At 44.8% G+C, this 71,703-nt stretch overlaps 1 protein-coding gene across 5 annotated transcripts; it reads left to right on the top strand.

The window, feature by feature from the left end:
* Positions 1–8,788: 8,788 nt before the first annotated feature.
* Parp11 (poly(ADP-ribose) polymerase family member 11) lies at positions 8,789–43,351 on the top strand. Of its 5 annotated transcripts, XR_005973661.1 has the most exons (10): positions 8,789–8,961; positions 22,536–22,656; positions 24,550–24,678; positions 25,431–25,551; positions 27,995–28,070; positions 31,019–31,091; positions 31,167–31,297; positions 38,690–38,841; positions 40,739–41,619; positions 41,721–43,351. XR_005973661.1 is itself a non-coding variant. In XM_041645154.1 (9 exons), the coding sequence occupies exons 3-9, from the start codon at positions 24,553–24,555 to the stop codon at positions 41,053–41,055; spliced, it is 996 nt and encodes a 331-aa protein (XP_041501088.1). In that variant the 5' UTR covers positions 8,789–8,961; positions 22,536–22,656; positions 24,550–24,552; the 3' UTR covers positions 41,056–43,351. The 5 variants fall into 5 exon arrangements, 4 of the variants coding, with proteins under 4 accessions (XP_041501088.1, XP_041501100.1, XP_041501105.1 ...); XM_041645154.1 differs by having other exon boundaries at positions 40,739–43,351; XM_041645166.1 differs by having other exon boundaries at positions 24,553–24,678; positions 40,739–43,351.
* The last annotated feature ends 28,352 nt before the right edge of the window (positions 43,352–71,703 follow it).

Here is a 71,703-nt window from a genome sequence, read left to right on the forward strand (position 1 = left end):
CTAGCACCCTTTAAAAAAAAAAACTACCTGTGGTGATGGCCAAAACCTGAACGTGGCATTCCTGGAAGGAAAGCCCCAGCTAGGAATGCAGCAGCTCCAGGGTCTTTTCAGAAGGCTGTATCCTCTAATTAGGATGGCCGCACATCTCAGCTGCTGCTTTTGCCTGCTGCTGTGAGCTGCATGCTGATGCCCATCTTTGTGCTTGGATAATTTCCCCCAGCAGCTCAAGCTAATAGTCCCTGGTATTTTCAATAGAGCCCTTCCAGTGAGTGTGGGCGAGTTACTTAGCACTTCATTTTTTTTTTAAAGGTCGAATTTAATTCCTTGTCATGTTTCCTAATTAAAATTTGTGGGGATTGCATTTTGATGGTTTTAAAAGAGAATTCCTTCCCAGGAATGCTTATCTCAGCTTCTGCAAACGTTTCACCTGCTTCTTTCACCTCTTAATTCCTGTTGGGGTTGTTAACTGTCAGACTTCAACAGCAGGGCAGACTCTGGGGCCCGGCCCCATTGTTGGCTCTTTCTCAGACAGAGCTGGGTCTTTACATTCAATGGGTGCAAATGCGCTTTCTCCAGCACTCCCTCGCTCTCTTTTGGCCCCTCCTCTCTCCTTCTGAGCCTCCTTCCAGGCCCCTCTTCTCCTTTCTGACACGGGAGCTTGTCCCTCATATCCTTTCCTAGTGCCCCTCAAATTCTTGCTGTGAATATGGCCTTTAGAAAAGCAACTAGGGCGAGGGGGGAGACAGGAGTAGACAAGAATGTGATCAAAGTATGTTACAGGCGTATGGTAAATCATTACAAAACCCAGTTAATATGTGGTATTGAAACTATAGTGTTAATATTGGAGAAACTAGACAGTTATATGGAGGTCCTGTGCAGCATTCTCACTAATTTTCTCTTTAATTCTATTAAATCAAAAGTATCCTGAAATTCAACAGTAAGAATGCTCACTCTGGTGGGAGGCAAAAGGCTGGACTCTGTGACTTGGATTATGAGACTACTTAGATCTTGAGACATAGAAAGAAGGGACTGAATGAAGGATGATAATGAAAGGACTGACAATTATGGCAATAACATTAAAATACTAGGTAATATTGCATCCTATATGCAATACTACTACTTGCTTGGTTCTCTCTCTCTCTCTAAGATATATTTATTTATTATGTATAGTTTTCTGCCTGCATATATGCCTATATGCCAGAAGGCACCAGATCTCATTATAGTTGAGAGCCACCACCATGTGGTTGCTGGGAATTGAATTCAGGTCCTCTGGAAGAGCAACCAGTGCTCTTAACCTCTGAGCCATCTCCCCAGCTCTTGCCTGGTTCTCTTTTCTCCTTATTGGCGTAGGATACATTTATTCCCCACTCCTATAAATTCAGTTTGACCCTGTCTTCATTCATCGCTGCACCTGACTCTTTTCAGGTCCCCCAGTGGGGACTCTCGTTGCCTCTGATCCCTCCTTCCCCACCCTGCACTTCTTCTTACACTCTTCCTGGTATTCAAAGATCTAAAAGTCTTCCAGTCACCCAGGAACCTCCGGGCTGAATTTAGCTTGGCTTATGACATCGCCATCAGAATCAAACACAAGAACATGAGAGACAAAATCAAATGTCTAGTCTTACTTAGAACAGAGGTGCCTGTGATCAGCACACATGGTTGCCAGGGCTGTGGCTCTGGGCCCTAGCACAATGAAACAGAGAGGTATTCCCCTGCAGGGTGCTGTTTTACTACAGAAGAAGGAAACTGCAGAAGTCACACAGAGAAGGGGGTTCCTGGGAAGGCCATGAGGTTGAGCCTCAATGATTAGCAACCCCCACCCCAAGAACCTGTGGGAGGCAGTAATGAAGCTGCTCTTCACTGAATATTTTAGAAGATCTAAGATTCATTTTATTCTTCAGTAAGAGTTAAATCATCATAACTTATGACTTCAAACACCCCCAACGAGCCTAGGCAAGCCAATTCAGTGAGATAGAAAGCCCCTTCTGACTCCAAAGGGGTCAGCATGGCTGAAGCCAGTGGTTGGCAAGTAAGAATCTCTGGCAAAGGGAAACTAGAAGTACACACAGTTTAATACAAAATTTCCCGTTTCTAAAATCATATTTTTATCACATATAATTAACATCACCTATCCTGTGAAAGCTACTAACTTGTGACCCAGGGTCTAGATATTCATTTCTTCACAATTCTTCCCCATACTCGCTCCTTAACTTCTCAAATCAAGAATAAGAAAAAGTATCTCTGAACTTGGTGTAGCTGGTTTTGGTTTCCTTCCTGTTACTTGGGGCTGGGACAGCATATTTTAGAGTGTGTTTATCCCACATACATCAACATCAGTCAAGCTCCCTCCCAGCCCATCCCTCTACCAGTAGCCCTGGGAACACTAAGGTTTCAAGGAAGTGAAGTTTACCCCAACCCACAAAATACTAAGGACCTTGTCCTAACTTCCCTGGTTAACTTGTATTATAAAGACACACTACAGCTTTTTTTTTTCCCCGTGTAGCCCTGGCTATCCTGGAACTCGATCTGTAGACCACGCTTGCCTCAAACTCACAGATCCACCTGCATCTGCCTCCCAAGAGCTGGGATTAAAGGCGTGAGCCACCACCATCCTGCTCCCACTCTGACATTTAAGAAGATGAATTCCAAAGTTGCTTCAGTTGCTACTACTCACTTCTCAGGGCTAGAATCACCCTGACATCACAACCTGTGGAAGGCAATCAGGCTCTCTTTATGTAGCTCAAGTTGACCTCAAACTCTCCATCCCCATGCCCCCATACCCAAGTGCTGAGATTAAGTCATGGGCATCACATTCAGTATAAATTATAATCCTAAACAAAGGATAAATTAAACTAAGAAAGTCTTACAAGACTGAAACACTAGGAGAAGTAGAATTTGTTTCAGAAATGTGAGGATGGACTAGAGGTGAACAAATCTATTTCTTCAAGTCATTCGTTGCACTGATGACCCAGACTGAAACAGATAAAATAATGAAATAAAAAAGTCATGGATAGCATTTAATATCTTTTCATGTAGTAAACCAGGGATAGAAGAGACTGATTTAGAAATGATTGTGTATTTAGAGTACTGAGTATCAGCTAGGGATCTGTTCTTATTTTATTACATTAAAGCTGAATGACTACTATCTATAATCTACATAATGACCATTATTTTATAATCTCTGGAAATTTTCTGAGGTTTTAGAATATTATCTTATTTGGAGATAATGTGTATAAAATATTATTACCTATAATATTATGCATAATGATACACAATAATGTATACTATTGTGTATAAATAATAATATTACTTAAATAATATTTCACAGATTGACTGATAAGTTACAGAACTAATAGAACATTTTCAGGGCAGTATGACAGATGACAAATCCACAAAAAACAATAGCTTTCCTAATTTTTTTTCCTACAGCAAAAAAATATTCCACTTGAAAAAAGTTATAAAATATCCAAAACAAACACATAAGAACTGTGCAAATTTCTATAAAAATATCTTAAATGTATTTAAAGATATCATAGAGCTAGGGACTAGAATTATATGTCAGTGGTGGGGTAGGTGTTTGGCATGTATGAGGTTCTAGGTTCAATATTTAGACCTTCCCTCAACACATAACATAAATACTGGAAGAAGTGTGTTCTGGATGAGAACTCATTATTTTAAAAAAAATTGAGAAAGAAAATTCAAAGATGTTCTTTATGAAATAGCAAGTCCATGAGGAATCTCTGTATTATAATATCATGGCATTGCATAGGAATAAGCAGATGGCTCGCAGACAGATAAGAATGCTCAGAAATATATGTATATGCATATACATGCAAATTTAACCTCATAGCAGCAAGTAGAAAACAGATGATGCCATGCAATAAATATTTGGACAACTGGTTAACCATTTGGCAACATTTTTTGTTAATTTCCTATTAAGCACTTTCATTTCTAAGAATCAGTTCCAAAGTGGTTAAGGGATAAATGCCTGAATGAAACTAAAGAGCACAGTAACTTTTGGGAGCACGGAAATCTTGTGCCTATCACAGTAGATTATTTCAGATATGTGTATAACATGTAAACTATGGAACACCATCAGTCTACTTTAATGAAATAGATCACACATATGGGAATGGAACAATACCATATTAAAATGTAAAGAACCACGTTCTAAATCTGTGAGTATTCTTTTACCTATTTTTGAAAATGTGTGAAGAAAAATCTTTTCTTTCACTACTTCTTTGCCTTTAAGAATATTTGGCTGTGTACAATAAAAGAACTTCTGGAGGCATCACAATCCCTGACTTCAAACTCTACTACAGAGATACAGTACTGAAAACAGCCTGATATTGGCATAAGAACAGACAGGAGGACCAATGGAACCGAATAGAAGACCTGGATATCAATCCACACATCTTCGAACACCTGATCTTTGACAAGGAAGCAAAAAATATCAAATGGAAAAAAGAAAGCATATTTCACAAGTGGTACTGGCATAACTGGATATCAACATGTAAAAGAATGAAAATAGATCCATGTCAATTGCCATGCACAAAACTCAAGTCCAAATGGATCAAAGACCTCAACATAAACCGAACCACACTGAACCACACAGAAGAGAAAGTGGGAAGTACACTTGAACACATTGGCACAGGGAACTACTTCCTAAATATAACTTCAGCAGCACAGACACTGAGAGAAACAATTAATAAATGGGACCTCCTGAAACTGAGAAGCTTCTGTAAAGCAAAGGACACGGTCAACAAGATAAAACGACAGCCTACAGAATGGGAAAAAAATCTTTACTAACCCCACATCAGACAAAGGTCTGATCTCCAAAATATACAAAGAACTCAAGAAATCGGACACCAAAAGATCACATAATCCAATAAAAAAAATGGAGTACAGACCTAAACAAAGAACTCTCAACAGAGGAAACTAAAATGGCTGAAAGACACTTTAAGGAAATGTTCAAGATCCTTAGTCATCAGAGAAATGCAAATCAAAACAACTCTGAGATTCCATCTTACACCTGAAAGAATGACCAAGATCAAAAACACTGATGACAACTTATGCTGGAGAGGATGTGGGGTAAAGGGAACACTCCTGCATTGCTGGTGTGAATGCAAGCTGGTATAGCCCCTTTGGATGTCAGTGTGGTGATTTCTCAGAAAATTAGGAAACAACCTTCCTCAAGACCCAGTAATACCACTTTTGGGTATATATTCAAAGGATGCTCAATCATGCCACAAGGACATGTGCTCAACTATGTTCATAGCAGCTTTGTTTGTCATAGCCGGAACCTGAAAACAACCTAAATGCCCCTCGACCAAAGAATGGATAAGGAAAATGTGGTACATTTACACAATAAAGTACTACACAGCAGAAAAATATAACGACATCCTGAATTTTGCGGGAAAATTGATGGTGCTAGAAAACATCATTTTGAGTGAGGTAACCTAGACACAGAAAGACAATTATCACATGTACTCACTCATAGGTGGTTTTTAAACATAAAGCAAAGAAAGCCAGCCTACAAACGGCAATCCCAGAGAACTTAGACAACAACGAGGACACTAAGAAAGACTTTTATAGATCTAATCTACATGGAAAGTAGAAAGCAGAAAAAGACAAGATCTCCTGAGTAAATTGGGAGCATGGGAACCTTGGGGGAGGGTTGAAGAGGGGAGGGGAGAGGCAGGGAGCGGAGTAGTGAAAAATGTAGAGCTCAATAAATATCAATTAAAAAATGAAAAAAAAATATTCGGCTGTCCTTGAACACATTGGCACAGGAGACAACTTCCTGAATAAAACTCCAGTAGCACAGACACTGAGATAGACAATTAATAATGGGGACCTCCTGAAACTGAGAAGCTGCTGTAAGGCAAAGGACACGGTCAACAAGACAAAATGGCAGTCTACAGAATAAGAAAAGATCTTCACCAGTCACACATCTGACAGAGATCTGATCTCCAAAATATATAAAGAACTCAAGAAACTAGTCATTCGGGGCTGGAGACATGGCTTAGAGGTTAAGAGCATTGGCTGCTTCTCCAGAGGTCTTGAGTTCAATTTCCAGCAACCACATGGTAGCTCAGAACCATCTATAATGGGATATGATACCCTCTTTTGGCATGCAGGTGTACATATAGATAGAGCACTCATCTATATAAAATACATAAATAAGTCTAAGAAACTAATCAAAAAACTAAATAATTGAATTAAAAAATGGGGTACAGATCTAAACAGAGAATTCTCAACAGAAGAATCTCAAATGACCGAAGTAAACTTAAGGAATCCTTAGCCATCAGGGAAATGCAAATCAAAACGACTCTGATATATCATCTTATACATTTCAGAATGGCCAAGATCAAAAACACTAATGACAGCCTATGCTGGAGAGGATGTGGAGCAGGAGGAACACTTCTCCACTGCTGGCAAACTTGTACAGTCAATTTAGAAATCAATATGACTGTTCCTGAGAAAATTGGGAATCAATTTACCTCAAGAACCAGCTATACCACTCTTGGGCATATACCCAAGGATGCTCAATCCTACCAAAAGGAAACTTGCTCGACTATCTTCATAGCAGCATTATTTATAATAGCCAGAACCTGGAAACAACCTAGGTGCCACTAAACTGAAGAATGGACAAAGACAATGAGGTATATTTACATAATGGAGTATTATTTAGCTGTTCAAAGCAATGATATCAGAAAATTTGCAGGCAAATGGATGGAACTAGATAAGATCATCCTGAGTGAAGTAACCAAGACCCAGAAAGACAAACACTACTCACTCTTAAGTGGTTATTAGCTGTTAAAGTAAAGGATCACCATGCTACAAATCCACAGTCCTGGAGCCAGGCAACAAGGAGGACACAAGGAGAAACATGGATCTTCCTGGGAAGGAGAAATAGAAGAGATCTCCTGGGTAGACTGGGGACACATGGGGATGGGAACATGGAGGATCGGGCTGAGGGGTGAATGGAGGGGGAGAGTCATTAAAGAAATGACTTAATGGGGGGCATTTTGGGGTCAGGTAGAAACCCGATGCAAGAGGAAATGCACATGAATCTACAAGGATGACCCCAGCTAAGACTCCTAGCAATAGTGAGATAGTCTGAACTGGCCATCTCCTGTAATCAGATTGGTAACTACCCCAAATGTCATTGGAGAGCCTGTGTCCAGTAACTGATGAAAACAGAGGCAGAGATCCATAGCCATGAGCTCGGCTGAGCCAGGGGAGTCCTGTTGAGGAGGAAGGAGGAAGAAGTTAGAAGCCAGAAGTCAGGGTCATCACAAGGGAAAACACAAGCAACTGGCCTGCTCATGGGAGCTCATGGTCTATGGACTATGGTCCAAAGGCAAGAGAGCCTGCATGGGACCAGCCTAGGCCTCTACGTATGTCTGACTTGTAGAACTCTGGTAGTGGGAGCAAGGCCTGTTCCTCTTTGGCTGGCTTTTGGGACCCTGTTTCTAATGTTAGATTGCCTTGTCCAGCCTTAATACAAGCAGAAGAACTTAGTCCTACCTCAACTCGATATGCCATGCTTTGTTGGCACCCATGGGAGGCCTGTTCCTTTCTGAACACAGGTGGAGAAGGGGTGGATTGGGGAGAGGGGGCAGAGGGGAAATGGAATGAGAGGAGGGGGAGGGGAAGCTTCAGTCTGGATGTAAAATAAATGAAAAAAATTAATCTATATAAATGTAAGAAATTAGTCCCTTCCCCCCAAAAAAATTGGCTTAGTTCTTTTCATCCATGCGATTTCAGTGTGAGTACCTATTTATGGCCCTAGCTTTCAAGACACTAGAGGTAAATGTGCTTGGAGACCTCCCTTCTTGCCAGGCTGTCTATAATTTCATGTTATACCTTCCTATATTTCCAAATTACTTTTTGCTTTCTTCTCTCATTTCTAAAATCCATGAGGACAGGGACAATATATAGGTCAGTGTGTGTAGTGGCATTTCAATTGTATTTTAATAAAGAAAAACTGCCTGAAAAACTGAGAGTCAAACAGTCCCACTGGTCAGCCTTACAGACCAGGTTATGGTGGTAACACACACTTGAATCCCAGTAACCACAATGCCACACTAGTTGCCATAGAAAGCTGATGGTGCACGCCTTTAATCCCAGCCCTAGAGAGGATTATAAAACGGGAGGAAAGAGCTCTCAAAACAATCTCATTCTGAGATTCCGTGAGGCAGGATTGCCATTTCAGTCTGAGGTCGAGGTAAGAGCCGGTGGCTGGCTGTTTTGCTTTTCAGATCTTCAGGATGAACCGCAATCTCTCTCTCTCAGTTTTTATTGATCATGCTTCAAGTGCTCACTTCCAAGTCCAGCGACACCTAGCCAATAACTCACATTCCCCCCACCCCACCCCCCACATCGCAAACACAAAAGTACTTGATATAAGTAAGCTTGCTACATCCTTTGGTAGAATTATCATGATGTACACTTCGTAAGAGAAGGAAACAAAGAGGCCTGAAGCTTGACACAAATGCCATTGGTTGAACGGAGCTCCTCAGGCCTAGCATTGGGTCACTAGACTCATTAGAAGGTGATCTTAGTAAACGTCGACTCTACAGGGAGGAAATACAACCTGCCAAACCTGAGGACATGATGGCGGAAGATGGCTGGATTTAAACTCCTTTACAACCCAGGTAAAGGCCCCCGCCCGCAACGACAAGCGCGGAAATTCCGAAGGGGCGGGGCGATCTCGTGTGGTGGGCGGGGCCACCGCTGATTGGCTAGATCCAGGCGGAAGTCGGGAGGTTCGAGGGTCCGAAGACGCCAGCTTGTGACGGGGAGGGGGAGGAGGAAGGCTTCCGTAAAAGGTGCCTTTCGGTCCCTTCGCTCCCGGAGACCCTCGGAAAACGCCCACCATACCGACCCCGCGGCTAACCCCTCCCTCAGGCTCTCTCCGCTTGATTTCGCACCGTTATGTGGGAAGCGAATCCGGTGAGTAGCCGGCGGGACGGGGCGGGCCCAGTGGGCGGGGTTGCCTGAGAGGTGCGGGAGGCGTTCCTGGGAACTCGCCCCCGCGCTGCCTCGGGCTCGGGGTTTGCGTTCCGGGTCGCGGACGTCCTGGGTCTCGGGCCTCCTGCAGGCCTCGGTACCGTGGCTTTGAACGGTGGGAACGTTCCATGGCCGCTTCCACGTTTTTGCTTTTCATTTTCCGATTGTTGATTTTACTTCCGGGGGCTTCTCCGTCTTCGCTTTTTCTTTTATTATTATTATTATTTATTTATTTTTTGTATTTTGATTTCTATTTGGAATTACTGGCTTTCGAACCTGCTAATTTGTTTCGGCCCCGCACCCTCATTGCTGCTTCTCCTTTTTTTTTTTTTTTTTTTTTTTGGAGCTACAGAGGTTTCAGATCCTCTTTATGCACGGAGTCTCAGTGGATGGCGTTCTAGGATGTTTTCTTTCCGTGGTTAGAACAATGATCTGGAATCCTTTGTTTGCCTTCAGTAGTTCCTATGCCTGCAGGCATTTTTATTTTTGCTACTTTGCCTTCATTCATTCATTCAAACTCCAACGCCACGCATACGGATATGTCAAGAATATTCAGCTCTTGTTATGGGAATATAGTAGTGAGAAAACTATACACTGACGTCAGAACTTCGCAGTTGACTGGCAGAATCGCATTTCAAGAAATCTGTGGACTTCCTATGTGAAACTACCCCAGAGGCTGGGCTAACCAACCATTAAGTTGACTTTTAATAACTCCCACTGTCTATACTTGAAATAACCCTCTTCCTGATTCTGGAATGTATCTCCAGTTATGTCTATCAGAAAATTCCCCGATGTTTTAAAGTTCGTACCCAGTAGTAATGAGCCCATTGATTGGGATTCGGGTGCATATGTGATTCCATCCCATCATGGCAGCCATCAGATGTTTTTGTTTTGTACATTAGAATACTGTCATCAGTTTGGGTCAGAGGAAGGTACTTGTTTGAATATGATTTTAGCCAAACCTTTAGCATTGGGATAAAACTAGCTTATAGATGTTCATATACTCTTTTACGGTTAACTATTAACATTTCTTCAGTTTTATATCTGTATCCATTTCTATACGTGCATATATGGATAAGGAGTCGGTTTTTATTAGTAGCCCCTTTCTATTGATTTCCCACAAATACCTGTCACCGGTATGGTTTAAGGTCACCTGCTATAAACCTTCTGAGTTATCTCTTTGTGAACGTGAAATGTATATTCAACTAGAGGACAGATCCTGTTGCGTGACAAATACTTGTTAAGTTCTTGACAGTGACTGGCTCAGTAATGCAGTCTGAGGCCTCTGCCTACCCTGTTCATCTTTCCTTCTGGGTCACACTTAGGTTTCCACCATTGGGCCAGTTATACTTTGGGGAGAATTACAAAGGATCTAGTGAATGACTCCTGTATTTGGTTTGTTATGTCACTATTTCTTTGTAATAAAAAAAGGCCCAGTTTTCTGTGGAATCATATGTAAGTCTTAAGTTTTGCCCAGCAAGTTGACTTTTGTCAATCATAATGAACATACAGCCTTGGGTTCTTTTTTTGGCCCCTCTGCCACTTACATGGCTGAGTGCTGTTGTGTTTTATTACCTGCTGGTACTGTTTTTGTTTGTTTCTTTTTGTTTTTGTTTTTTCCTTTTCTTGTGAACACCTGAATGTTGTCAACAGGCACAGTGTTTTATTATATGTATAGGGGTGTTTTGACTTCATGTATGTTTGTACAACACATTCATGTAATGCCCCCAGAAGAGGGTATTGGATCCCCTGGAACATGGAGTGCCCTGTGGGTGCTGGGAAGCAAACCCGGGTCCTCTGGAAGAGAATCCAGTGTCTTAACCATAGAGCCATCTTTCCAGCCCCCACCACTTAGCTTTTATTTTATTTCATTTTTATTTTAAGTAAATTTTACATTTATGGGTTCCACTGATACCTGTGAGTTTCTTGAGACAGAAGCAGTATCTGCATAGCTTGTCTAGCTTTGCCAGGGAATAAAATTATCACCCTAAGCCATGCACATCTGGGAAGATTTAAAATCCAAGTAGAAGAGGATAACAAACCCCCAACCACAGTGTACTTAAATATCAGTGTGGATAGCATTCGCATTCCTGACCGAATTCTTTCTGAATGAGGGAAGGTTTTGTTAAATGATGGTGAACTGATTTTGTCTGGTTTCCCCTTGTTTTGATGGTCTCCATGGCCTTAAAGGTGAAGCCTGTGACCTGAAAATGATACTCCTCTTCCTCCTATGGGAAAATGGCTGCTTTGTGAAAACTGCTTCCCAAATGTTCTAAGCATCATGGAATAGTACTGCAGATTTTGCAGTATTTCCTGGACCCCAGGGGGGACAACCCAGAATGAATACCTAAGAAGAGGTAAACAAGTGTTACCCCCTTTTACTCGTCTACTTTGAATACAACATAATGTCTGCATTGCTTTGTTTTGCCCTTCTGCCCAGGCAGGTCATGTTGACAGGGGCAGCAGGCAATTCTGTGAGCTCTTGGTATCATAGGAAGAAGGAGTCATTTACAAAAATGGCAGCCTAAAGGAAAAGTTAGAGGGTTGCTGTCGCTGCTTTGACTCTGAACCCTGACCCTGTCCTTCCTTTCTCAGCTGTTTATCTGCGTCTTCTCTCTTTGCTGGGAATGGAGTAAATATTTCCCTGGAATTGTTAGTCAAGAGCAGGGTTCTGTCACATAGATGAAGAGGATTGAAAAGTAACACATTTGTTTGAGAGTTGTCTTAGTGAGAGTGAGAGTTCTATTTCTGTAAAGAGACACCCTGACCACGGCAACTCTTGGGAAGGAAAGCATTTAATTGGGACTGACTTTACAGAGGTTTAGTCCATCTAGTCCATAGCAGGAAGTGTGGAGGTGCACAGACAGACATATTACTGGAGAAGGAGAGTTCTAAATCCGAATGAGCAGGCAGCAGGAAGAGACAGACACACTGGGTCTGTCTTGAACATCTGAAACCTCAGAGTTCACCCCCATGACACACTTCCTCCAGCAAGGCCACACCTACTCCAACAAGACCACCGCCTAGTAGTGCTCCTCAGAATGAGCATGTTTTCATTCAGATTACTGCAAGAGTACACTGTTTATTACACTGGCAATGTATTTATAGAAGTTGTTAAATTCTTCCAAAAGTCATTTCTGTTTATTGATTCATGTTGTCAGAATAATCTGAGTTGGCTCAGGGAGAGCAAACGGTTTTCCCAGAATGATGCCACAGTTGTCTTCAGAGCTAAGCCCTCTTTCTGTTCCATCTTGATCCCAGAACAGTGCTGGCTTTCAGATGTCAGTCCCTACTTTGTCTGCAGAGCCACCTTTTCTCTGTCACTTTTTATTCACAACTGCTTCTCACTTCCTTGGAACTGTGATTTTTGTCTCTCTCCTGTCAGTCTGCTTGAGAGAATGACTACTTACTTGTCATTCTTAGCCATAGTCCATTCCTGCAGTCTGGCTTCTGTCAACACTGCTTTCCAGGAAGTCTCCAAGAATCTCTGAATTACCACATACAGTGGTACCCTAGGTACCTTAGGTTGATTCAGCAACTTGGATGCCAATTACAGATTTCCCTTCAAACCTTCCTTTTCATTGTTCCCGGTACTGTATCCTCACTGATTTTCTTCTATTTTCCCTTTTTATTTTCATTTCATTTATTTTTTATTTATTGTGTGAATGCATGCACACACATACCATGGTACAATAAAATATCAGAGGAGTCATTTCTCTCCCCTGACCATGTATGTGACTTCTGGGGATTGAACTCAGATTGTCAGGCATGGTGGCCTTTACTGACAGAGCCATCCTGTCCTTTTCTGAGATTTGTTTTCAGTTATAGTTCTGGGCTAAGCTGCATGCCCTCCTGAAACTTCCCATCTTTGATTTTTTTTTTCTTTAGCACATCCTTTTTGGCAAGCTCTGAGGCTATTCTGTGAACATGCCTGCTTAGGGTCATCTTTAGTCTTGACCCCTCTCACTGCTTGTCCCTTTGATGGAACTAAATCCTTGGTCACTGGTTCATTTCACCCAGCAAGTCCTCAGGAAGTGTTTCCTACTTACTAAGCATGGTTCTGACACTTGAAGAGAGGAGTGCAAACATGAACTGAGTCAGAGCCTGTCTGCCCCATGAGGTCACTCACTGGATGCAGTGTGACTTGTAAGAAGAAGGTGGGATCTGAGGGTGACTGGCATGCTGGGAAGACCTGTTGAAGTAACTGACATGAGAAGACCAAAGCAGACAAAGTGACCCAAGCCCATGAAATGGAGCGTGGATGTCAGATACTGAGACATGGAGGAAGTACTTCCAAGACTAAAGATGGAGGGGTTGTCCTAGTCACCTTTCTACTGCTGTGAAGAGATACCATGAACAAGGCAACTCTACAAAAGAAAGCAGTCGTTTGGGGGCTTGCTTACAGTTTCAGAGGTTTAGTTCATTTTTATCATGGTCGGGAATTTGGTGGCATATAAGCAGGTGATGGAGCAGTAGCTCAGATTTTACATCCTGAAATGTAGGTGGGTGGAGACACAGTTCTCACAACTCCAACAAGGCCATACTTCCTAATCTGTCTTAACCTTTTCAAACATTCCACTCCTTGCTGACTAAGCATTCAAGATAGCATGGTCTGTCACAGTCTTAACACTGTGTCAAACCCTGTGATACTAATACTCATGTTTCTAGAACATTTTTTTTTAGTGATCTGTCTCATGATCATGAATAGTGTATCTCATGATCATGGTGTGTCTGCCCTAGGATTGATGTGGCAGATTCAGCACAGCACCAGAGAAATGAGTCTGACAGTTCTCAGTGTAGGGATGATGTGAGGAGTCCTTCTGTATATGTGTTGCTTTTATTGGTTAATGAATAAAGAAGCTTATTGGGCCTACAGCAGGGCAGAATAGAGCTAGCCGGGAAAACTAAACTGAACGCTAGGAGAAAGTAGGCAGAGTCAGAGAGACACCATGTAGCTGCCAAAGGAGAAAGACACCCATGGGAGCCTAATGGAACCTTGACAGTAGGCCACGATTGTGTGGTAATGCACAGAGTAATAGAGATGGGTTAATTTAAAATATAAGAGCTAGCTAGAAATATGCTTAAGCTATTGGCCGAACAGTATTGTAATTAATACGATTTCTGTGTGATTATTTTGGGTCAGGGTGGCTGGGAAATAAGCAGCCTCCACTTACATAGGAGGGGTGGCAGATTTGGGCTGCAGGCAGAAGACTTGGGTTTGTGGTAGAGATTTGGAGCTATAACACTGGGCCTAAAATGCTAACACTGAAATCTTTGGTTTATTTAACTCACAGTTCACAAACTAAATCTGTTGTTAAAATAACCCTTGTTGGCACTTATTATTTGTTTATTTTTTGACCCAGCAACCAGTTGGTGAGTGTGAGGGTTTTGTATTTGCTCCTTATAGGTTTGCAGTGTGATGTAAATAGGTAGACCTAGCATTAATAACCACACAGATGAACCCTAACTCCAATAATGTAAAAACTGTGAAGGAGAAAGAATGACAGTGTAAGAAGAACTTGGGGGTAGGCTGAGAAGTCAGGGAGGTCACTGTGTGAATGTGGTGACTTTTAGAGACACTGAAGACTGATTAAGAGCTAGCCTGATGAAGGTTGTTCAGGAGGTGGTGCAGTGGGAGTAGCACCAGGCAAGTCTGTGAGGCAGGAACACAGGGAAACAGGAAGTAGGGTCAGTAAGAGGAAGCCAGGCCATGCCTGGCTCTATGGAACATGACTGGAGTTTTCAGCTGCATGCTGAAAGAAAATTCCGTCAGTTTCCTGCAGTAGTGTGATAACTATTCTTGGTTGTCAGTTTGACATACTTGGAAAGAGGGAGCTTCCATTGAAGCATCTCCTCCATCAGATAGATCGATCTGTGGGGCATTTTCTTGATTCCTAAATGATGAAGAGGATCCAGCCCACTGTGGGCAGTGCTGTCCCTAGCCAGGCAGGCCTGGGCTGTATAAAAAAGGTAATTGGATGTGAGCCTGGGAACAAGCCAATAAAACAGTGTTCCTCCATAGTTTCTGCTTCAAATTCTTATCTTGCCCTCTCTCAGTGATGGACTGTCAGCTGTAAGATAAAATAAACCCTTTCCTCCCCAGGCTTTTGATCATGGTGTTTATTGAAACAAGAGAAACAAAACTAGGATAAATAGGGAGATTTAGCTTGTATGATTCAGGGCAGCCTGATGTAATCAATCACAAGGGGCCTTCCAAGTTAAAGTCGGGAACAAAGAAGCACCATTGTAATGGTAAAAGTAAAATGCTGTGGATCCCCAAGTGGCTGCAGTGGGCAGTGGGCCATGAAACCATGCTGCAAGTCCCCGAAGTGGTGGCAGGCAGCAGGTCCCAAGACCAGCTAGTCCCAGGCAGGGATGGCTCAGTTCCCCGAGTGGCTGCAGCAGACCACAAGTACCAGGCAGAGAGACCTCAATTTGACAGTCAGTCCCACGAGGAGAGACAGACAGATGGGCACGCCATGAGACCACACCACAAGTCTCCTGGGCAGGAAACCACATGGTGGGCAAGAGAAATGAAACATGGATAGGCATGCCATGCAGAGTGAGGTTGGATATTTATTTAGTGGGTTATAGGGGAGAATGGGGAGAAGGGGGGGAAAAGGGGGCGAAAGAGGCGGGGAGAAGTGGGGAGAAGGGAGAGACAGAGCTGCATCTTTGAGAGGGAGACAGAAAGGGAAGGGACTCAGACTGAAAGCCGAAGATCAGCTTGCCTCAGCAGAGGAGGGGAGTGGGCGTGGCTTGTCTCTTAAAGGGACAGGACAGATCATTACAACCATGACATGGAGCAAAGCAACATCAAGGAGGTCCAGTGTCCTGGCTTTGGAGGTAAAGGGCGGGACTTCAAGCCAAGGTTGTTGACTTAGCTTCTAAAATTGGAGAAGTCTTATTTTAAGCTACTAACCTTGTAGTAAGCTTTCCCAGGAGCAGCAGGACATAAACAGAGAGGAGCCATGAGGTTGTGAAGAGGCAGGTTCAGAGCCTGGACCACAGAGCAGAGCAGAGGAGAAAATGTTTTTGTATTGTATGATGGATGCCAGATGGCTAGAAATTGAACCCAAGGCTCCTCATACTAGACCAGTGCTCTACCACTAAGCTGTGTCCTCAGCCCTGGAGTTTTCTTTTGGATCCAACAAGTTTAATGTGTTGATATTGTAATGGATTAAGTAAATGCTGCAGGTTCCTGAATGGCTGCAGCGGGCAGCGGGCCATGAGACCATGCCGCAGGTCCCCAAACAGGGATAGGCAGCATGTCCCTAGAGCAGCCAGTCCCAGGTAGGGAGCTGCACTGTTGGTGAGAGACAGAGACATGGATAGGCACCCCATGCCGAGTGAGGTTGGATATTTATTTAGTGGGTAATGGAAGGGAGAGGGAGAAGGGGAGAACGGGGGAGGGGAGAAGTAGGGAGAGACAGAAGCTGCCTCTTCAAGAGCAAGATGGAAAAAGGGAGGACTCAGTCTAGAAGCTGAAGATCAGCTTGCCTGGAAGATGGGGGAGTGGGCGTGGCTTGTCTCTTAAAGGGTCAGGACAGATCATTACAAATATGGTTTGGATGAGGTCATACTGTGTCCACCCCCCCCCCACACACACACAAAGTTTCATGTGTTAAAAACTTGGTCCCTAAGGTGATGCTATTACCTTCTAGGAATTGATTGGGTTCATTTTCTATGCCAGTTAAAGAATTTAAAGGCAAGAAAAATCTCAAACTCAACAGGTAGCAGAGGGAGAATCTGACAGAGTAGAGAGAAACAGATGCAATCAGTGTTAAAGAAAGACTTTATTTGTGGCTAGGAAACATATTCAGCAAGCACACAAAGAGAAAGGTTCTCCACAAAGCAGAAGGGTCCTTGGGTAGCCAAAGTGCTTTAGGGCTGTGGTGTTTTAAAGTCCTTGAAGGGTCCTCTCTAATTTAGGGTCTGAGGAAAAACACGATGACTGATTGGCCCACAGCTCTTGTGTGACATGTCTGTTGATCTTGAAGTTGTTAAGCCAGTCTGTCATCATGGGCCTCTGGATGGGAGAAAAAGCCCACAAAACCTTTGTTAAACAGCCTGGCTTTTGTCTCAGGCCAGGAGAATAGGGAGGAAGGCACCATCTTGGAAGTTCTCCAACTTTATTATTAACTTAGTGGCACTTCATCTGTATTTTAATAAATAAAGCTTGCCTGAGGAAAAGTAAAATAGCCACACTGGCCAGCCTTACAGACCAGGCAGCAATGACACACACCTTTAATCCCTGTAGCCACACTAGTTTGCCATAGAAACCAGGTGGCAGTGGTACATACCCTTAATCCCAGAGCTAGAGAGGATTATAAAACGGAAGGAGACAGCTCTCAGTCTCATTCTGAGATTCCTGGAGGCAGTATCATCATTTTGGACTGAGGTAGAGTGTCAGGGACCAGCCTCTACAAAAATCTCTCTTGCTAGGGTAGGGGTGTCGTGATTTAGAGATATAAAGAATACAAAGACACACTTAAAAATAAAACAAATATATATAATAGTACCAGGAGGGAGTTTTAGTGAATACTGAAATCACCCGTGTTTAAGTGTTAATTGCTTAAAATATGCAGCAAGGCAAATTACAAGCTTGTCTCCATCATAGTCTGGAACTTCAGGGAGCGAGCTTTGGAAATGTCTACCTCGAGAGAAGCACAGTGCATGCCTGAGGCCCTGGGGCTTGCCCCAGCAATTTGTCCAGATATTTATGCTGGAGTGGTTCAGGGGAATGTCTGTTTTCCCTCGGGATATGGAACTTCACGCAGTTCAGTCCCATGGGTACTGTGTGTCAGTGCCTGTGATTCTCAGTAGAAATCCTGCCCCTCAGCTCAGGTGACCTCTCATGGCTGCAGTGTTTACTGAGAAGCAGCTGTGTGCTGTGTCCTGGGAAGGGACACTGTGGTCCTTGCCCATGATTTCCTCTGGACTTTATTCCCTGTGCTTTTTGCCCCCCCCCCCTTTGCTGATTGTATTCTTTATCCTTGTTCTGTAATAAACATCTACAATTTCAACAACTTCTGAGTACCAGAAAGTCATTCACCCTGAAGCAGGAATGCCCAGAGGCGTAGGTACCATCTGAACACAAGATCTGGCTGTGTAGCCCAGGCTGCCTCCAAACTAATCCTTCTACCTCTGGTATCCCTAATGCTAAAATTGCAGGTAGGTGCTACCATGCAAAGGGCAGTCTCAAAGGAATGGCCACTATTACACTGTCTCTTTAATTTTAGGTAATTAATTAATAGATAAAGCTTTTTGTAGTCCAGGCTAACCTGGAGCTTGTTTCTTAGCCCAGGTTGACCTTGAACTTGTGAACTTTGTAGGTCAGGCTGGCTCAAGGATGAAAGAAGTGCACCATCAAGTGTAGTCACCATCTCTTTAGGGATGGTCTCTGTATGGTTAGACATTTTCAGTTTTAATTGCCCTGGTTTTGGTCTCATATATTCCTTTTTGTGTATGTGTGTGGAAACCTGGGTATTCAATTAAAGTAATTAATTTGTTTGAGACAGAACCTCCTTGTACATTGAACTCAGTGATCCTCCTGCCTCTGCTACTTAAGTAATGGGTGTAACGGTCTGCTCTGTCCCTTTAAGAGACAAGCCATGCCCACTCCCTCCCGTCTGCCAAGGCAAACTGATCTGCTTCCAGCCTGAGTCCCCTTTTCCGTCTCCCTCTAAGAGGCAGCTTCTGTTTCTCCTTTCTTCCCACTTTTCCCCTTCCTCGTTTCTGTTTCTCTCTCTCTCTCTCTCTCTCTCTCTCTCTCTCTCTCTCTCTCTTCTCTTTCCTATTCTCTCCTTCTCCCCTTTCCCCTCCATAACCCACTAAATAAATATCCAATCTCACTCTGCATGGCGTTCCTATCCATGTCTCTGTCTCTCGCCCACTGTATGGCTCCCTGCCAGGGACCAGCCACCTTCGGAGACCTGCAGCGTAGTCTCGTGGTGTGCCCATCTGTCTGTCTCTCCTCGTGGAACTAGCTGCCCCATTGATGTCTCTCACCCACCATGTGGCTCCCTGCCTGGGACTCGTGGCCTGCTGCAGCCACTTGGAGACCTGCCGCATGGTCTCATGGCCTGCTGCAGCCACTTGGGGATCCACAACGTTTTACGTTTACCATAACAATGGGATCATGGGCAAATAATACCGTGTCCTTCTCTAAAAATAGTTATTTTATTCTATTGATCTGACCTCTTTTGGTGGCTGCCATAGCTTGGGCTCCATCACTTTGTGTTTTGGTTACTTGGCTGAACTTACGTATGAATGTAGCCTTCTTCACATTGTTCTCCTCTTGTCCTTACTGCTCGGGCAGCACTTCCAGGTTGACAAGTTACGGGTTGAAAGCTGTGCTGAGTCCCCTAGGTAGTCAAGCTTTAACTCTTCAGAGGCTGCTGTTGTGGTTGAGTGAGGTTTGGGGTTTTTGGGGGGGGGGGATGATATATTAATATTTTTCCAGAAGTAGGTTTTCCTTTTCTCCTCCTTGGTTTTTCAAGACAGGGTTTTTCTGTGTAACAGTTCTGTAGACCAGGCTGACCTCAAACTCACAGAGATCTACCTGCCTCTGCCTCCTGAGTGCTGGTTACTGGTGTGCGCCACCACTGCCTGGCAGAGGTCTCTCTTTTGGATCACTCTGGAGAGGACATGATGGTGGGCTTATCGTCTTCCACACTGCTGAGGGTGCTGAGCTATGAGAATGCCATAATGAAACCTGTTATATGTAAGCTAACTCATAGAATGAGTTCTTGGGATCGGTGAGATGGCTGCGTGGATAAAGATCCTTGCTGCCAAGCTTGACGTTTACCCTTGGGAGGCACTTGGTGGAAGGAGAGAAGTGACTCTTGAAAGTTGCTCTCTGAGCCATGGCTCACATGTGCAGGTATATGCACACACTAAGTAAATAAACAGAATTTTAAAAATTAAAAAAATCAACTCCTGCTTCGCAGCCTTTGCTCATGAACCAGAGTAGCTTCCTGTGTAGTCAGTGTTTATCAGCAGTGATGTTGAAGCCCTTTGCCCGCCTCATGTTTCTTCCTGTGTTGATGGGCACATCTGTCATGTGGGAGCATTTTCAGGTCTGTCCAGTGTCTTGCTCTGTTTGTACCTAGATGGGTACAAGCTCAGAGCTGTTAACAGCCCTTTCATGTCCAGCAGTGAGTGATCAAGAGGGCTCTTCACTACTGTCTCCTCTTCTCTGTCACTTATGCCATTCCACTTCTGTCCACGCCTCACTTTCCTTGGTTTTCATGAAGCTGACCACTGTTTCTCTGAATTCCCTTAGTCTCGGGTCCTCTGTTGTCTCTTCCAAATAGAGCTGCTCTCTCAGGCTGCGATATGGCCTTCATTCCTTGTGTCCATTTGCCCTTGGGCAGAGTTCCTGTGTCAGGGTATCTACAGTTCAGGTAGAAGCCCTCTTTTCCCAAGGTGACATTCTACTCCTTGAGAGGACACTAGGTGAGGGAGTTAGCAGCCCTGGAAGTGGACTCTGGGTGGGAGAGGGAGTTTGTTTTCTGTTGTTTGTCTGGAACAGAACTTCTGCCTCATGGACTGAGGGGGATGAGGAATACCAGCAGCCTGCCCTTCCTCAGCCTGGGGTACAGGGGCCTCATCTTTGACCGCACATAGAAGAGCCAGCAGGACATTTCTTGTGTGTATTCCGTCATTTGCAGACCCCCTAAGCACACACTCCAGAGTTAAACGATTTTGGAGAGTTTTACTAGTTGTAAGGCTGATCTTCTGGGAAGAAGATCCACTCCCAGAATTTCTTATCCTGTTAGTCTGGAAGGTCCACCCCTTACCAGCTTTGTAGCAGATTTTGGAAACACATGCATGTGCATGTACACACACACACACACACACACACACACACACACACCCCTGATGACCTGAGTTCCATCCCTGGGATGAAAACAAGAGAACTGACTTCCGAAAGTTGTCTAATGACCCGCTCCCCCTATGTGTGCCATGACATATGTGTGCTGTGGCAATGCATGCTCACAAAAATGCAATAAACAAAATGTTACTTTGTGTATGCGCATATACATGTGTATGTTTTGAGACAGTGTCTCTTAAAATATCCATGCTTGCCTTGAACTTGCCTCAGCCCATGAGACTCAGTGCTGATTCTTTATAGAGAGGCAAAGATGCCTTCATCTCCAAGTATGACTTCCTCAAGTATGCTTATGCTAATAAAATAACTATGTAGTAATACTCTCACTAGAAATGATAAGTCTAGAATGCAGCATTGTGTTCCAGGATATGGACCAGGATTTGACTTTGAACTCATCTTTCCTATTACTTTTCAGTTGCATGATTCAGATGGAATGTGCTCAGGTGCTGTGATTACAGATCTTCGTTAGTACGGATGGCCTTGGAGTTGGACTCCATCTGTGTGCACATTTGAAAATGAGAGGGATGCTTTGCCGCTTGGTGCTGGCTGTTTCTCCTTGGCGGCCTTCTGTACAGGAAGCATTGTTTCTTCCCAGTTAGAAAGAGGAAAGTCAGGCCGAATGTGGCATTGTAACCGAACTGGCCCTTTCTAACGTGCATTAAGTGCCTTCTCCATGTTGGATAACCTGCACGTGTTCTTTTGATTTCTTGTCGATGTGTCCTAACTAGAGTGAGCCATCATTACTATAGCGACAGCATTCTAAATTATTTTATTTAAGCCAGTTTTCTCTTTGAGCCAAATTATACAAAATAGCCATTCCTTTGGAGAGGAATCACGCTATAGAAGATGCTGTGGCTGTTATGGTATGAAATGAATTGTTTGAAAGAAAGCCAGGGCATCTGTGAAGCTTGGCAGCAAAGGTAGAAATGAGGCTGAGAGGTGGACACCTGGAGGGAGATGGGACCCCAGCAGGCCTCAGGGCTTCTTTAATCTTCTCTGCACTGTACATGCACACCCTGATTGTAGACAAAGTAATTATATTATTTTCTGCTTTTTATTTTCCCTGTCTTCAACTGGAAAGTAATGACTTCTCTCTCCTGTACATGAGACTATAGAGGAAAAAAAAACAGTGTAAGGTGTAACCAACAACTGGCCTCGCTAGTTAAAACTCAGTCAAAGCTATTGATCACAGTTCCTCTCTCCCTCCTTTCCTCGCTCTCTCCCTTTCTCTTTTCCCTCCCCCTTTTTCTGTTCTCTTTTCCTTTCTCCCTTCTTCCCTTTCTCCCTCAGGTTTCACTGTGTTTCTCAGATTGGCCTTGAACTGGACTCCAGTGATGGTCCTGTTTCAGCCTCAGTAGCTGGGACTTGGGCTCCAGTGCCTGTGTGTAGACTGGCCTGCAATGACAGCTCAGGGACAGAGCCAAAGGACAGAGCACACTGTGCTGTAGCCATAGAGGGAACCTTTCTGTTGCCTGTCCCTTTTCTGATAGAGAAAATCCAGAACCCACAGCCCAGTTCTGTCTTACCTATTTGCTTCAAGCTTGTTTTTCCAATTTTTCAGGGTATTTCCCAAACAAAAACTAAGCCTGTGTCCCTGGTTTGCTTTCTTATTCCTTCACAGTGAAATGGCCAACCAGTGTGAGGAGTGCTGGGAGAGGAGAGCGAATGTCCGGACTAGTTAACGGCACAGCTGAGTTTACATTTTAAGTCATCATCTTTATTATCCACTTAAGGCACAGAAGGTAAATAGTGTGTTCTAACCTGGAGCCCGGTCCAGGCTGTTCGGGTGTTGTTGTTGTTCTCAACAGCTAGTCAACTTGTAAAACATGAAGGAGTGAAAACAAGGACATAATCAGAAAAGTATTCCTTGGAAAGCTGCTGGACATGAATGAAAAAATCAGAATTAACTAACCCCTTCACGGAGCTCAGGTATTCATCCCAACCCCAAGTGAGGAAGGAACTTTAGTTTCTGCTGTGTGGGAGAATGTGGTCTAGACAAAATAATGAATGTATCCTGGGTTACCAGCTCCTACATTTTATACAGTGGCATACAAATATTTTTCAGTTTTCAGGAAATACAGATTCTTTGTTAAAAAAAACAATCAAAGGTATAAGGGATTGTGTTCTAGCCATATTGCCAGTGTAGATGTGTATATACAAGATTCTGCAACACACACACGCACGCACGCACGCACCACACCCCGAGAGATGCATTGTAAAGTGATAGCATTGGTTAACTCTGTAAAAGGAAGGTAAAGAATGTCGAGGATAAAAGTGTGATGGGCCAACAAGTCTTCAACATAAGTACTCTGACTTTTTAGCAAGTCGTATGCTAGTTGTACAAATTTAATTAATTAATTAATTAATTTTGAGGCAGGGTCTCTCTATATAGCCCTGACTGACCTGGAACTCACTGTGTAGACCACGCTGGCCTTGAGCCGCAGAGATCCACCTGCCTCTGCCTCTCAAGTGCTGGAATTAAAGGCATGAGATACTGTGCCCAGAAAGTGCTTTGTTTTTTCCACATTCCCTTTGTAAGACGCTCCAGTGCTTGTCTGTGGTAGTCTAGACTGGATATCACCCATCCAAGTACTAACTAGGTCTGACCCTTCTCAGCTTTGGAGATCAGGCATGTTCAGGGTGGTATGGCAATAGACTAGACTAGTTGTACAAATTTAAATGAACTATTTAAGAACCTTTAGATGATAGGAAGTCAAATTGCACGTGAAATTAAATTAACCACTTGGTCCCTTTTCTGGTGACTTTATCACAATTTCCACCCAAGAACATGTTTTTTTTTTTTTTCAAAGATTAGGTATATATGAGTTAATGCTCTAGTCAACATTATAAAACCTATTGGTCATGAAGCATAAAACAGTATAATGTGTGACCTACATGTACAGATCCTGAGGCCATTCTGCCTGAGCTTAACTTCCCCCTTGCATGACCGCTCTGCCTTAGTTTCCTAATTTATGTCAGGAGTACCTGTATCATATAGGTTGTTGTTAAGCCTAAATAAGTTATCCCTATAGTTCTTAGACCAACACTTGACACCTAGTAAGAGCCAGATTGTTGTCATTGCTGTCATTACACTCTCAGCATCTTAGTGCTTAGAAGACACTACGACAGCTTCTTATCTACGCAAACTTCTGTCCTGTGTACATGTGTGCACGTACATACTCATGTGTATATCCATGTGTTTATGAAAGCAAAGTATAGATATATTTGAACTAAAACTTTATTTTATATTATTCTTTACTATTATAGCTTTTTTTTTAAAGGCCTCACATATTGTAGAAATGTCTCTTTGTGCTATTAAATAAGATGACTATTTGAAATAGAAAAACAGATATATCTGATCTTAAGTAATTGTGATGCAGGGGTGCCTGACAAATTCACAAATGAATGTTGAATTACTTCTTGGGGCTTCATGTGCACTGACTTATCCCACCCGAGGAGGATCATCAGCCTAACATTTTAGTTGTTTATCTTCAGGGCCACTGTGCAGATAGCTGTCAGGTGTCACTGTGGGGAAGACGTTGGAATCTGGTTCCTGGTAATGAAGTAGAATGGTCCATAGAAAGCACATTGGTCGTTAATGGGTATTCCTCCTCCACCTCTCCCTGGCTTTCCAGAAGATGTTTCACAAGTCAGAGGAACTCTTTCCCAAGAAGATGGAGAGTGACGTGGATGACATGGACACCTCGGACACACAGTGGGGCTGGTTCTACCTGGCGGAATGTGGGAAGTGGCACATGTTTCAGGTACCCCACCCCAAACTTCACAGGCAAGGGCTTGCCACTGTGTAGACTCTTGCTCATGGAGCTCTGGAAGGTTCCGGCCCTGATGGAAACCAGTGTAGCTAGAAGTCTGTTTCTTCCCCCGACAAAAACCTCTTAGAAGCAGTGGTGAGCTTAGACAGGGAGCATGCCTGGGTGGTGGACTCGGCACATACAAGCACATTCAGGTTTGATCTGGTGGAAATAGGGAGGGAGGAGCTCGGGTGTGACGTTAGGTGCTGTGTGCACCCTGTGTGTCCTCACAGCAGTTCTGAAGCGGATGACACTGCTCCATCTTCTGTCAGAGGATGGAGAGCTCAGAAAATTTCATTCGCTTGGTCCAAGTTGCAAAGAGAGTTTAACTGAGGTTTGAACCCCCACACAAGAACTTGTAGTTTGGGTTTTTTTTTTCTTCTCCCATTGTATGGTTACCAGGCTGGTGAAAGGTTTACTTTGAGCCACTTAGTGCAATCATTAGATAATTTGTGAAGCTCGTGGTAATATGTGAGACGGCTGAGGCCGAGCCTAGCATAACAGTCGCTGTTTTCCCCTGGACACCGTTAATCATTTTCCACGTGCAGGCTTGGTTGTGCTCCCTGTGTATGGGGGAGGTAGAGCAGGAGGCATTAGGCACCCTTCATTCATCCTTTCTCTGTCACGTGACCTCAGCTCCACTTCTGTGGCCAACCCATTACTGTGAACAGCTGGTAAATGCAACTTTCTGGTTTGTCTTAAAGCCGGATACCAACATTCAATGTTCAGTTAGCAGTGAAGATATCGAAAAAAGCTTCAAAACAAACCCTTGTGGCTCCATTTCCTTTACTACTTCCAAATTCAGCTACAAGATAGACTTTTCAGGTATGTTTCCCCTCCTAGTTGTGTGTTTCTAGAATATTCCTAGACTGTTGGCACAGTGCAGTCTGCAGCTCAGGATTAGCCAAGATGTCTTGAAGCATGAAGTAAATCCTCCTGCTCTATGCAAAAGGAGCTCTGTAAATCTGCACTGTTAGACCCTTGAGCAGCACTGCCTTTTATAAAAGCATGTTCTGTGTTCATGTGTGTTAACATACGTGGTGTTGCGTGTGTTTTAAGTTTATGTAATGCTCTTTATAGCTCTTTTATGTTTTGATTTTTGAGATGAGGTCTCGCTGTATTGCTGGACTGGTCTTGAACTCACTATCCTTCTGCCTCGGCCTCTGGAGCAGCTGGGATTGCAGGCCTGGACTGCTGTGCCTAACTTACAGCGCTTACTTTACTCGGCACTACATCCCTGGATATTGGTTGGAGTTGGGAACCCTTTTACCTTAAACATCAAACTGATATTAAATGATGAGGAAGTCACTGGTTGTTTCAAGACCAAAGTGAAGCCAGGCGACCTTCCTTTCCTGTTGATGGTTTGCTTAGATGGCTGCCTCTTCAAAGGATGCTGCTTCCTAGATGAGCCCAGCTAATGTGCAGATCAGCTTCAGTTAGACCCATGCCTCTTTGGGTTCCTCCCACCATGTGGGGTCATGTTATCAGGTGTCTCATGGAAACACTGTTGGATTCACTCCGTAAGTTCCAGGCTGCTGTCACCCACTGTTGATGGCTTTGAGGCAAAGGAGGTTTGAATGGGGCAGCTTCTTAATAACCGCTCACTCTTAGTCATTCTACACTTTGGTCTTCTAGCTATTCTTGTCCAGTTGCTGAGTTGTGTCTTTCTGACCGTGGTGGTGCTGATGTGCTGAGGATGGAGTGTAAGTCTGAAATGCTTTCCCAGAAGTGGTAAAGGGTTCTCAGGGACGGTGTAAACAGAGCTAAAAAATACCATCTACCAAACTTGATTTTCTTGTAATTGCTGATTATCAAGAATGATTCAAAGAATAGATGAGTACATTAAATTTAAGAAGAGTGAAAACAATTCTCTTTTTACTGTCAATTAATCCTGACTTTCAGAACCAGCATTAGGCAAGCCGGCTTCCCATAGGGCATGCTGTCATTGGTGCTCTGTTCCAGCAGAAGGTGTTTGGTAGATGTTGCTGTGTTCTGTGCTAGTGCTGTATACAAGCACAGTTTTGGTGGCAGAACAGAGTATGATTTACACAAACTTCAGGCCTTGTAAAGGGGATGCCATTTGTTGAAGTGTGTGGTAGGTAATTCAGCAGCCCACTCCTGACTAAGAATATTCACTAGTGAACTATACTCTCTCGGAGATTCCTGTCAGGAAAAAAGATTAATTCAAAATATTTTCGTAGATGCTCAGAATGTAGTTCACTTGGTAGAGTACCTGCCCAGTATGCATGAAACCCCAGCACAGCTTAAACCACGTGTGGTAGTGCATGCCTGTAATCCCAAAACCCAGGATGTGAATAGGAGGATCACAGCTTCATGGCCCGCCTCAGCGACATAATGTGTTTAGGCCATTTTTGCCTACATGAGATATAGATATATATCTTTACTAAATTATGACAGTGGTATGCGGCATAAACGAATAAATGGTGATGTTTTAAGGTGCAGCTACTAGCGTTTTCCATACACTGTTGGAGGACCTTTAACCCAGTCATCCCGCCACTATCCAGCTTCTCTCTGAATGACATGGAAAGTAAACGCAAAAGAGACAGCTGTGAAGATGATTCCACAGATTTTTGTGCCAGGTCCTGAGGTGATCTTGCTTTTCCCTGAATGGTGGCAGTTCCCTGGTGTGTCGCATCGAGGAGAATACAGGAGTGGCAGAGCATACAATTGACAAATGCAGTGACATTTGTTAGAATTTACTGCTTGAATGGGTGGATAAACGGGAATACTGCCAAGGCCGCGGTGCAGCAGAAGATGTTAACTAGATAGTGGCCCCTTCACTGGGAGTCGGTGTGTAAATACGTGTTGTCTCTGGCTGGGTTTTCTTTTCCTTTTCCTTTGGTTTAGGTGTGCAGTTAAAAGATGATTAAAGAAACACAGTTTTCAAATTATGTGAGTTGTGCAAATGTTACATGGAAATGTGTCCCTTTCTAATTTCCAGATTCTTAGGGATCCCAGAGTGCATTTCCCCATGTAACATCCAATGGGAGATTAGTATGATGTCATTCTATGCTCTTAACTTGGCCGCTTTTGGTCTTGTATTTTAGTGCCAGTTTAGCTGAGGTGTGATGCGTGTGGAGCAGGGTGTGAGGTGAGCATCTAGGTCGATGGTGAAAGATCATAACTACCTGGCTGTCGTCTCCTCCCAGAGCCACATGACCGCCCTGTACTGTGGCTCCTAACGTGCATGAGACCTGGGAGCACTGTGTGTTTCTGCGGCTCATCTGATCTGTCTCTTTGTGTTCAGAAATGAAGCAGATGAACCTCGTCACTGGAAAACAACGCCTAGTAAAAAGGGCTCCTTTCTCCATCAGTGCCTTCAGGTATGGTAAATGGGGTACACGAGGGGTGGGATTTCCTCTCCCTGCTTTTCTTACTCTTTGGCAGAAAACCAGGTAGACTAACATTCATCTCATGAACTAATAGCAATTTTTGCAATATAAACCTCTTATTTGCTGATTAAATAATCACTCTCTTCTGCCATTGTTTCCTTTCATTCTCTCTTGTCATATGTATATATTTTTTTCAATTCTTAGACCAGTGTGCATGATAATTACAAGATGCCATGTGGTTTTTGTTACAAACCCTTAAAATGACCTATTGAACTTGTTTGAATTTGAACTGGACACACTGTCAGAGAACAGTCCATGTATTTACCATGAATCCTAGAGAACTGCCCACGTGGTCTGCCTCTGCACTGATGTAGTAGCTCCCCGTTGGGCATCTCTGAGGTACAGCGCCAGTCCACATCGACCAGAGGGACAGCAGTGCATCTTCCCTGGATCCATTTTCCTTTTGCTTACTTTTGCCATATAGAGACTTAAAAAAGGACTGTTATGTGCCAAAGGTTAATACACACCTGTTGCGCATGGGAATGGAAAACAAGTAGAGCACTTTAAGAGTGTGTCTCCCATTTTCTAGAATGATTCCTCAGGCGAATGTTGAGTTCTTTCTCTTCAGAGAATTTAAGATCCAGCTGGGAAACCCAGCTGGGAAACAAAATGACAGTGTATGAATTGTAAGGAATGCCCTCATGCGCCTTCCAAAGAGCTGTAGAGAAAGAAACTGAAGGAGATAGCAAGGAGAGAAATGCTTTCAGTTTCCTTTCTCAAGGTATTTGACTGATATTTTAATATCACGACTTAAAAGATAATAAAGGCTTTCCTGCATCTGTGGGACACAGACTATGTTCTTACTTCCTACATCATGTTTGTGTTCTACAGTGCCAGGAATAGAATGCATTTCTTATCTCCTAAGAGTGTAATCTGGGGCAATAAGACACAGTAGCGGGAAGAATTTCACATCTGTGTGTTGGTTTAACTGGTCTCCCTTTGAAGCTGGTGAGAAATCCATGCTGGGGTCAAGCATTTTCTTCTTTCTCAGGCTATACAAACTATACAACAAAAACAGAAGGAGCAGGGGGAGTAAGCAGCAGAGGACAGCAATTGAGGCTGTAATGAAAGGGGAGGAGTTAAGTGTGAAAGCTAAGGGAATGAAGGTCAGGAGGTGCTCATGCAGAAAGGCTAAATGTAGGGCAGCACTGGGCGCTCATCACAAGCCTGGCCAGTGTGCGTTCTGTCAGTGCTGTGGATCCATACAAGTTATTTGAACCTTTCCTCCATAGTGAAAGATACATTGGACTAAGTGGGGGGGGGGGTGCAACTCAGGGTTGAAGTTAACTTAAATAATAATTATAGTATTTGAAGTTCTTCTAGAACTCTCCTAAAACAATTTGATATTCCTATAATCACACACATGATTAAGAAAAATATCAATTTATGCCAGACTCCTTTGTTAGCAAACTGACTGAAATTCAAAAATGGAAGAGCATGACTCTGAAGAGGTTGCTAGAAGCAAGCTAAGTATCACCAGACGCAAGCATTTAAATAAATTATGGTTCTGTCTCTGTTTGGGGCCCAGAATCCTAGGAAACTGCCTACTTTTCTCTTACACCAATGCAGAGCCCCACTGGGCAGTCCCTAGGTGACATGTCAAGTCCATAGTGACTAAAAGAGGCCTAAGGAAGATGCTTCACTTCAGCTCCCGCTCCCCTGTCCATGCACAGACGATGGAATTGTGGGTGTGTGTAGCAGAGGAGGCATTTATTTGTTGCATGTTAGCTGAGTGTCTGCCATGTGCTGGGATTCCCCTTGTCCCTGGGAATGAGGAGATTGCATACATTTTTATAAAGATCATAGTGAGAATTGATCAAATGACCAAAACAACATAGGGGCAAAAATGTGTGCTTTGTGCTGCCATTTGTGTTGATCAAAACTTGGCTTTCTGAACCTAAGGGAGCTCTAGCGGACACCTGGGTGTAGAGATGGCTGTGAGGAGTGAAGAGCCAGAGCTGACCAGAACCCAGACTGCAGCAGAAGGAAAGGTTCCCACTCTGTACTTGTCGGTGCACTGAAGACCTTCCTGAGTGGTTTCCAGCACCCATGTAGGCCGCTCACAATTGACTGTGACTCCAGCTCCAGGGCATTGGGTGCCCTCTTCTCCTTCTGCAGCCACCTGCACATATATAGCACACTTGCACACACATGCATATACATACAAATAAAAATCTTTTAAGAATTATATATTATATTGTTTTTTTCCCAAAAGAATTACAAAGTTTGACAAAAATGAGCTAAGGATAGGTTTGAAGGTTGTTAATTTACAAGGAAGGTTATTGTGCCTGTTTTAGCATTTTGCTGTTTGTGTCCCGTGGCTTGACCATATTGCATGGCTTTTAAAGATTTGCTGCCAAATGTGACTGCACTGAGCAAGTCAGAGTGCAATGTCTAAGGAAACAGAAGGCAGAGAAGAGGGCTGAGTTAGGTCATAGAGGACAGAGGGTGGGGATGATTGAGCCATCTTGGAAAACAGCAATGACTGGTAGAGTTTCCAGTTTCATTCAGTAGTAATATCAATAAACGCTTTGGATTTTTTTTTTTAAATCAGCGTACTTTTTCTTAGAAATTCCTTTCTTTGGCTAAAATTTTCTTCACATTTTATAGAAATCTCAACAAAGGAAATTGAATTAATGGTTTCTGAAGTGTTGAAGCTATGTAGATTTGTATATTCCTGTCAAAATTTATAATTCAGCGTTTAAAAGTTAGGAAAGTAGACTTTCAGTAAATATTTCTAAGTGAAGCCAAAGGTTAAACTTTATCCTGTTTGTCATAAATACTTTGCAAACGAAAAACTGAGGCGCGGAGAAAAGGCTAAAGCACCGACACTAATTATAATCCTTCTGATACTCTGCTCTGCCTTTTGCTGTTTGAAGTTACATCTGTGAAAATGAGGCCATCCCCATGCCAACACACTGGGAGAACGTGAATACAGAAGTTCCCTACCAGGTGAGAGCAGGCCAGTAGGCCGTCCTGGGGCAGATGGGAAGGCCACTGCTAAACTCTGCAAACTTCTTCTCCCAGCTGGTCTCCCTGCAGAACCAAACGCATGAATATAACGAAGTTGCCAATCTCTTTGGTAAAACAATGGATCGGAATCGAATTAAAAGGATTCAAAGGATTCAAAACTTAGACTTATGGGAGTTCTTTTGCAGGTGAGTGGGTTCCTTGTCCCCCTTTCCTCCTTGTCTCTCTTCCAGGCTGTAGGCATGGCTCCACACAGAGCTTAGCTGGATTCGTTTTCAGCCACAGACAAGCTGTTCTTCTCTTGCCATGCCTTAATTTTTTTTTTACATTGATTTATTTCATGAGTATGACTGTTTTTCCTGTGTGTTTGTCTGTGCACCATGTGCATACTTGGTGCCTGAGGAGTTCAGAGAGGCATTCTGTCCCTGGGTACTGCAGTTTACAGAAGTTGTGAGCCACTATGTGGGTCCTGCAAGGGCACTGAGTGCTCTCAACTACTGAGCACCTCTCCAGCCCCTTGCTGGCCTCTGCCCTCGTCTCTGTCCTCAGAGAGTAGGCAAAGTCTTCTCTGGGATACATTCAGTTAGCACAGTGGGAGAAGCTCTATCTTTGCTAGGTCCAAAACTGCATCTTGGTTGAGATGGAGGTCTTTAGCTTTGCAAGGCAGCTTGCCTCAGCCCTTTAGATTGCATTAGAAATCTCTGGAAATACTGACTTAAAAAACAGTCAGTTGACACTATACTTCCAGTAGCTCGTTGCTTATTTTGTTTGAAAGAACACTTTAAAATTTACCTTCAAATTTCTGTTTCTTCTTCACTTGGAGTTTATGCTGTGGGTTTAACAATCTCTATTCATTACGAAATCTAAGTTAGAAATGACTGTTAGTTTTCTCTGTGTGCCTTTAACCTAAAAATAAAGCTTGTTACCTAAAACTTGTTACCCAAATTAACCTGTTATGTTGTATTTTTATAATAAATAATACTTAAATAAGTGGTTCTCTAAAATATATTAAATAAAAAAATTGTAGACAAGATTTGATTTCTGGTATTTTTATTATAATTTTTTGAGTTTTTTGTTTGTTTGGTTTGGTTTTTTTGAGACAGGGTTTCTCTGTAGCTTTGGAACATGTTCTGGAACTCACTCTTCGTAGACCAGGCTGGCCTTGAATTCACAGAAATCCACCTGCCTCTGCCTCCTCAGTGCTGGGATTAAAGGCGTATGCCACCCAGTTTATTACAAACTTTTAATGACTTATTCAGAAAAATATCATATTAACACAGAAGTAGAATTCTGCCGTAATAAGCCCTGTGTGTGCTTGTGATCCTAACATCTGTCAGTGTGTGCTGCACAGTCCAGATGAGAGGCACACAGCTGCCAGCTCAGCAAGCTAGAGCAGGAGGATTGTGAGTTCAAGGGCTACAGAGCAAGTTCGAGGCCAGCTTGCCCTACTTTATGGTAAGGCCCTGTTTCAAAAAAACATCAAACAAATAAACATGTGCCCAAAACAGACTAACCATGCATGATCATTGCTCTATTATCGGAAAGTATTTAAGGCCATTCATTCCCAGCCTGTCCCCCATTTCATTTGCATATACTTGAGAATTAGACTGACTTTCCTTTGGTGATTTTTACAGTTTTGTTTCCTGTTGTTATGGTAAAATATCCTGACCAAAACAACTTAAGGGAGAAAGAGTTTATTTGGCTCACAATTCCAGGTTACAGTCCATCATTTCAGGGAAGTCAAGGTGGTGAGGAAGGTAAGAATATTGAAGCAACTAGTCACGTTACGTCCACACTCAAGTCCTGCATTAATGAATGCTTGCTAATGCTCAGGTCACTTTCTCTACTCTTAACCGAATTCTCCTGCCTAGTCAATGGTGCCACCCACAATGGGCCATTCCAGCTAATCAAGAAAATTCCTCAAAGGCATGCCCACAGACCAACCTAACCTAAACTGTTCCTCACTGACACTCCATCCCCAGGTGACTCTACATTGTGCAAAGTCCTCATCAAAGCTAACCATTCACAGTAATGGTATATGGAATTCTCCCATGGGGTCCCAGCTCTCTGGGCCTCAGTTTGTTCCAGTTATCCTTGTAAGAAGTTATAATAACAGTGCCTGTGCTCTTCAGCTTGTGCTTTTTATAGTCTTGAGTATTCAACCAAAAACCTTATATTTCTGACAGTCACTGAATTTACCTAAATTTAGAAGGTTTTATTCAGTTTATTTGGGGGAAAATAGACGCCTCTGCTCCCTATGATTTTGTTCTTTCAATGACTAAACTAATTTTTCTAAGGTGAGCTGGTAAAACTTATTTATTAGATGTATTTATTTTATGTGTTTGAGTTTTTGCCTGCTTGTACATATGTGCACTGCATGTACACCTAGTGCCCATGAATGTCAGAGGGGGTCAGATCCCCTGGAACTGCAGCTATAGGTGGTTGTGAGCTGCCATGTGGGTACTGGGACCTGAAGCAGGTCCTCTGTAAGAGAAACAACTACTCTTAACTGCCGAGCCATCTCTCCAGCCCCCGTTATTATTATTCTTAATTCAGGCCTCTGAACTGGAGTTCATATTGGTCTCCTTCATACTCAGAGCTCTCAGTAAAAGCATAAAAATAATAGTGCTGAGTCCTATACCATTTAATACAAGAATCTAGTAGATATTTTCTCTGGTTTATACCCTTTGTGATCTTCCTTAATGTCAGCCCACAGACACCTGCCATGACAGTGCAAAATACTGAGGCTTGTGGTATAGGCAGCCTGTCACTCTGACATCTTCTTGCAGAGCTAAAATAGCCTCACTGGTCTCATTGGCATGCAAGCTGTGACTCATTATCTGGATAGCCAGGCCCAGAGTGAGTCCACCCTGCTGCGTATTATAATTCCTTTCTTACTTCCCTCCTTCCTCTTCTCAGCAAGTAGTCTTAGCCCTCACTTTGTGATAGGCAGTATTCTAGGTACTTGGGATTTGATGGTGTATATAGGTCTGTAGGTCAAAGAACCAGGCCACTGCTGATCCAAGGTGTATGGGTGAGCATAGGTTATCATGGGAACACAAAGCGAGGGTGTCGATTCACCCTTGCCCTAAAGGAGGGTATGTGTAATGAATGTGGGTACTAAGGAGAACTTCCTAAAGCTGGTGTTATTTATGCTAGACATGGGCTAGGGGGAAGAGGGCATCTTAGACATGGGTGTATCATGGGTCAAAATTTATCTAAAAATTGGAACACAGCAAATTCAGAGAATTTTCAGATAGAAGAACATTGGATGAGTAGCATTAGAAACCTAGCCAAGAAGCCAGTATATAGGAGCTAATAGTGCCACTGACTGTGCAACTTCCCTCCATAGCTGAGTCAGATTGTCCAGCCATAAATTAAAATTAGCAGGTGTCTTTCATGCAGCCCTTTGTAAGCTAAACTGGTCGTGTTTATTGTTGTTTTGTTTCTTTTCTGAAATGGTGGAACGTCTAAAACTTGGGGATGGGGTGCAGAGACAGAGTGTTTAGAATGATAATTCACCAGGCAATACTGTAGGAAAAGTTTTAAAGTAGTGACTCTCATCTGGGGTTTTCCTACCAGGAACATCTGAGGAGATACTTTTGATTGCATCAGGAAATTGACTTAGACTAGTGATGAAGGCTAGAAGATACAGGGTATTAGCAACCAGGAATGATAAGATGACCAGAGTCTGGGTATATATATTAAGAGAAGACCAGGGGCTGGAAAGATAGCTCAGTGGTTAAGAGCCTATATTGTTCTTGCAGAGGACTCGAGTTTAATCTCAGCACCCACACCATGCAGCTTACAACTGCTTGTAACTCCAGCTCCAGGGGATGACCCTAACCTCAGGTATATCCATTATAGACATACACACATGTACACTTAAATAAATAATAATATTTTTTAAAAAGCCAGGCAGTGGTGGTACACGCCTTTAATCTCAGCACATGGGAGGCAGAGGCAGGTGGATCTTTGTGAGTTTGAAGCCAGCCTGGTCTATAAAGTTAGTTCCATGATAGCCTGGGCTACACATAAAATTACTGTCTTGAAAAAAACCAAAGGAAAATAAAAAGAAAAAAAGAAAGAGACCAAACTCTGGCGAGGATGAGCTGAGGAAAGAAAACCCAAGGAAAGCAGTAGAGTGTGGAGTTGCAGAAGCTAATGGAACCAGAGGGATAAGCTGCAGGGTCGCATCCTGAAGAAGTGCCAGGGAAGATGCACACTGGGCATGTCCTTGGGGTGTGCACCAAACCGTGACGAAAGGGAAGATAGTGTAGGCTGTCGTGTTGTGTAGATGAGGGAAGGTTGGCAACTCCTTTAGGGAGCTTGGCATTGGGAGGTGGAGGGAATGAGGAGTGGGTAGGGAGAAGAGTAGTGTTTCATTGGGGTTTATTATTATTATTAGTTCTTTAATGGTTAACGTTATAATTGGAAGAGACTTATAGAAAAGGAGAGGTGAGAAAACAGGACAAGGGGGATGGGCAGTTGATGGATTAAGCATAATGGGATGAGATTCAGTAGCCATGTGTCAGAGAAGAGGTAGACACGTGTCCAGTTAGACTTACGTAGAGATGAAAGCCTGGCTAGCCCACAGACTCTTTAATCCTTTCGGTTTCCATGGCAAATAAGTGAAGTCACCTAATAGAGTGAAGCACTGTGGAGATGTACATAAAAGGGATAGAAAAAGGAGAAACTGAAGTGGCCACTGTGGGAAGTAGAACAGAAGAGCCGGGACCACAGGATTTCCCACACTGAGGGTTAAGTCGAAGGTGAAGGTGGAGCATGTGAGTGTCTGGAGGAGTCAAGAGGAGTTGCGTGGTACTTACTTAAGAGGAACAGTGGAAGAACAGCAAGATAGAGATGGCTGGAGCAGTCAGAGTAGCCAGGGTGTTGGAACAGTGAGAGCCCTGTCTTGATGAGGAAGTGGGCTTTGACCTGGCTATGTATCAGAGCCCTCTCTGGGACTCTTTAACAGGTAGAGGGATCCGTCACCTAATCCACATCCACTGACTCAGAACCCGTGGTTCTATGGTGTTTCTCATGTTCTTCAGAATGGAAGACCACTGGTCTAAACCCAGGTGAATGATCTTAGTCCAGAGCGTGGAGGCATTGCTGCTCAGAGACAGTGTATAAGAGCCAGAGACTGGGATTTTTGGAACCTTGATCCTTAGAGGATGGGTCTATTGAGACATCTTTGAGAGCTGGGTGCCACAGCACTTTGTGTAGATTGAGAAGAGAATGTGGTCTAATTCGGTGGACAAAGTTGGGAAGCATTTACTGCAATCTTAGGTCTTTCTTTGAAAGTTTAACTTCTCTGACTCCACCCTTCTTCCCAGCAGTCTCTGTTTCGCTTTCCCCCTAACTGTCCAGCTATTGACCAGTCAGCTTCTTTATTCAGCCAATCACAGTGACATATTTACACGGTGTAGAGGAATATTCTACACCGGACTCTTTACCCCATGGTTTCTAATAGCTGTGAGATACACATTCCAAACCATGATTCCCTTTAACCTGTGTCTGGGGTGGAATGACGTGTGTAAGAAGCCTTCCGAGGCCACAGGGCATCAGAGCACATGGATCTGGAATTGTGATTATGAATCACCCGGTGGGGTGCTAGGACCAGAAACTGAGTCCTCTGTGAGAGAAGTTAGTACTTTTAGCCTCTGAGCCCATCTCTAGCCCTAAATAGCTTAGTTTTTAGAGTGGAATCTAGTCATTACACCTCAATAACTTGATCTGAGAAGTAAATGTATTAATCAGGTATTTGCTTTAACAAAACAACCATGATATGGATTAATGAATACCAAACTCAGTAAGTTTAGCATTGTGGTGTATGGGAAAGCCTTTTGGATAATCTAACTTGACCTCTCTAAAGTGGTTGAGAAAGTTTCTTACGATGGAAACAATATATTCCAGGCGATGGTACAAAGAAAATGAGTCATAGGTGGCTGGAGGTCTTTGCAGAAACTTTAATGTCACGCTTGCTTGCTGCTTCATCCCCTCAGTGTTATCAGGCACTTAAATGAGTGTGGGTTTGCTTGTCACAGGAAAGATTCAAAACCAAAAAGGAAAGGACAGTTTGAAGATGGTGGTGGCGCACCCCTTTAATCCCAGCACTCGGGAGGCAGAGGCAGGCAGATCTCTTGTGAGTTCGAGGCCAGCCTGGTCTACAAGAGCTAGTTCCAGAACAGGCTCCAAAGCTACAGAGAAACCCTGTCTCAGAAAAAAAAAAAAGGCAGCTTGAATTCTGAGTGGGAATTACATGTGCATTGTTAAAAATCAGTGAGACAGTTAATACACACAGTCCTAGAAGAAGAAACTAGGAAGAAATTCTTAGTGGAAAACTGAATGAGAGAGCCGCTTGATGCATGCCCTTCTAATATGAGCAGTGGTCTAGACAGTCGCCCTAGATCAAAGCCCATGCACTGAAATTTGGTATATATTGCTCAATGACTCCAGAGGAATATGCATTTCATTGCTGTCACCACTTGAATGCATGTGCTTTAGCTGCCTGTTTTGATAAAATTTGTCAATTTATAATATGGGTGTTTTGCTTTGTTAATTAATTTTTACATTTGAAGCTGAAATATGTCAGAGCATTAGGTTTACCTGTCAGTTGTTCGATTAGCTGGGAACAGTCTGATTTGAAAAACCCTGAGAATTTTATTTGGCTGCACATAGTATGGAAGCCATTTGATGGCACCGTTCACAGTGCGGTGTCTCTGGTCACACAAGGATCTGCTCCCTACCTGCGTTTGTAAACTAAGAGGTATCCAGCAAATTCTGGTTAAGTAAAGATGTTTGCTGTATAGAAGGGGCTGGAAGCTTTACTAAACAGTGAGGAATAGCTGGGGAGATAATGTGTATTCCCTAGGGAACAAAGCTCATAGCTTTTGGAGGGTGGTTATCTATGGAATTATAAAAGAGAGGAACGGTTGTGTATTGAGGAATGGCATTGGCCAGTCAGTGGATGTGGAGGTGGGTTCTAGCTCGCTGTTGGGATGGATGCACGTTGTAACAGTTTGGTTTGGTTTGTTCTTTTTGTTTGTATGTTTTTTGAAACAGTTTCATGCAACCTGAGCTAACCTCATTTTTTTTTAGCCTAGCATAGCCTTGAATTCTTGATCATTTTTGTCTCTGACTCTTGTTCTTTTTTGTTTGTTTGTTTTGTTTGGTTTTTTCAAGGCAAGGTTTCCCAGAGCCTGTCCTGGTACACGCTCTATAGCACAGGCTGACCTTGAACTCACTGAGCTCCACCTGCCTCTGCTTCCCAAGCACTAGAATTAAAGGCTGCACCACCACGGCCCACCCAGCTGTGTCTCTGTCTCCTGTACATCCGGATTACAGGCATTAAGTACCAGACCTAGCTGATCGCTGTCATATGATTTTTATGTATCCAAGAGCATTTGAAACAATTTCTTTGCTAGAATTGTTCTATCTACTCATTTACATTATATGATTTATATTGTTGTTTCACCTTTTCTTTTGAACTTTGCCCTTTAACCTTTTAAGTTAATAAATAGCACTCAGTAGTGTATTTTTCTGTGTTTTTGTATCCTGATGTTTTGTGATTTTAGGAAGAAGGCTCAGCTCAAGAAGAAGAGAGGAGTCCCCCAGATCAATGAGCAAATGCTGTTCCACGGCACCAGCAGTGAGTTTGTGGAAGCGATTTGCATTCACAACTTTGACTGGAGAATCAATGGTGTACACGGTGCTGTCTTTGGAAAAGGTAACATCCGAATCTCAGGTCCAGCTTCAGTCACAGGAGAGCGTGCCCACTCTTTAGGGAAGATTGGTTGCTTTCTGATTCAGAGTTGGGCGTGATGAAACTAAAAATTACCAGATTATCGGCTTTAGACAGGGTGGAAGCGAGACTTGCACATCTGCCATATTCAGCAGATCCCTGGGTTCCCATCATCCTGATAGGATGCTCTATGTTAGAGAAGCCCTGCAGTATCTGTGGTGTCCAAGTCAGCCCTTCCCATGGATGAGCCTTCACAGGGAACTGCTCCATAGCGAAAGCACAGAGCAATAGAAACATGTTAATTACATACAGGGAACTGCTCCATAGCAAATGCACAGAGTGATAGAAACATGTTATTACCCTCCACTATACTGACTAGTGGCTGGTGTTTGGTTGTTTTGCTTTAGAAAATGATAGGTAAGAATATCAGCATGCACTGAAGGGGGAAAGTGGGCAAAACTCCATCTTATTTCTAGTGTTGTACATGTCCTGGTTCTCTGTGGCATGCCTCAAGCGGATAGGGAGAGAGCCGAGGAGGGCAAGGGGCAGGCATTTGTTCTCATGGTTCATCCTTTGTGCCTCACTTCCAGCAAGAGAGATGACTCCCATTTAGGATTAGGAGGAGCTAATTTTGAAGCAGTGAATTAATTTAAGGATAATTACCGTAAATGCTGCTCACTTCAGCTGTGAGAGCTCAGAAAAGTCCTACACCAGTTCTATCGATATTAGGTGGTTATGCGACTTTTCTATTTATGTCCCAATTTCTTAGAAGCAGGTACTTGATTGATTGTGTCAATCATTTCCTGAGAGTTGGCTGTCTTATTGAGTGTTCACGACAACAACTGGCAGTGTTCTGGAATGCTCAGACAGGAACAATGTGCTCGCTAGTTTCCTCTTTCTATATAGCAAAACCCCGAGACAGCTTCAGAAGAGGAAGGATTCACTCAGACTCCACAACTTCAGATGTTTCAGCCTATGCTACATTGGCACTGCGGAACTACTTTGAGTCTGACCATCATGGCAGAGCATGTTGTATAAAGTGAACTGGCCCCTCCTGGTAGCTAGACCATGAAAAGTATGAGGAAGGCCTGCGGTTCCTAATTTCCTCTAAGGCGTCTCACCTCTAAGTCCCACACCTCTCCTTAGCACCAAGCTCCTGGAAGACTAAGCCTGTGACACTCAGGCCCAGGGAGACTGAAGAGCCAAGGCACAGCTTTGTACAGTTTCAGAATTTCATTCCCGCTTCTAGAGTTCCTTCTGGATTGCGGTTCCTAATTTCCTCTAAGGCGTCTCACCTCTAAGTCCCACACCTCTCCTTAGCACCAAGCTCCTGGAAGACTAAGCCTGTGACACTCAGGCCCAGGGAGACTGAAGAGCCAAGGCACAGCTTTGTACAGTTTCAGAATTTCATTCCCGCTTCTAGAGTTCCTTCTGGATTGCCCCCATGTCATTGCCGTGGCTTCTTGGGTGTGAGCTCCTCCGGCAGAGCAGACTTTGGCTGGATGCTGGGTGAGGTGTACAGGGCACAGGCTGAGGAAGGGTACAGCTGGGAAGACGACCTCCGGTGAAATCCAGACCTGCCGCACTTCTCACCATGGGATGGTTTTGTATTTTGTTTATTGGATTTCCTTGCAAACTCTCTTGGAAACACAAGTGTGGCACTTAGTTTATCCAAGGCACAGGAGGGCACTAGTAAGGCCTGGTAACCCATAGTTGCCTCATGTGGTGAGCGTGGGAATTGTGCCCTGTTTTTTAGGTGTGCAGAGGAGGAGGTCCCACATCTGTCCCTGTGGTATGACTCGTGTCTGTTCTCCTGTCAGTCAGAATGTTGTCCCTGCATTTCGTCTTTTCTCCCAAGTAACTTTGGCCCTTTCCGTTACAGGAACCTATTTTGCTAGAGATGCCGCGTACTCCAGTCGCTTCTGCAAAGATGACATCAAGCATGGTAACACGTTCCAGATTCACGGGGTCAGCGTGCAGCAGCGACATCTGTTCAGAACCTATAAATCCATGTTCCTTGCTCGAGTACTAATTGGGGATTACATAAACGGAGACTCCAAATACATGCGACCTCCTTCCAAAGATGGGAGCTACGTGAATTTGTATGACAGCTGTGTGGATGACACCTGGAACCCAAAGATCTTTGTGGTGTTTGATGCCAACCAGATCTACCCCGAGTACTTGATAGACTTTCACTGACCCTGCTTTCCAGGCTCTGGTCAAAGCTTTGCTCTCTCATTGCAGGCGGATTTGGCCCCCTGTCTTCTAGCCGCTAAATATAAATATTGGATACTTCTGAAACAGATGCGGGAAAGATGCAGCTGCATATGTAAAGAAGTACCAGCTGTCAGGTTGGTTATGTGTTGTTCTGCTTCTGTCAGTTACAGTTTTGTTAAGACCAATACTGTTGCCATTTTAATATACAGCAATGAGAGATGCCACTTAAAACCAAATGGGTTGAGTCTCATTACCGAAGCCAGGCGGTCTTTAAAGTTCACATGTTTGTGATCAGGTCAGATGATTATAGTTTGTGCTCCCCATTTGGAGAACTGGCCCTTGAGTTTTGACATTATTGTCTGTCAATGAGCATGTCCCTTTGTTGGTCTTCTGAAAGGGGGGAGGCATTTAAAACCCTGAAGCAGCGCCTGGTGCTCCAAGAAGAAGGAAACAAAGACATTGTCTGCCATGCTGGCAGCCAAGCTAGCAGAAGAGAGACCAAGACAGAGGGCTGCAGTTTCCACCATTCTCACCTACCTCCCACAGGTGAGCTGACCACGGCTGCCCGTGGTCACCAGCTCACAGTTCAGCCCCCATTGCTCTGTGGTTCCTGCCCCCAAAATGTTTATCTTCTCTTTGTTTTCCAGGGCCTGCAGTGATCATTCCTAAGAGGCTTTATCTGTGTCTGTCCATGCTCCCCCTCCCCCAACACACACCTATAGCTGTTCCATGGTGATCCCTAAAATCCACATGTCTTAGTAGTTGGGTATCTCTGTTTTGAATGATTGTGGAGAGTATGGGATGCTGGGAAGAAGTCTGGTCTCTTTAGAGTAGTGACTGACAGTTTCCAACGCCTGAGCAGCCGTCCAACTTAGAGTTGTGCCCATGGCTTTGTGTGTCTCTCCGCTTACCTGCTTTGCTGTCTTGAAGATGAAGTGGACAGCACCAGCTTCTTGCTCGTCGGTGTTCTAGCAGAGGTAAGACAACACCCAGGCGTGGTGCTGTCTAGGTGTTTAAGTATTAGACAAGGAGCTGCCTGTCTGATCGTCTTCCCATTGCTTTTTCCATGGTTCCTCATGGGGAAAGATCACTCCCCAAGCTGTTCACCCAGAACCTTTTCCTAACTCTCAACACTGCGCTTTGTCTCTGTTGTCTCACCCAGCTTTGGCTGAGAGAAAGTGAGCACAATTTAGCATCTAGAGCCCATGCCCGTATTGTTCTCTTCTACCATTTGAATTGGGAAGCACCTCAAAAGAATGAAGACATGTGTAGAATATGATTGGGGATGGCGATTCTTTCAGCTTGGTATATTGCCAGATTTTCCTTATAGCCCCGAATATGTGTAACAGCACAGTGGGTACATAAACAGCACACGGGAAGCTGTGTGCACAGTCCTTTGGGAGCTCTCTGGCAGTAATGACTTCCTGGCTCCAATGTGTAGGTCCACTATTGGTTTAAGAAAGGACAGAAAGGACACATTTTAAAGCCACCAGTGGTCACTGCGGCAGTGCCTGGAGGCGAATTGGCTAGACTACCTACCTTCTCACCAGAACCATTGTTAGAGGCATTCGGCATTTAGGATCTAATAGTCTCTGCTAGCTAAGTTCATGCGAAGTATTGGAGCCCCTCTTCTTTCTAGGCATCTCCCCCGTTGTCCATGCATACTTCTCTCAATACTTGAATGACTGTTGTAGTTGGGGTTGTTTCCTTTTAGACTTGTGTATCCGTGTCAAGGTGACTGAGAAAGTAGGCAGTCTGTACAATCGGTCTCCTTCGTTGGTTTGCATGAGGAAGGCAGGGCACATCCCAGGGCGGCCATCAGGCAGCCCTGCATTGCTGCTGGACTGCCAGCCCCTTTTACAGGAAAGATGTGATTTTGATACATGTTTTAAATATAATAATATAGAATTCACTCATGTTAAACTTTAACTTGTTTTGTCTGATAAATGTATAGTAGAGCATTGTTTCCTCTGCTCATTGAGTCCAGTGGGAGGGGAGAGTAAGGGAAGCTATTACATAGAGATGAGCTGTGTTACAACGGTGGCTGAATAAATCCCATTGAGTGCAAACTTGTCTTTTCCCTGTGTGGAGTCTAGACTTGGGGTAAAAAGAATTGTGTTTATGGAAAACATTTTCCTAAATCTTTTATCTCCCACCAGGAACATTGAGATTAGTGGATCATTTTATTTCTAGACTGGTGGTGGTGGCAGTGACAATGGAAAATTCCTATATTTAATGTTTTGAGTGTATTGTTTTCATAATTGTTGATTAAAGTTTTCTGTATCTAGACTTGGCTTCTTGTGTGTGCTATGTGTATTTCTGATTCCTGGGTCTCAGATCTGACAGGGATTTTCCTCTCAAACTTCATAGACTCTCTTGGATTTTGCTGCTTGTATCTGCCATGGACCCTGTCAAGGGTCACCTCTTGGTCTTTTTTTTTTTTTAATTTATTTATTTATTAAGGATTTCTGCCTCGTCCCCGCAACCGCTTCCCATTTCCCTCCCCCTCTCCCGATCAAGTCCCCCTCCCTCATCTGTTCGAAGAGCAATCAGGGTTCCCTGACCTGTGGGAAGCCCAAGGACTGCCCACCTCTATCCAGGTCTCGTAAGGTGAGCATCCAAACTGCCTAGGCTCCCACAAAGCCAGTACGTGCAGTAGGATCAAAAACCCACTGCAATTGTTCTTGAATTCTCAGTATTCCTCATTGTCTGCTATGTTCAGCTAATCCGGATTTATCCCATGCTTTTTCAGACCTAGGCCAGCTGGCCTTGGTGAGTTCCCAATAGAACATCCCCATTGTCTTACCTACCCCTGGATCCAGCAATACCACTCTTGGGAATATACCCAAGAGAGGCCCTATCATACAACAAAAGTATATGCTCAACTATGTTCATGGCAGCATTGGTCTTAATTTAGGTTGTTTTGAACAATGGCTGATGAAATAACCTGAGGATGAAGTCACGTCCTCTGGCCCGTTAGGAATTATGAACAGATCAAGGCCTGGTCACCGCATTACCCTTCCCTTAAGGGTACAGACCCAGAGGGTAAGTTCTGGGGGGTGTTCCAGGTACTGCCGCTCACTAGCGCGCCCAGCTGTCTATGGTGCCTTGCTAACAAACAAAGAGCAGCAGGATGGACCCCGCCTACAACTGTGTCTCTTCCTGTCTAAATGCAGCTGGTCGAGAGCAGTTCAGTTGACCTTTAGTTGGCAGAAGGCAAGCCATCTTCATGTGGCCTTTTCCTAGCTCAGCTAGGCTGTTGAGTCTCCTTGAATGTTTGGAGGGTCATCTAAGAGTCACCTGAGAACTGATCATCCACTGTCCCTGCGGCGTGCTTACCCAATTTCCTTCCCTCCTTGGCGGAAGGGGATCTTGTTTAGTCATCTTTATTTCATTATTTATTTTGAGATAATGTCTTACTACGTAGTCCATGTGGCCTCAAACTTTGTACACAGCCCAGACGAGTTAGCTAACTCACAGTCATCAGATTACAGGATCTGCCACCATGCCCAGCCTGCTTTTTATTAATACTAAAAAAAAAAAAAAAGCTTTTGGAAGCATGGAGAGATGTCTCAGTGGTTAAGAGTGCCTACTGCTCTTCTAGAGGATCTGAGTTTGGTTCATGGCACCTGCATGGCTGCTCACAGCCATCGTAACTCCAGCTCCAGAGCAGTCCAGTGCCTCTGGAATCCACGGGCATCTTTACTTTTGTGTTCACACCCCCACACACATATACAGGCACACTCGCGCACACACACCTACTATAACAATAAAAACAAATGTTTAAAAAGTCTTTTGGGGACCTGGTGAGATGAATCAATTGGGAATGCACTTGTCATTCACGCGGGGAGACCTGAGTCCAGACTCCTAGAACCCGAGTGAAAAGCCAGGCATGGTGCACATGCCTGCATCCCAGTGCCGAGGAAGTGGAGACAGCATCCCTGGGATTTGCTGGTCCTGTAAACTGATGTGGCCGCTCCATGGTATGGTTAAGGGGAAGGTTTTTATTGTAGATCTGAGAGAGAGAACAGCCAGAGATATCTGGAAGGGTCCAGAGCAGAGAAATAGTGGACTGTACTTGGCCAGCAGACTGGACCTGGCCATAGGAGAGGCAGGAGCAGAGCAGCAACAGAGAGGGGACTGAGGGGGAGGGAAATGTAATGGCGTAAATGAATGCAGATAGATTGTAAAAATATATACAGCTTTAATGGGGAAATAGACTTACAGAACCACCTTTCCTTCGGAAACCAGGAAAGCAGAAGCAACGGCTGGGAGCACGCTCGCCAGATTTATAGATAAACATTAGTCCGAGGCAAACACACCCCCTAAGGGGCGGGACTTATCCCTTTTTGTCTAAATAAGACAGAACTAAACCAAATACAACTATAGACAATAATAACAAATAATAAATATAACAAACAATATTGAGAACAAAAGTTTTGCTAAACATTCTATCTCAAGGAATCTAAATAATGTAGAGAGTACTACAATTGTATAATCTTCAACTCCGTCAAAGATCTGAGAAGGGAATAAATATTACTTAACAAACGAGATATATCCAAAATGTGCAACAATTGACAGAGACAACTGACTACCTGGGCAATCACCCAAAGTCTCGTTTGCAATGTTGAGTCAACCAACTTGGGCTAAGGCCTAACATAACTGACATACCATTATTAAAGGCAAGGAGCTTTCTTAGAACTATCCTACCCTGTCTTGGCAGGATAAGACAATCCTGTTTTCATTGTCAGAAGTTGAGGTATGGGCTTTTCTTAACCCAAAGGGAGAGGTGAAGACAGTGAGGGCAGACAAGGGAGCAGAGCGGGAACAGCAGGCTACAGGGAGAATGGGTAGCTGGCCTGGGGAAGGAAGCTCCTCAGCTGGGGAAGTTTAGGGTAGGAGGGGAGGTGAGAAGAACCAGGATGCCAGTGTGTAACAGGTACTTGTGATGCTGAGGAAACCTGGTGGTCAGCATGTGCTTTGGTGTGCTAATAGGCACCACGGTAGCCATTTGTCCCTTTGCCAGTGATAAGGGATATGATTCCAGCTTCGCAAGTTCCCTGAGGAATGCTGGCTTTTGTCTAACTGCCAGAATTTGGGGAAATGGAGTTTCCATTGGTCCTGACATTGGTCAGCTGTTCTGCTGAGTCAGTGAGCTTTAGATTCAATGAGAGACCCTGCCTTAAAGAATAAGGGGGAAACTGATAGAGACACCTTAAGTCTACCTCTGGCAGGCTTCCACATGCATGCATATGCACACGTACTCACATGCACACCTTCAGATGCACACACACACACACACACACACAAAATGCATACACACCCAAATGCTTTTGCTTAAGATGAGAGATAATTAATATCTCAGTGAAATTGTATCTTCAGAAAGAGAGGAAACATAAAAGGTCATAAAAGACGGCAAAGAGAGTTTGCTAAATTTCAAGTTCCATGGCTGCACACGGAGAGTTAACTGGAAGCCAAATCCCTGTAGCCTTTAGCACTGAAGAGCGGGAGCCAGGCAATTAAAGAGGAGAAGAAGGACAGGAAACTTAGATCAGTCACAGGCAGAACCTGCTGTCAGGTGTTGGGAATCCCATAGGCACTTCCTTCCTGGGATGGAGCAAACCCAGGTCAGTAAGGAAAGGATGGAGTAGAGAGAGCAAACGAATGTTCTTGGAGTCTCATTGTCTTGTCCAGACTGGCCTCAAGAAATCCTCCTGCCACAGCCTCTGAAGTAACTAGACTAGAGGTATCAGCCACTATGTCTGAAAATGGTTTTGGTGGGGAATGTCAGCAAAGTGATGTGTGTGTGTGTGTGTTAAACTTTTAATGTTTACTTTTATTTATATCTGTGTTGAAATATCTGTCTTGTGTATTCAGGCGTCCCCAGAGGAGGGCATTAGGGTCCCCTACAGGGGTGATGAGCCACCTGATGCGGGTGCTGGGAACTGAACTCGGGTCCTCTAGAAAAGTGACGAGAGCTCTTGACCACTGAGCCACAGTCCAGCTCTGCTGTCACTTGTTTGGGACCCTTCTTTTAAAAAGATCTCTTCACACGATACCTCCTAAGAATCTTGGTGATACATAGCCCACGCCACTTCCCCCACCCAGACACTTTTCTGATGTCGCTTGGGACAACAGGTAAAGACCTGGACATACCAAAAAAAATGAAGTAGACCATGATCCAAGAGCTTCAGGTTTCCTGTGGGTGAGAATCACAGGGAGGGCCAAGCCCTGAATCCTAAGGAAGGATCCACTGGATAGCTTGTGTCTTTACTTTTTCCCAGGGTAGTTTCCCTTCTCACCCCATCTGATGGAAGGACGGAGAACTCCTGGGAGTCTAGGCAGTCTCTCTCTCTACTCTGCCCTTTCCCTTACAGACCTGGCTTGTTCCATCCCAGGAAGGAAGTGCCTATGGGGTTCCCAACACCAGACAGCAGGTTCTGCCTGTGACCGATCTAAGTTTCCTGTCCCTTTTTCTCCTCTTTAATTGCCTGGCTCCTGCTCTTCAGCGCTGCAGGCTACAGGGACTTGGCTTCCAGTTAACTCTGTAACTTGGAATTTAGCATTGGTCTTGTTCATTTCCAAGGGGCTTCTCATGAGAGCAGAACATGGGTTTTATGCCAAAGACATCGGTATTTCCTGCAGCTTCCTCGCTTTGCTGTGCCCTCTACCGAGCCATCAGACAGCAGGCTGCTTGCTTCTTCCTTGGCGGATGCTGACTCCACTGTGATGTAGCTTAACTGAGTCCCAGTCCAGAATTGAATTCAGCTCGCTTTGCTGTGTTAATTAGAAATCCAGATGGCTCGCCTTGTATTTTCCCATCCTTTTTTAAAAATACCTTTTCCTGTGGGTCTTACTACACGGCATTGTCTCCTAAATACCAGGGAAGCAGCAGGCTTTATAAGCTACACTTGATTAAGACTCTCAGAGAATCTGCGGCAAACCTGCTCCCTCCACTTAGATCAGGTACCAATTTGGGAGCCAGCTGATCTGAATTTTATTTCTGGCTGCACTGTTTGGCTCGGTGTGACCTTGGATAACTCGCCAGAAGGCAAAGGTGAAATTGATGAAAAAAACAAGCAGAAAAAGGCCAAGGCTCTGGGCCCTCAGCTGGATGTTCCTTGGTGCTGTCTGTTCGGCAGGAGCATTCGCCAGTTTGGGCAAAGAAAATACAGCTGGAGGCACCATGGGCTGTGCAGAGAAGGAGTGCTTGGTTTTAAATATTGCTGTTTGAGTTACTGACTTGAGTTCATTAAAAAATCATTAAATGCATTTTGATTTGGATTGGGGCGGAATTCCGGCAAGGACTTAGAAGAAAGACTGCCCTGGGTCTCATTCAGAGCCTGCCACTCAGCAGCCTCCCATGCCTGCAGAGTCCCAACTCTGGGCTCCTCTCTGTAGGGTGCCAGGTGGGGAACCCATTGAACCAGGTCTATACTCTCATATTAGCAGGGAGGGCATGCAGCCAAAGGTGAGAGTCACTGGCCACCTGGAGAACCTGGGACAAAGGTGGTGTGCAATTTACTCCACCGAGATCTTTAAAAAACTGTGTGTGTGTGTGTGTGTGTGTGTGTGTGTATGTGTGTGTGTATGTGTGTACGTGTTCTCACATGAGTGCAGGTTGTTCAAGGAGACCAGAAGAGGGTGCCAATATCAGATCCCCTGGAGCTGGGATTACAGGCAGTTTCAGTCAGACCTGGTGCTGGGAACTGAACTCCAGTCCTCTGCACATGCTTCTAATGCCAAGCCAGCTCTCTGTGCTCCCAATGCCGAGCCAGCTTTCCAGCCCCCGGGAGGACTTTTAAAACTTTGCTTACTGTAATGTAAAAATTAAAAATGCTGCAGGATCCCCGCGGAGACAGGCTGATCTTCAGCTTCCTGCCTGAGTTCTTCTCTTTTCGGTCTCCCTCTCAAAGAGGCAGCTTCTGCCTCTCCCTTCTCTCTCTCTCTCTCTCTCTCTCTCTCTCTCTCTCTCTCTTTGCTCTGCTCTTCCCCTTCTCCCTTCCCCCTCCATAACCCACTGAATAAATATCCAACCTCACTCTGCATGGTGTGCCTATCCATGTCTCTGTCTCTTGCCTGCCACCCTACCCTGGACCAGCCACTGCTCGGGGACCTGCAGCTGTCCCTGCCTGGGACTGCCTGCTCTCGGGACCCCCTGCCCACTGCCTGCCACCACATGGCCTGCTGCCTGTTGCCGCCGGGGATCCTGCAGCATTTTTAATTTTTCCATTATATTTACTACTCTTTCTTACCCTAGAAAATGTTAGGCAACCCCAGGTGTATAGTTCCATTAAATAGGTATATAAATCAAATGTGTACTGATAATCATAAAGAGATTTATTTCAAACAATACTGTGGGATACATATAATCTTACCATTTATTAAAGACAAAAGTAGATTTACATACCAACAAAACGAAAGTGTTTATTTTTGCACAGACAAGTAAACCTGCAGGATGTGGCACATCGTCAGCACTGTTCAGTTGATCAATATTTTGATTTGATAAATGTCAGTGCTGAGAATTCCACTTTGCATAGCTGGTTAGCACAGAATTGGCAGGAGTCTGTTTAGGGCCGGCTATTTTGGAAATTGCTGGAAATTCTGTCTGAATCCAAGGCCAAAATGTATTTAATGAACTCAAGTCAGTAACACAAACAACAGTTAAAATTAAGCAGTTCTAACACAGTCCTATCCAAAGACAAACCAATCTGAGCTCTCTTTGCTGAACAACGGTGGAAGGGAAATAATGAAAGTTCTTGTTTTCCATACATTGAGTCATCATGTTTCTGTAAGTTCAGAGAACTTTGTGTAACACTATGGGGTATATGAGAGAGGAGAAGGGATCCTGTAATGGGGGGCCAAGAACACTGGGTACTCTTCCAGAGGACCCAGGCTTGATGCCTAGCACCGACATGGCTGCTTACAACCTTCTCTAACTCTAGCCTCTGGAGGGCACCAGCAAGTACATGGTACATATACATGTACATATCCACAGGCAAAACACCCATACACATAAAGTCATTTTAAAAGAGCAATGTAATGTATGACATCGCAGATGTGAGCCGAGGTGTGGCAAGCAGTGTTTACCAGCATCTCATGGGCATCAGCTTCAGACGTTGCAAAGTGTGATGCTGTGTGTGCAGAACAGGAACTGTGGTGATACCATGGGAAGAAGAAGCTTGGACCCCTGGCCACACCCGCCTCATCCACACCCTTGATGAGAAAACAAGCTGAAGCTCAAGGTAGCCTGGCCTGTGTTTTTTGCTGAACTGAAGGTCTAGAGTAAAAACCATCACAGTGGCTTGCCGCCAAAGCCCTGCACCTGGCCTAAGGCCTCATTTCCCAGGGAGCTTTGATGAGCACTGAGAAGTTCATTGGGAGAGCAGAAGGAATCCTGTAGGTTTGGGGGCAGCTTACTGTCAAGATCTTGATGTGTCTAAGATCAGTCTCAGGCCATCAGCCACGCCTTTCTGCTTTGGACACACATTCCTTTCTTCTGTCTTGCAAACTATGTTTATCAAAGTGGTGGCTCTGGAGTCAGGCGGTGGACTCCTGGCTGTACCACCAGTAGGCTACACCCTGGCCTTGGGGAGGGGACTGAGCCTCCCTGTGGCAGCGGTGCCAACAGTGCCAGCCCCAGAGAGTGACGAGGAAAAAGACTGTATTACACCTGGAAGGGCTCAGGACGTGTGAGTGGGGGGGTGATATCAATGACCCATCTCTTTGGGAAGGATGCTTCTCTAGCCCAGCCCTCACACAGGCTGGCCAGGGCACCTTCCTATGGGAGCCACACAGCACTTAGAGTCAAGGGCAGACTTTCTCCCCACACCCTACATGTTTGTTCGTTCAGTGTCTTTCAGCCAAACCCCACCAGAAGCAGCTCTATAAGCTAATCAGATCAGCCTTAATGCTTACCACAGTAAAGGGGACACGCACCAGGAGCAATGTGGGTATTCCAGAGAGGAGAATGAGGAAGCTTCGGGAGGGGTCTTGTGGTTTGTGGGTGGTCCGGGTAGCTGAGATTTCACATTGGATTGGATACTGTTAGAGAGCCCGGTTTGATGTGTCTAAGTGTCATCTCAGAAGTCTGGCTCCAGATGAACTGTCATTGATAAGAGCAGACATTTAACATTTGCCTTCGGTGGTGACTGCCACAGTGACCTTATTTGTGTCTGCTTAGACAAAATTAAGTGGTGTCCTTGCCTTGTCTCAATTCCTCATGGGCTCAGTAACCTTGTCTGACTGGGGTGTTTTTGAGTTTGGGGTATCAGATGGCTCAGCAGTGAGTGCCAGGCCATTTCCAAATGTCAGGGCTCCTTTGTTTTGTTCTTGTTTTTCTTTCTCTACTTATCTTTTTTATCAGCTATTTTTCTCCCTACGTGGAATTGTAGGTGAGTCTGTTCATTTGCTCCACAAAGGCTTTGTCCTCCACACGTCACTACAGGCCCGCCTGGAAGGACTCCAGGTATAGAGGAGGGAAGAGTCAGAGGGTGTTTGGTCACCCAGCCACTCTGCTAGTGTCTATGCCTTGCCTGACTCTGCACATACTGTGTCCAGATTCCCCCCAGGTAGAAGGCTCCTGCCTGCTGAGGACCGCACTGAAGAGTTAGCGCATTCATTCCTGGATCTGTAATCTCTCCCCTTGTGCATTCCAACACCAGGACCCAAGTCTACCCTCAGGAGAGTTCCCAGTGTTTGCTATGGTTTCTCTGCATGGTTGGTCCGTGGGTGATGTTCCTGCTTGCTCCCTGGGACTCTAATGAAACACTGCTCAAAAGAAATTCAGGATGGGAGAAAAGGGTCCGTACCATCCTACAGCTCTCGGATCACACTCCTGTCACTGAGGAAAGTCGGGCCAGGAACTCCAGGAGGCAGGAGCTGAAGCAGAGGCCATGGAGGAGTGCTGCTTACTGGCTTGCTCCCAGGTTACCCTATAGCTACCAGGACCAGTGGTGGCATCACCGTGCCCAGTGGCTGGCTCCTCTCGTGTCAATCATTAATCAAGAAAATGTACCACCGATTTGCCTACAGCCAAACTGATGGAAGCAGTTCTCAATTGGCATTTCTTCTTCCCAGATGACACTAACTTGTGTCAAGATGATAAAACAAACAAACCCTAACCAGCGCAGGTGACGGGTGACACAAACCAACCATGACGTCCTGCCTACCCTTATTACAGTCTTCTCAAAAGAAGGCTTTATTTTTCAAGAAAGAAATGTTTTAAGTAATTTAAAACATTTTTCTCTGTGTACATGTACACAAGAGCATGTGTGTGTGCATGTGTGTGTGCATGTGTATGTGTGTGTGCGCGTGTGTGTGCATGTGTGTGCATGTGTGTGTATATGTGTGTGCATGTGTGTGTGCGCACGTGTGTGTGCGTGTGTGCATATGCGTGCGTGTGTGCATGCGTGTGTGCATGTGTGTGTGTTTGTGTGTGTGCATGTGTGTGTGTGTTTGTGTGTATGTGCATGTGTGTGTGTTTGTGTGTGTGCGTGCGTGTGTGCGTGCGTGTGTGTGCATGTGTGTGTGCATGTGTGTGTGTTTGTGTGTGTGCGTGTGTGTGCGTGTGTGCGTGTGTGCGTGTGCGTGTGTGTGTGTGTGTGTGTGGTGTATGCTGTGTGTATCCAGGTGCCCCGGGAGACTAGAAGAGGCCATCCGATCACCTAGAGGGCTAATTACAGGTGGTTGTGAGCAACCCAATGTGGCAGGTCCTCTGGAAGAGTAGCATCTTAACCGCTGAACCATCTCCCCAACCCCAAAAGGACATTTTAATTAGGTACACAATTTGACGTTGATCACATCTTCTGACTGGTTTTATGGTTTGGGTTTGTTTTGCCCAGTTAAAGAAGGCGTTCTGAGACTAGGCTTTCAGACAGGTGTCTAGACAAGTCCGTGCGGTGAGAGCAGCATCCACTAGGTGGCAGCATCTAACCTGTGAACCGAGTCAGCAAAACCCCGGAAGATTAAGGGACTACTCTCCAGAAACCATCTAGTCGGTTTCCTGCCATCAAGCTGCAGAGCCTTGCTGGTTTTGCCTAAGTTGTGTGTTTCTCCCATTTATAGCACTTACTGGGGGAACTGAACCCTGCCCTAATAATAACCCAGCCTCATGGTTGTCAATCTGACCAGTTGATTTTTCTTAAACCACCTCATATACTAAATACCACCTGAGTTCACTTGTGTGCTTTCCTCATGTGAGACGTGATTGAATCCAGAAAAATGTTTCTGGCACTTTCTGAGCCAGTGAACAATGTGTTTGCTGTCTGTGAGTCGCCTGCCCTCCAAGAAGCCCTCCTCCCTCTGATCCTCTTTAATCCATCAGTCTTCTTCCCAGGACTGCTTATGGCGCCTCTCCTTGACTTCACTTAAAGAGCCCGCAGGCTTTACCATCCTCCTGATGCAGAGAAGACACCAGTCGCTGGGTTTCCCACTCAGCAGCCCAGAGCCCTGGGCACTCAGGTTGCACGTTCCGTGCCGCATCAACCTCCCTCACTGAGGTGTCGAACCTGGGCAAGCTAAAATGTTTAAAGCTGTGGTGTGTGTGTGTGTGTGTGTGTGTGTGTGTGTGTGTGTGTGTGTATTGTTCCTCCAAAATGGGAGCAAGGTGAGTCGTTTGCCACAGCCAAGAACTGAGTGTCTGACATTTCCGTGTCAGAGCCAGGCATAAGTCCCTTTCCTCCCCTTCCTGTATCTTTTTTTCCTCTTTTGCCTCCTCTACTCCTGCGGTGATTCATGGTGGAATTAAGACAGTAATCCTGCAGAGAGCCTAGTGTTCATAGTTATTCTGGTTTAGGTCAGACTTGGGCCATAAAAATGGAGAGCAGACAAAACCCTGGTGTGCGAAATAGTCCAAACTAACGGTTCAGTAATGGAGGGTGCTTCCAGGGTGATTTCTAGAGAACAATGGTTCTTGCTCTTGCCAGAGTTGGAGAAGTCTACTGCATTCTAACCTGAGGATTAGACCAGAAGGGTCATGGGGCCATAGTGCTACTTATGATTGCTCCCACTGTGTTCATCTGGAACCTTCACCTTTCTTTAACAGCTGAACCATCTCTTCAGCAGATTAGGTGACCCCAGGCAGAAAACAGCCACAGAGCTATTTAGATTTTGAGAAAATGTTCCCAAATGTGTTCTAAACACAGCAGAAGCTGCAATTGACCCTGCTTGGCGGGGAAAAGGAAACAGCAGTGGGGATACTGTAGTGGGCTCATAGGAGCATCATGCCTTCATCATCCATGTGAAAACAGCAGTGGGGATACTGTAGTGGGCTCATAGGAGCATCATGCCTTCATCATCCATGTGAAAACAGAGGTGGGGATACTGTAGTGGGCTCATAGGAGCATCATGCCTTCATCATCCATGTGAAAACAGCAGTGGGGATACTGTAGTGGGCTCATAGGAGCATCATGCCTTCATCATCCATGTGAAAACAGCAGTGGGGATACTGTAGTGGGCTCATAGGAGCATCATGCCTTCATCATCCATGTGAAAACAGCAGTGGGGATACTGTAGTGGGCTCATAGGAGCATCATGCCTTCATCATCCATGTGAAAACAAATGAGGGAGGCAGAGCCAAGGACAAGCAAAAGGCTGCCTTCAGCCAGTGAAACCAGCAAAGGAGCCCATTGGGCCTCTGCTTCCTGCTGGTCCTGGGTATCCTGAGGCTGGGTTAACCCTTGCCGTGGTCTGGTTATTATGAACCAATACATTACTGTTTCTAAGATGAGGACTATGCTACAAGCCTGTATTCCCAGCTCTCAAGAGGCTGAGGCGGGAGGTTCATGAGTTCAAGGCTAGCCTAAGCTACATAGTTCCAGGGTAGCTTTGAGGTTATCCTGAGACTCCTTTGCCCAAGCTGGTTTGGGTTTCTGATGCATTCAGCCAAGAGTCCTGACTAGTGAAGACAGGAAGACAGCTCTGATTTTGATATCATACATTTCAAAAAGACCCCCTGAATAATTGAGCACAACAGAAAATCCAGAAAGCCTAGTAATTTTCCCTCGTTTCTGGCTTCTAGGTTTTGCATAGATATAGAATATCATGTCTGTATGGCATGAAAGTAGAAACGAAACTGTCTGGAGCAGTGGTTCTCAGCCTCCCCAAAACTGCGATCCTTTGGTACATCTCCTCATGTTGTATTCTCCAACCATAAAATTATTTTCATTGCTACTTCATAACTGTAGTTTTGTTAGTTATGAATCATAATGTAAACATCGGTGTTTTCCGATGGTCTTCGGCAACTCCTGTGAAAGGATCATTGGACCCCAAAGGGGGACTTGACCCATGGGTTGAGAACCACTGGTCTAGAGGAACAAAGCAGGCTAAGAAGGAAAGGGAGAAGAAAGGAGAGGAGGATGAACATGTTCAGCATTCATGTATGTACTTAAAAAATAAAGTTTTAAAATGGCAAGGATAACTGTGTGTGTATATATCTCTTTATGATAGATAGATAGATAGATAGATAGATGATAGATAGATAGATCATCTTCAGAAAGTGATTGTTTTTTAAAGGCATGGAAGTGGCTGAGTTACCCTAAGATAAAGAGGGAAGTTATGGGAGGCCAAGGAGCAGCTCTTGAGTGTGTGGAGGAGGGAGCAGTTGGCGGGTGCTCCGGCCCTCTCAGCCTCATGCTTCACAGCCCAAAGCAGATAGATTGAAACCCACTGGGCCATTGCTAGCTTTGGGGTTTCTTAACTGCTATAGGTCACATCTTCTGTGAGCTGTCTCAGAAAGCTTTCGGGGATGGGACAGAGTCCTGTCTTTATTGCTCAGCCTTCCCTCCGCCATGCCATCCAGAAACCCAGAACCTAAAATCTCATGACCTCGGGTCTAAGCCTCTTCTTCAGGGCTAAATATCTCACTTTCTCCAGCATCCATCATCTGATAAACACTGTGTATCCATCATCTGATAATACCGTGCTTTTGGCTCTGAAACTCGCCTAAGATCTGCCCATACGGCCTACGGAAGGTGCGGCAGGTCAGACATGCTGCAGCTTTGATGTAGATCGGTGTGGGAAGACTAAGATCCTTCAACTGAACACCACACTGGCTTCCCTGCAGCATCATTGTAAACAATAACAACAAAACCCCAGGCGTTTTTTCTTTAAAAATTGAAACAAACAAAGTAACCAAAGCAATACTAAATCCATAACCTTTCAACATTTTTAACTTACAGTTACATTTTTATTTCTTTTTATTTTATTTTAAAGAAATCTTTTTTCATTTTACATGTCAATCCCAGTTCCTACTTCCTCCCCTCCTCCCGTCCCCTACACTTTTCCCACCCCCATCCACTCATCAGAGAGGGTAAGGCACATTTCTTTGAGGAAGGACCAAGGCCCTCCTACTATATCCAGGCTAAGCAAGGTATCCCTCCAAAGAGAATGGGTCCCAAAATGCCAGTACAAATAGTGGGGATAAATCCTGGTAACACTACTGGTGGCCCCACAGTCTGCCCCAGCTGTCACCCACATTCCGAGGTTCTAGCTTGGTCCTATGCTGCTTCCTTCCCTGTCGGGCCAGAGTTGGTGAACTCCCATTAGCTCTGGTAAGCTGTTTCAGTGGATAGCCCCATCATGGTCTTGATATCTTTGCTCATTCTCTCACTCCTCCCAACAGATACATTTCTTAATTAATGATTTATTTGTGTGCGTGCGTGTGTGTGTGTGTGTGTGTGTGTGTGTGTGTGTGTGTCCCTGTGCAGGCTGGCTAGGAAAAGGTGGCAAACATCCTGGAGCTGGAGTTGCAGGCAGTGAGAGCAACTGACAAGTTCCCTGGGATCCCAGCTCAGGTCCTCTAGAAGAACAGCAAGTGTTCGTAACCGCTGAACCGTCTCTCTGGCTCCCACGGTTTTATTTTAGAGCCTAAACAAAGGCTTTTCTATTGGCTCAGATCAATTTTGTTTTTAGACAAAAGATTGTAGCACAGCTCATGGGTTAGTCGCTGGAAACACAGCAGCCCTCAAACAGGGAAGGGTTAAATTTCATATAATCCACATATGACACAGGGTCACATGTTTATGAAAAGCATCAGTCTGAAGAATAGTTGATGTCATGGCAATGTGCTCACGATACACCGTTAGGAAAAACTCAGGGTTCAAACTACATGTACTACTAACAGGTCCAAATTCCTCCCACTGGAAGGAAGGAAGTGTTCCTGTCAAATTTTGTCTGACTTGGATTAACTGATGAGTCCATCTTTAAAAAATACTTTTTCACCTTTTTTTCCCAGTCATCAGCCATCTTTCATGTCTTTGTGTCGACCAAAAATTGGTTCACTAAATAGGACATAAAAGTGCTCACACCACTGGGGAAATAGAAAGGAGACGTTTGGGAATGCCCTGCATTTGGGGTCAAAGTAACCCAGAATGGCCTAGAAGTGCTATTGAATGATTTCTCTATTACAGTGCATTACTTGGAAAGGCACCTGGGCTGAAAGCCTCTTAAAGGGCCCCATCAGGGGCTTGGAGCTCAGTGGTAGAGTTTGCTTAGCATGTGCAAAAGCACGGAGTTCCACCCCCCAAATCAAAAAGATTCATCCATCTCCCCAACGCTTGCCAGGCTTGATGCTTTAGTTTGGTTCTTCATCTCAGAGTGCTCTGTTCCAGGGGCTGAGAAATGCAAGTTCAAGGTTCTGGAGAGTCTAGTAGGTGTGGTGAGGGTCTGCACCCAGGTCCTCAATGGCTGCTAGAAAGGACAGACATGCCTATGTCTCCTAGAAGGGCAATGATGTCATTCATGAATACTTTTCATGGCCTCATGGCCTTCCCAGACTACCTCATGGGGAAGTACGGCTTCGACATAGAATATTGGGAATGACACTGGAACTCAGACCATCATGAGCATCTTTGCCCTGATTCTGACAGCTTGCCTACCAGTTCAAACTCTGCATTCCCTTGTGCCCCATTCTATGATTTCAACCAAGACCTGTAACCGAAGCTGTTGTCTCCCTCTCTGCAAAATGGGATTTTTTCTTCTGGAGGTCTTCATGTGGTACCAACAAGACACCCTTGAATTCTGCTGCCAGAGAAGACAAGTGGATTAGAGTCCAGCTCTTCCATCTTACGAGCTGAGTTCCCGGGGAGAGACTCAGGTGGGAATTCAGCTCCAACCGCACAGTGTGGAGGATAAGAAAGAGAACCTGGAGAGGAAGATGGGTGTTCCGACAAATGGAGACAGACGGCACCTGCAGACGCTCTTTGTCTGGATGACAGCGAGAGTGATCATCTTACATGTCACGGAAACATTCCTTGTCTTTAACAACCCCTTTGTTTTCATGGAGTTCCTGAATACAGAAGAGATCCACATGTCTGCACACCATCAGTCAGGGAACAGCTACGTCAGTGACCTTCTGAATACTGCCTGAAGGCTGGTGTCTATAAAACACGGGCTTCCAGGAGGGGCATGTTTTAAAGATGCAAGGATGCTTTATGGTCAGCATTTTAAAACCAAAGCATTTATGCTCCCTTTCCCCTTCTTTTTTCTTTCTTTTCTTTCTCTCTGTGTAGCCCAAGTTATCCTGGAACTCACTGTGTAGACCAGGTTATCCTGGAACTCACTGTGTAGACCAGGTTGAACTCAGAGATCCTCCTACCTCTATCTCACCAATGCTGGGATTAAAGGCATGAGCCGTTAATGCCCAACAGCAAAGCATTTTCTACTTTGAAGTTACTACCCCAGAGACTGATATTCTTGTCCAATAGTATTCCATAGTGTAGCTTTCGATGTTGACCACCCAAGACATTCTCTCAGGTGATTTAAGAGACGGTAAATCACTGCAAGGTTTCGCCCAGTGCTATAGTCTGGTTTTTTCCTTTAAGTTCACATGTCAGAAGCTTTGTCTGCAATGACACAGTGGTAGGAAGTGCCACCTAAGGAGAGGCGTTAGGTCACCGGGTTAAAGCCTGTCACTGTGAAGGCCTTTTGAGATTGTGTTCAGTCCTCCTGCTTTCTGTCATGTGATCACACCGCAAGAAAGACCCTCACCAGCATTTGCTCTTATTTCAGCCTGGGCTTTCTAGCCTTTGGAACTGTGAATAACAAAGGTCTATACTTATAAGTTCCTCCATCTCAGGGGTTTTGCTATAGCAACACTCAGCAGCCCATAGTGCTCACGGTCAGATTAATCAGCGTGTTGAGGTGTCAGACGGAGAGGCCAAGGCCATCGATAAAAGAAGAGGATGCCATGCGCATGAACTTGTGGTCTTTATTGTGGTTTTCTCGGGCTGGAAGGATCGACACAGGTAAGAGAGACAAAATTAGGACTTTGACCAAGTGTGGGATTGGGCAGTTTGAATTTTATCAGGCTCTGGGGCAGGAGAGTAGCCTCTGGTGTTTGGTATCTGGTCCCGGGGTGTTTTGGATAGGGGAAGTGTTGTCTGCCTGCATGGCAGTTAAAGGGGGGTCACTGATAGAGGGCCTTGGCATTGGTCAGTTTACACGTGGGAGGAAGCCTTTGCTTCTCCAGGAACCAGTGTTGGGGAGGGCGGTCTCCTTGGCCTGCAAGGTTCCCAGGGTGTCAGAACACCACTGAATAGAGAATGCATGTCTTTGAGTGTGAGATAAAATTAGCATTAAAGTAAAACGGAATCTTGAGTTCTCTCTATTCCTTATTTTGTCACCGATCGTCTCTAAGAAAGTGGTTGGCCACATATGAGGAGTATGATGGATTTCTCCCCCTTTGGTACCAATTCTGTGAATTTTGATAGAGATAACTGTTTAATGGGATGTATTATAGCATGATGTATTTACTGTTCTTGGGAGAAAAATCACTGGCTACCTGGTAGCTGCTACCCTAATGTCACATCTGTGCCCAAAGGCAATGTTTTTTTTTTTTGTCCCTGCTGATACTGTATTCCCATAGGAGCTCATCGTCCATGAAAATGAAGGCTGCATTCAGTTTTCTTGGCAGTCAAGATGGGTCTGACTTCTAGAGCTCTAGAGAAACAGAGTAGCCTCTAGGGGTAGAAGTTCGTGTGAGGTAACTCTTTCAGAGAACACAGGGACTCTTAAAGCTTTATTCAACAGCTAATGGGCTACACGGGGAGCTTGCCCAAATTGTATTCTTCACTTGCCATTCTTGGCTTTTTATGCACAAAACCATATTCTGGTAGACAGACTTCATTTAGCAAGAACAGTTAGCAATAAGCAGAGCTACAGAAGCCAAAAGATAAGGTTAGGACATTTAGGGACTTCCCCAGAACTATGGACTATGATGGGTTAGATCTTTGTTCTCGTTTTGGCAGATGTTGGGGATCTATTAGGTCAAAATCGTGCCTTGGTGATTCTAAATGGCGTCTGTTGTGTTGAGGTCTGGGGGCCTGTTACAGTAGGTGATTACTCAGAAGACAATGACCAGTAGCGACCATACCAAGAAGAGCAGAGAAGTCCCCTCATCCTCAGGGTAGGTATCCCAGGACCGTGGGCAGTTCCTGAAACACATTTGACCAGCATCAGTTGGAACGTGTTTCTGCTCTTGTCTTCACTCACAAACCTGATGCCTTCCCTCCTCCACTGCACATACTGCTTACTGTGGCCGTAGAGAAACAACAGCAAAATCACCATGAACTTCTTTCCCCTGCTTTGCTGCTTCATAGATAGAAGTTTCTTCTTTCCTATGATCCATTTTTATTAATTCCAGATTTGATTATTTCTCCCTCTTCCTTATAAAACATCTGGAGCCTTCTATCTTTTCCTTGAACCACTTTACAATTTCTCTTTGGATACACTTTTTGGTCACTATTACTGTAATTTAAGAGTCATTTGGACAAAGCTGGATGCGGTGGTGCACACCTTTATAATCCCAGCCCTTGGAAGGTAAAGATGGAAGGAAGGGGCAAGAGTTCAAGGTTATCCTCAACTACATAGTAAGTTTCAGGTCAATCTGGGCTACATGAAACCTTCACACACACACACACACACACACACACACACACACAAATACAAATAAAAAAAAGACAAATTACTTGAACAAAACTACTGTGATATTATGAGTCAATCTTATAATCTGGACAGCTACTGAGTGACTTACCGGTAGGTAGCATATATGATGGGGATACACTCACATCCCAGGCAAGGCAGTAAAGGGCATTGGAAGGTTTCCATGGCCTACTCAGGAATGTTGACACTTTAAAACTTAGGAATTATTTCTGAAATGTTTATTTTCAAATACTGCATTTTAGTATTTTTCATACTTGGTTGACTGCAAGTTATGGAAAACATGGGAAGCAGAGATACAGGTGGTGGAGGACCCCTTTGCAACACAAGATGTTTTAGTAGACCCCCGAAAGAAACACCTGTTAACACAAGATCGATGGCCAAAGGAAACCTTGCAATGGAGCTCTCCCACAGTAGAAAGGCAGGCTAGTGATGAGGCAGCTTGCTAGGATGGGCGAGACACAGAAAGTACCCTGGCTGATCTCTTTCCAGGTACACCTGTGCTTGTCCGTACATAAGCTTTTTCAGAGACTGTTCCAAGGTGACTTCATAACCTTATTGCCTAACAATCTTCATAACAATGCCCATGTACAATGTACAAGATGCTGTGTATATAGTAGATGCTCAAGAAAGATTATTTGGACTGAATGAACTAAATCCAGATAAAAGTTGCCTTCAGAAGCCTTCTGTCTCTCCCTCGCCTTTCTTTTTTCACCTTAAGCATCTTCCTGCCCAGGGCTATCCATGAGATCTCTCTAGGTCCTGACCTTGGAGTATGGTGGGACAGTTTGTGCCATTGCCAAACCATGCTCCTGTCTTTGAAAATGCGAGTTTTAAAAATCGTACCTGACCGGGAATTCTGTAATAGTGCGAAAGACTGTCTCGTCTCTCTCTCTCTCTCTCTCTCTCTCTCTCTCTCTCTCTCTCTCTCTCTCACACACACACACACACACACACACACACACACGTTGTCTCACCCCACCCTCATCATGCCCCAGGCTTTATTCACACCACCACACAGCAAGCAAAGGAAAACTTTGAATGTGGTGAGCTCAAGGTCACAAAGCTAATAGTGATGTAAATCTCCATCTTCCTGAGTCTACAGCCCAGGACCCGTGATCGCTCTCTTGCAGGATATATATATATATGAAGATTGGAAAGAGAAGAGCCCAGACACATAAATCTCCAAGGGACCAGTGAACCCTGGGAAGTGGAATAAAAGAGGCACACATTGATGTGTGAGGAGGTGAACATTCCGCCTACAGTCAAGTCAGGCCTGGGGCTGGAGAGATGATGCCTTAGTGCTTAAGAGAGCTTGCTTCTCATGCAGAGGACCAGAGTTCTGTTCCCAGCACCCACATCAGGAACCTCATAATAGTAGTAGCTCCAGGGGATCCAACACCCTCTTCTGGGCTCCGTGGGCATCTGCACACACATGCACACACACATACATGCACACACACGCACACGCACACACACACACACACACACACACACACATACACACACACGCCAAATACCTAAAACAATTAAAAACCAAACTGTCCTGGTGTTCTGCAGCGCATACCTGTCTAATCCCTGGCTACTACTTACAGCCTGCAGGGTGCAAGCTCCCCATTGTCTACCAGGGCAAGGACGTCAAGTTTCAGGAGCTTTAGTGGTGCTGAGGGCCTTGCAATTGTTTTCCATCTGTTTAAAGAGTTCCTTTTCATCCCCTTTCTGGCATATGACCAGCTGGGAGTGGGACCTCTCTGTCAACAGCACTCTGACAAACAGTTACTCTCTCCGGTTGCCGCTTGCGCTCACCTTGAACCATCAGACCCCGTCCCAGAGAGCCTAGTGTGTTTAGCTGCTGTATCAGAAGTGGCAATATTTCAACATGAAATGTGCTGACCTTCTGTGATGAGTCCTCCCAGTGAGTCTCCTGCCTTCTACCAAACACGAGGTTTCTTTTTATAGAACACAGCCAGTTCTCTCCCTAAAGGTGTGCTGTCATTCGGTGAGAAAGGAGGCTGTGATTTGTGTATCATTTCTGGGTTTAAATAACACTAGGGCAACATTCGGCTGAAGTTTGGTTCTTACAGAGCCTGAGAAGACTGTCTGCTATTCCTTAGAGTGAGCAGTGGCTTGGGTTGCGACGGGGAGGGAGAAGAGGGAGGCAGGCTGATTTTTGGCGGCTCTAATCTTCCTTTCTGGCTGAGGCAGGATAAAAAGACAAAAGAAACTAAGGGGACATGAAAAGTAAAAGAAGCCCCTTGCCTTGGGATCCAGTTTGCCTTTCTTGTCGAAAGTTCAACAGAACTGATAAAACCAAAACGGCCTATAGAGATGATGTGTGTTTTCAGCGTGTGTCTTCGTAGCGACATCTCAAGCAAGGATGTGGACGACAAGTGACCTGTGCTTCTGAGGGCAGACTGTGAAAGTCTACAGTGTTTGCAGCATGGGAAGACATGAAAGTCTCACCATGTTAGTGCTCCTCTCTCGCCCTTAAATCCAGTGTGCCTCATAAAACCACCTGAATGATTTCGTTCACAAGGGAAATTCTTTAAGATACGAAGAGTAAGTGAGAGGCTGAAGAAATGGTTCAGGGGTTAAGAGCACTCAATGAGCTTCCAGGGGACCCAGATTTGACTATCAGCACCCACATGGCTCACAACTATCTGTAACTCCAGGTTCAGGGAATCTGATGCCCTCTGCTGGCCTCCTTGGGCACTGCACGCAATGGTTCACAGACATCCAAGCAAAACACCCATAAATAAGGTGAAAAGAAAACGACTCAAACCAGTTCATATATTTTACATATTTTTAAAGTTGTCTTGCTTTTCTTTTTCTTTTTCTTTTTGCTTAGCATTTAAACTTTATAAACCATGCCCTCTGAGGACTATAACTTGGAAAGCCATGGGTTCACATATAGCCATCAGGAAAAGTGCACCTGGCCTTTCTGCTAATTCTGTCTAAATGCTTGATAAACTCGCTGGCTCTTCTTCACCCTGGGTCCTCTTGAAATCTTTTCTGCGACTTAGTGACAGAGACACAGGGGAAGGAGACTCCTCAGGCTGCGGGTGGCTGTGGGTCTGTGTCCTCTCACCTTTACTAACAGCACCGTTGCCTTCTCCCATAACTGAGAGCTGATGCAGCAGTAGGGGCCAGAGCTGGGAGTCCCCACTTTGAAAGGATAACCAACTCCAGACATGCACTCATCAGACCTGGGCAGTCTTTGGGGATAAGGCCTGTGATCCCATCTCGGCAGAGCCTGGAGCTGAAGCTAGGCAGGCTGGGTTTCATTCCTGCCTGCAGCAGTGATTGCCTGAGCCGCCCCTCTCTAGTTTCCCTACCAGTCAAGCCGTGTCTCCTCCTGAGCTGCTGTGTTGATGGCTACATGAGCTCGCATGTAAGGAATGTTCAGGATGGAGTCTGGGCCTATGCATCAAGTACTGAATGCCAGGCCTGGAGCCTGGCGGGCTCCGTGGATATCAGACTAGACAGTGACATGCTGTCTATAATAACTCTACTCTGGCGTCCATACCGAAAGAGCTGAAAGAGGGCATCAAGTTCTGGAAAGAAAATAGCAGCTAGTTGGAAGGATTGATCAAGAAAGCGAAGAAGGAAAAAAGATTTGGGGTGTGATTCTTGTAACAGTATCTTGTTTAGGGGTTCCCTTGCACAGACCTAAAGGCTTGGGAGTCAGGGGTGGGAGAGATCAAGGCGTGATTCCTGGCTCACAGGCTCTATGTGCTAATCCTATTCAAAGGGCACTGTTGGGCTCACCAGGGGGTGCTGCACGCTTTCAGCATGTTTGTTAGTTCTGAGACGCCTGTCTTGAACTCAAGACCCTCCAGGTTGGCTGGTTTCTCCCACTTTTGGGGATCCCCACTGTGACTCACGCTCTCTAACTTCATCTACTTGTGCCTGCCTCAAACACTGCAAGTTCCCTTTGTCCTCCTTCATGCGACTTCAGTCGTTAATAACTGGACTGTTCCTGCATACATAAAAACGACAGAAGCTTGTGCTCACCAGAGGGGAGTCACATGGCTGTCCCCTAAATATCATACATACATCTTCACTTCTGTGCATCTTAATATCACGTGTCTGAATGTATGCGTGTTCACACCCATGGGATCAAACATTTTTTTAAAAAAAACATTTATAATTATTTTGCCCTGAACTATATGATGCCTTGCTTCTCCTCTTTCATGGGGCTTCCGGCTTCCTGGGTTCATTCTGCATTTCTATAATTGTCCTGTCTAGAATATTTAGTTTCACCCAATGCCAGGCATACTGCAATACCTGAAAGTTCAAGAAAGAGGAGAAAATGGTCCCATCTCACAGTTTACTATCATGTGACTGTACCATCCCTTATCTCTACACAAGTCTTCTTGCACCCTTAAGGCTCTCTAGGAGAGATAGATAGATAGATAGATAGATAGATAGATAGATAGATAGATGATAGATAGTTGATTGACATAGATAGATAGATGATAGATAGATATGATAGATAGATAGATAGATAGATAGATAGATAGATAGATAGATAGATAATAGATAGATGATAGAGCACTTCTCAACTTTTGTCCTTGTGAGTGTGTGTGTGTTGGGGGGATGGTGGTGCCTGCTTGTGCATATGTGGAAGCCAAACATCAACACGGATTGTCTTGCTCTATTGTGTAGTGTGAATTCTATTTCATCTTAATAATAAAATCCTGGACTCAGATAAAGGGGTAAATGCTGAAAGATCAGAGAGTCAAAGGAGCAAGCCATATCCACTTCTTACCTCATCAGCTCCTCAGTCTGAAAGGGGACCAGCTCCTGTCTGCCCGCCTCATCTTCCTCTCTCCACCCACCCAGCCATATCACTTCCCTGTTTCTTCTTCCCTAGTGCTGGGATTAAAGGCATGTGCCTCCCAAGTACTGGGATCAAAGGCATGCGATCCCAAGTGCTGGGATTCAAGGTGTGTGCCACCACTGGCTGGCCTCTATGGCTAACTAGTGGCTAGCTCACACTCTGATCTCTGGACAAGCTTTATTTGTTAGAGCACAAAAAAAAATATCACCACACTAGTGCTATGTACTCCGCCCCCCCCCCTCCCCAGACAAGGTCTCCCAGTGAACCTGGGGCTTGCCATTTCTGCAGGCTGGCCAGTGAGCTCCCAGGATCCACCTGTCTAATTCTCCAGCACCAGACTACAGATAGGCTTTGCCCTGCCTTGCTTTTTCATGGAAGCTGGGCATTCAGACTCAGGTCCTCATGCATGACTGGCATTACTCACCGAGTCCTCTCCCCAGCTCCTTTCTCAGCTCTTAATCTCCACTTTCCCTGACCATACCCAGCAGATACGGAGTGTGGTGAGAATGCCCACTTATTTGAGTGTGTGTGTAACATGTGTGTTGTTTGCAAAGGGCAGAAGCTCATTTCTGTTTTGTTCAAGAATTCATTGCAGATAATGTGCCAGCTGGAGCGAGGGCAATATCAGGATGTTAGCAGGTTAGAGTCACCTGCTTTCCACCACCCCCTGCCTGAGGGACCATCTCACTGTGTATCCTAGGCTGATCTCTGATTCTTACCTGGCCCCCTGCCTCAGCCTCCTGAAGTGCTGAGGTTACAGGCATGCAATGCCAAGCCTACCAAGCCTAACATAACAAATGCTCTCATTGGTCCATAGCTGCCTTCTTCCCATCAACCCCCACGGGCTCATTCATTCCCTCTTCCCCAGCCTAAGTTCTGATTGGCCTAGATAAGTCCTTTACAGTCCCCTTCTTGCCAGTATTTCTCCTGGATTGACGCCCAGTCTATGGCTAGCTCACTTAAGTCAGGGGCACACTTAGATCTAATGAGTGTCACACCTGCCTACACGCTACCTGGCAGCTTTGAAGGATGGAGGCGGAGGACCTTAAAGGACACTCAGAGGGAACAGTAGAGGAAACAAGAGCCCTACAGTTCACAGCAGGGAATTCTCATAAAAGGACGACCTGGAGCCCAGGGTGTGATTCAGCGTGTGGTAGAGCATGAAGCCCAGGGTGCTATCATTGGCACGGTCTCAAACTGGAGCACTACTAGTGGGTAATTTTCCATGTATGTTCCATGCCTGGCACCCATGTTAATTCATCTAACCTTTTATGACGTCACCTTTGGCCTGCCAGGCTTAGCAAGTACAAATCAGGATGAATGCCCACGTGTCTCCTGTTTCATCATGAGCCCAGAAAGAATTTGTTGTTTGTCTGAAATTCAGACTTAACAGAGAATGTGGTAGTTCACTGGGCAGGCCTGTGCATTCCCATTTTACAGATGAGGACGGGGAGGCTCGGGGACAGCTGGTGTGCAGCACACAGGAGACGTGGCCAAGCAAATCAGCTTCAGATCCCGTGTTCTGACCCATGATGTCACACTAATACCTTTAAGCCCGTGTCAGTGGCAGAGACACAGACAGATGGACAGATAGACACAGAGATGAAAAATTCCTACTATTTTCCTCTGTTCTTGTTAATATCTCTGGAAAATAAAAACGTAAGACCAAAGTGCCCTGAAGTGTTGGACAAATCAGAAGCTAGAGATGAACAGTAGAAATTTAAACAGGGGAGAGTCATATAAAAACATGTGGGGTTTTTTGTTTGTTTGTTTTTTCTTTCTTTTTTTTTTTTTTTGAGATAAGGTTTCTCTGTAACTTTGGTGCCTGTCTTGGAGCTAACTCTTATAGACCAGGCTGGTCTTGAACTCATAGAGATCACCTGCCTCTGCCTTCTGAGTGCTGGGGTTAAAGGCATGCGCCACCACCACCTGGCTTAAGACGCATTGACAACACTAAGTAAAATACCCTTCCTAACAAAAGGGAAAGGGGAATTAAGGGCAGATAGAGCAGTAGTGGCTGAAAGTGGCTGTCACCTGACCTAAAGGATGCTAACAGGAAGGCATTTGGAAACCTCGCCCCTTCCAGCTACAGGGAGAGTTCCCGGCTGTCACAGGCGCACACAGCCCGCCCTGCTGGTGCCAAGGACACTGTCTCGAGGCTGTCATGTTAAGCAGCACTGGCAGCCTGCCACTGTTGCACAGGGTAGCTGGGGTATCTGCTTGCTGTGGGGTATCACCACAGCACAGGAAGCTGAAGACCAGAGAAAGCCCTTTCCTTTCTCTCCAGCTTTGCCCTGTCCCCTCCACGACCCCTATCATTACAGCCCAACACCGAGCCAGCTGGCACAGGAGGGGCGCCACAGCCAGTGGAGCCAGCTCCGATGTTACAGAGCAGGCAAAGATGGTGGCTGTGGAGGGGAAGATAGTGAGTGGCTGGCGGGCACAAGCAGAAAATCCATTCTTCAATCCAAGGATGGATAGAAGCCCAAACATCATCACGAAAAATGAACACAGCTTGACTAAGAGAGGCGTTCAGACATCAAAAGTAAAAGGTTTGCATGAACACATCTCTGGGAGTGGAGTTATAAAATGTGGCCTGCCCCAGGGGTGTAATGAAGCAAGACAAGGCAGCAGGAAGCCCACTGTGGGGGGATGTGCAGAAGGCCGAAAGATTTCCAGGTGAGTGAGAGTCCTACCCGGTGTTAACGTAGCCAAGAAGCTCAACTAGGAGAGATTGAGTTAAAATAAATTATAAATCACCCGCAGATGGCGGAGACACGGAGAAGCCTCCTTCATTGGGACTTCGGAAGAGGAGTGATGAACACTGACTATGTGAAATGGCTCTGATGCCCCCGAGCCCTTGACATTTCTGGAGAGTCTACGAGTGATGTGCGGAGAGGCAATGGCAGGGCCGTGACGAACTGTGAGGACCCTCTTCAGTGCCAGAAGGGATGCCATCTAAGAGGATGATGGATAGATGGTCCTGGAGGAGGAGAGGACGTCGTCTCGGGTCTCTGGCCTCCAGTCATGAGTGTCACCATAGGCAGCGCTTGCCGCCGCCGCTACTGCTTTTTTTTTTTCTCTCAGAGCCACGACTTCCTCCCCTCCACAGCAGCCTCCCTAATTGCACTGTGTCCTCTCGGATTTGCTCTCTCGACAATCACGTCTGTCCTGCAAACTGCTGACTCTCAGCCTTGCTGGGGAAATTGAACACATCATTCTTTGAGTGTGCCTGTGTTGCCAAGGTCAGTCAGTCCAAGGGGCCGTTCTTCTGTATTGGAAGTGTGCCTCACCTTCTTGCCTACCTTTGCAATGGTGTCTCCTAGGATTGGTAAAACATTTACCTACCTGTCCACACATGGTCTTTGCTGGTCGCCTCTGAACCTAAACCATGTGGTTGTTAGGAAAATAGCTTGTATCTACAGCACATAGCTTTACCTCCACCCTCTTCCTTGGAGAACGTGGCTACATGCCTTCTTCAAAGCTCTTAGTGTGCTTTACACTTTTATTTTCTAGCACAGTTATAAAAGAAATAGAGTTAAAAAATAAATTAGGGACATGACGAACTGTGAGGACCCCTTTTAGTGTTAGAAGGGTCTTGATCTAAGATGATGATAGACAGATAAATAGATGATAGATAGATAGATAGATAGATAGATAGATAGAACTGGAAGAGAAGAGGGAGTAAAGAAAGTCTGGGGTCTCTTGCCTTCACCATATATATATATATATATATATATATATATATATATATATATATATACCATATACCAAAGTATGCGCAGCAGATTCCCTGGGTTCACATCCCAGATCTCTCACTTACCAGCTTGTCACACAGCTTCTCCCAGGGACACTAGGACAGACCTACGTAACTATTATATCCAAGATCAACTTGGGGAACCTATGAGAGCTCGTTGTGTTTGCTGACAAAAGCTGGAGGGAGGGGCTCCTTCGAGTTATCCTATAGTGTAGACAGTCACAAAAGATGCAGCCTGGAGTCTCACCTTCAGCTAACCTCCCTCGCTGTGTGGGATGCTGTGTGCTCCAGCATCCCCTACGATCCCATGAAGCTGAGGGGCAGGAGGGGGTGAGGGCTGGACTCCTAGATGGGTGTCTGCGACCCTCTCCACTTTCTGCTCGTGAGTATTGATAGCTTTATGGCCCTGCTTATAGAAACAGCTGCCGTGTTTTTATTTCCTTGCCGTAGCTAAGGGACCGTGATCATGTCAATCAAACCTGGAGGAAACTGCTTTGCTCCATACAGGCATGCAAATTCATGTGAACACTTTAACTTCTTTAGACTAGTTCTTCTCATTTACAAGTGAGTGGAAGGATAATAGTGTCTGTTTCAATAGACGAGAACAAGGGTCCGTGTGCATGTAAGATCCTGAGCAACTACCTTGGCCACTCTCTTCCTTCAGCCAAGAATTGAATATATTGGACTCTAGGTGATAGAAGATGGTGATACCCCAAGAGAAGAGAAACGGGTTAGGTGAGCCCCACAATTACCCCAGCTTATTTTTGGAGATAAGCCTGCAATGGAAGGTAGGGGATCCAAAACAAGTATGATATTCATAAACCACAGAGACGGAGGACAGAGTTCACGAGTTTTAGCATCTGAAGTAGAAACTCCGGACAGCTACAGAGGGGTTTCCTCAAGTATTGGTGTGTTTTTGTTTAGATGAAATTCCTCAAGACTGAGGAAATAATTGCTAGAAACTGGGCCAGAGGTCACCCAAGACTGGGCCAGAGGTCACCTAAGACTGGTCCAATGTTCACACCTCCAACCAGAATGTGAAAGCCATGTAATACACAGGATGTTGAGAAAAGGATTTTCCTTCATCTTGGACATTTGTTCTGGATCCGTTTTCATTGAACTTCAAAGAGAATCTCTAGAGGCAAACACAGCCACTAGCAACTTAATCACATGCCAGGACAGCTGTGCAGTCTTTGAGAGAGTACAGTGAAATCCAGCAGTCCACGCCATGCGACCCACAGTGTTTGTCACAAAATGAGACATCTCCAGGCATTCAAAGAGTCAGCAAAAATACAATCTATAACCGGAAGGAAAATCATTCTGGATGGACTGGAGACGAGAGAGCTGAAATCAGTGTATAAGGATCTTAGAGCACGGTTAGAAGTGTGTGAAAGGGCACTAGAGAGCAAGGATGTGGAGAAAAGCAGAATGCAGATTGCAGCCGAACATGGAGAGAGACACACAGCATTTAAAAAAGAAAACACACCGAGTGGTGCCAACTGAAGATCATGAACCCCAGGAAATGATGGATGCAGGGAAGACACCAGAAAGGACGCATGGCAAAAGACACAGAGGAAAAACTGAAAGAGAAGAGCAGAGGCCCTGTGAACGCAAGGACAGCGTCAGTCTACAGACAGGCCGCAGGCAGCCAAGGAAACAATCTGGCGAAGTAAGAGTTAAAAGTCGTTGTCCGTGTCCCCTGTGTCCGTGTCCCCTGTGTCCGTGTCCCCTGTGTCCGTGTCCCCTGTGTCCGTGTCCCCTGTGTCCGTGTCCCCTGTGTCCGTGTCCCCTGTGTCCGTGTCCCCTGTGTCCGTGTCCCTCAGCTCCCAATCGAATTCACAAGTTCTAAGAATCTCTACAAATCTCAGCTGGGGTGAGCACAGGGACCATGGCCTCAAGGCTCACGGCATTAGCTTCTGAAAATAAACTTTAGAATAGATGTGTTCAGAACAATGATATATTGGCTCGCTGGAATGAGCAGCTGTCTCATTAGAGAGTTACTTAAGTCAGAGTACTATCTTCAAAACATTTAAAGATTTTTTTTTGTTTTGTTTTGTTTTTTTGAGACAATATTTCTCTGTGTAGCCTTGAC

Source organism: Microtus oregoni, unplaced genomic scaffold, assembly GCF_018167655.1.
Source record: "Microtus oregoni isolate MIOR12 unplaced genomic scaffold, Mior012 000002F_ref0000024, whole genome shotgun sequence".
Taxonomy (NCBI): Eukaryota; Metazoa; Chordata; class Mammalia; order Rodentia; family Cricetidae; genus Microtus; species Microtus oregoni.

Bases quoted from the DNA above. Each gene is read 5' to 3' on its own strand.
- Parp11 (XM_041645154.1), top strand. From the start codon at position 24,553: ATGTTTCACAAGTCAGAGGAACTCTTTCCCAAGAAGATGGAGAGTGAC. The intron at 24,679-25,430 runs GTACCCCACCCC...TTTGTCTTAAAG, and splicing joins GGAAGTGGCACATGTTTCAG to CCGGATACCAACATTCAATG. The intron at 25,552-27,994 runs GTATGTTTCCCC...CTTTGTGTTCAG, and splicing joins CTACAAGATAGACTTTTCAG to AAATGAAGCAGATGAACCTC.